Source organism: Perognathus longimembris, chromosome 28 (assembly GCF_023159225.1).
Source record: "Perognathus longimembris pacificus isolate PPM17 chromosome 28, ASM2315922v1, whole genome shotgun sequence".
In the NCBI taxonomy this organism is placed as follows: domain Eukaryota; kingdom Metazoa; phylum Chordata; class Mammalia; order Rodentia; family Heteromyidae; genus Perognathus; species Perognathus longimembris.
The window spans coordinates 189,549-243,285 of record NC_063188.1 but is presented as its reverse complement, the minus strand read 5'-3'; the positions used below and the strand labels follow the sequence as shown (position 1 = coordinate 243,285).

The 53,737-nt window shown below is 38.8% G+C and overlaps 4 protein-coding genes across 6 annotated transcripts in view; 1 reads left to right on the top strand and 3 right to left on the bottom strand.

Moving 5' to 3' along the window:
- Positions 1–2,657: 2,657 nt before the first annotated feature.
- Positions 2,658–8,305, bottom strand: Rab39b (RAB39B, member RAS oncogene family). Its single transcript, XM_048336090.1, has 2 exons — positions 7,797–8,305; positions 2,658–4,312 (listed from the first exon to the last, which is right to left on the bottom strand). Exons 1-2 carry the CDS (start codon positions 8,009–8,011, stop codon positions 3,886–3,888), a joined length of 642 nt encoding a protein of 213 aa, XP_048192047.1. The 5' UTR covers positions 8,012–8,305; the 3' UTR covers positions 2,658–3,885.
- Positions 8,306–14,901: 6,596 nt separating this feature from the next.
- Positions 14,902–29,570, bottom strand: Clic2 (chloride intracellular channel 2). 2 transcript variants are annotated; one of them, XM_048336087.1, is made up of 6 exons: positions 29,255–29,569; positions 20,764–20,873; positions 20,513–20,638; positions 16,997–17,103; positions 16,182–16,363; positions 14,902–15,247 (listed from the first exon to the last, which is right to left on the bottom strand). In XM_048336087.1, the coding sequence occupies exons 1-6, from the start codon at positions 29,309–29,311 to the stop codon at positions 15,086–15,088; spliced, it is 744 nt and encodes a 247-aa protein (XP_048192044.1). In that variant the 5' UTR covers positions 29,312–29,569; the 3' UTR covers positions 14,902–15,085. The 2 variants fall into 2 exon arrangements, with proteins under 2 accessions (XP_048192044.1, XP_048192045.1); XM_048336088.1 differs by lacking the exon at positions 20,513–20,638 and having other exon boundaries at positions 29,255–29,570.
- Positions 29,571–38,008: 8,438 nt separating this feature from the next.
- On the top strand, positions 38,009–39,475 carry LOC125343439 (40-kDa huntingtin-associated protein-like). The gene has a single exon (XM_048335865.1). It carries the CDS (start codon positions 38,148–38,150, stop codon positions 39,363–39,365), a length of 1,218 nt encoding a protein of 405 aa, XP_048191822.1. The 5' UTR covers positions 38,009–38,147; the 3' UTR covers positions 39,366–39,475.
- Positions 39,476–41,843: 2,368 nt separating this feature from the next.
- Tmlhe (trimethyllysine hydroxylase, epsilon) overlaps positions 41,844–53,737 on the bottom strand; it is a 52,390-nt gene continuing 40,496 nt past the window's right edge. For both annotated transcript variants that reach the window (XM_048335862.1, XM_048335863.1), the window contains 5 exons: positions 52,212–52,491; positions 49,655–49,774; positions 46,643–46,879; positions 43,537–43,675; positions 41,844–42,647 (listed from right to left, as the gene is read on the bottom strand). In XM_048335862.1, the coding sequence (XP_048191819.1) occupies positions 42,516–42,647; positions 43,537–43,675; positions 46,643–46,879; positions 49,655–49,774; positions 52,212–52,491 (908 nt within the window). In that variant the 3' untranslated portion in view covers positions 41,844–42,515. The remainder of the gene's footprint in view (positions 42,648–43,536; positions 43,676–46,642; positions 46,880–49,654; positions 49,775–52,211; positions 52,492–53,737) is intronic.

Genomic DNA, 53,737 nt, shown 5'->3' with positions numbered 1-53,737 from the left:
CACAGCCACATTGTGGCACTGCTGCTCACTTCTTTCTGTGAAACTACTTTCCAGGATTCATATTACCTCCTAAGATTTCTTTCCCCCTTTTTTCAGTCCTGGGGTCTGAACTCAGGGCCTGGGCACTGTTCCTCAGCTTCTTTTGCTCAAGGCTAGCGTTCTACCACTTGAGTCACAGCGCCACTTCTGTCTTTTTCTGTGTATGTGGTACTGATGAATCGAACTCAGGGCTTCATGCATGCTAGGCAAGCACTCTACCACTAAGCCATATTCTCAGCCCTCTTTCCCTTTTTTGTTTGCTGCAAACTTTGTTGTTTCTCAGTAAAGACTAAAGAATAATCCTCTATGTTAATCTGTCAGTAATGACTTCTGGGGCCATTTCTTTCCTAGAATCTAGAAGCTGCTCACAAATTTTGAGGGTGTTGGCCCCAGAACTTAATGGATGTGAGGAAGCCATCTATGCAGCTATTCCAGAAAAGAATTATAGGCAGTGGGAAGAGCAAGTATCAAGGCTCATAGGTGGGAACATACTTGATGTATTTGAAAAACAGGAAAGGAAACTATAGCTGGAGTAAAATAAACAAGTGGTCAGCAGTAAGAAATGAAGTTACAGAGGTGATGAAATGAAGCAGGGTTCTTTTATGGTCCAGTAGAAGGACTTTGTGTTTTAGCCTGGGAAAAATGGATAACTACTGGAGAACTATGAGTAGGTAATTGCTTACAATGGTTTATTGAACGCCTTCAGGCTGCTGGATGGAGAACAGACTGGTAGGGAAGTGCATCAAGTGTGGCTGCAGGGACATTAGCTATCAAAATAGCCTGGTAACAAGTGATAGGTAGCCAACACTGGTGTGTTAGTAGTGAGAATGTGGAACATTCGGATTTGGGTTATACTTTTACGGTTACTTCAGCATAAATTCAGATTATATGTGGACTACAAAAGGACAGTCCAGGATGAAGAGTACAAGTTTTTTTTTTTTTAGCAGAAATATATAGAATGATAACATTGCAATTTACTGGGAAAGGTGGGCTATAGGAGGAACATACTGGAGAGGAAGATTGGGAGTTTGATCTGGGACATGTTAAATTGTGACACTTAAATGGATATCTGGCATCTGTGTGTCACATGTGTCATCTTAGCTACTTGGTAGCCTGAGATTGGCAGGACTACAATTCCAGGCCAACTTTGGCAGCAAAGTCTTCAAGAGTCCATGATCAATAGAAGCTTAATGTGGCAGCGAACACCTGTCCTCTTACCTGTGGCAGGAAACCTAAAGTAGGTGGATTAATGTCCAGGCACAAGCCTGGGCAGAATGCAGCACTTCATCTCAACAATAACCAGTGCAAGAAAGGGCAGGTTTTGAAAAATAGCTATAACACACACTGAGTATCACAGTCCACATGATCAACCATTTTACTAAATACAAGCATATTTTCATTCACATACAGCTAAATAAAGAATTTTCACATTTCATTACAGTGCATGACAGTGAGGAAAAGTATATAGTACAGTTTGTTCTGGAAGATAAGACAATCTAATCCAACATGCAGTTGTACTCTTTGTTACAAGTTGATCTTTTCTTTACCTATGTAGTAAAATAACTTCTAAGTTTTATCCTTAGTATTATATTAACACCTGATTTTTCACACTTATTTTCTAAAACCCACTTAATGCAGTGATATCACTGAATTCTACTAAACTGACTTTTAAAATTTGTAGAATTTATTCAACAATTAAGTTCAGCCACTTTTGCTGTATCTATGCAGAAGTTTCAAACCTGCTTTAAAAATGCCAGAAATAGGAAAGTGTATAATGTTTTTAATCAAGAAAACTGTAGAGATTTTGTATCTGTCCTTTTTTTAATGGATAAGAATCTAGTCAACTTTCATTTATGTACTAATCCTGCGAGAATCTTCTACACATAATTAAGTATACTAGTTGAAACTTTGTGTTGACTCAATTAACCATTTTATATTTACTTTCTATAAACAAAGAAGCTGGCAATTTAATTATTTCACACAAGCCAGGTTGTAGGAAGTGAATATAGAGGAAGTGATCAGCTCATTTGTAGTTGATGCTGTAAATTGGCCCAAGGTAGTTTGCTCATCCAATCTGAGACACAAGTGGCAGAATGGTCTTTCATATTTTTGTTATTTCACTTTCTTATTCTGGTTGAAGCAGATTCAGCCACATTGATGCTAAAGTCTGGCACATTATTACAAAACAATGTGTCAGTTTTTAGGTTTTCCTACCACAGTGGATATGAGAAACCTGACTAAATCAGAGTATTTTCTTACTGTGAAAAGTATGGCTTTTGCCTAGCTGAACTGGCTGCAGTCTGAAAAACTAGTTTTATAAGCATCACTTCTCTTCAAGAAGATAATAGCCAGTCATTCCAATTTTCTTTTACTTGGTTAGCTGCCTGTTCACCTGAGAATTAAGAGTTGACTCTCTGGGGTAGACAGGAGCCCAGTGTTTGGTACATGGCAGACAAGTGGACAAGGTCATTGTGGTGTAAATATTCTATCCTCATTGCTATATTTAGTTCCTTTCAATAAAATGCCCATTGTGTTTCAGTGATAAGAACTCTGAGCTTGCACAATTTTAATGTGTTTTTAGTTGTATGATGAATCACCTGCGTGAAGCCCTCTTGTCAGTCATACCTGAATAAGTTTTACCTTTGATTCATCCCCAAGTTCCTTCAGGATCCTAGTGGACTTATAATCAATGAGGAAAACATTCTAGCATGTAAAGAACATTTATTTGTGGGCATGTGTCTTCTAATGTTAACAAATTAATAATTTACTGATCTGACAGCATGATGACACAGTGACAAGAACTCAGAATCAGGCAGGAATCCTTGACCTTGGCCAAGTGAGTGTCCTGGCTTTTAGCTTACTATTCTGTAAAGTGGAGACAAAAACTTCACAGGCCTATTAAATCTGATCAAATAAGTAGAGCAAGCAAGTGGGATGTTTTTAAGGGTGACAGTGCCTCCTGTTGGGCAACCAACCAATACAGGACAGATGAGCAAGGGTTTTTCACAGGGCTGTTTTCAGAAGCAAGCCCCATGTTGTTATTGTCAAGGAGCAGGCATGATGCTTACTTTCAGATTGTGGAGAAACCCCAGGAATCTTCAGATGGGGAAAGGGTGTGGCATTCGGGTTACACTGTTGCTTTCTTCTATTTATATGGTAATTTGCATGAGATAATTTCTTTCTTGCAGCTGGTAGCTCTGTCATAACAATGTATACTTTTTCAAATGTGATAACAGTGTGTGAATGGCCTCCCCCTTTCACATTCAGATCATTTTGACTAGAATGCCAGACCTCAAAGGGCTTTAGCAAATATCTGATCATGCCCCTTGTTTACAGGTGAACTGTCGGAAGCCAAACTTTTAACTTAGGATATTATCATTAAATATGTTCAACTCATATTCTTTTTAGTTATGGTAGTTTTCCCAATATGGTACTTATCCCCCTTTATACATTTCTCTATGTTCATGACCTGTGAGTGATCTGAAATACCAGGGACCAATTGTTCTGTCTGTAGGTATGTTTTCCTGGAACCTAGCCTCTCAAACTCCAGACCCTTGACATGTAGTCCACAAATGGCACATGTAGCAGCCACTGCCAAGCCTGGGCCACAAAACAGTGTCTGGCCCAGCTCATGCCAGCAATTCAGTCCCCCAGTTACAGTACCCACCAGTCTCCCCCATCCACCTGCACTTGAGCCTGTCAGAGCCAGCCCCCCACCCCCACCCCAGGAAGGAGACTCACTTGGTATCCAAAGGTTGAGTTATCTTCAGTCACATAAGGATTCTATTTATTTTGATAACTTTTAAGTTTAAATGGGAGAGCATGTTTTTAAAATAAAAGGGCTGACTAGCACAAACATCTCCTCTCTGATTTGACAACCTCTTCTGAAGAGTGAACCACATTTGGTACAAATCCACTCTTCACACCTTCCCAACCCTCCTGGATTGTAATCTCCCCCCTTTTAACCAGCTCATATATGTCTCTTGTCAGATCTGTGAAGGCTTTCTCCACATTAATGGCATCTCGGGCTGACGTCTCAATGTACTTCATGCCATATGCAGCTGCCAGTTTCTCGGCTTCGTGGCGAGTCACTTGCCTCTGTGTATCCAGGTCACACTTGTGACCCACCAGAACAAATACAATTTGGTAGGGCTGAACATGTACTTTGGTCTCTTCTAACCACTCATGGACATTCTGGAAGGACCTGCGGTTGGTAATGTCAAATAAGAGAAGACCACCTACTGAGTTCCTGTAGTAGGCGCGAGTGATGGATCTAAAACACAAGAAAAAAGTAAAGAATAATGGTCATGCCCAAACTTCAGTGCAGCAATGAATCTAGTGTATTCTAGTGTTTTGGGTTATTGATATACTCCTTGAGCAAAACTGCTTTTCTTTTTAAACAAGAGAATACTCATGCCATGCAGTAATAATGAGGACATATGAGTTTTGCCTTGGGTAAAATTTTGAGACAGCATTTTCTAGAAATGAATGTTTATAAACGTTCAGGCATTTCCCTTTGATTCAGCATTGGACAGTGATCATGGAAGATGACTGTGTTCTACTTCCTGCTTTAAGGCAGAATTAGAACTTACTCTTCCACTCCCAAATCTAAATAACTGACAGGATTCCTACTCTGCAAAATAACATACCTAGTCACAAGGGTGATTATGACATGGAAAAATCATTACAAATGCTAGTAATTAAAACAGTATATTTCAGAAATAACAAATTTGACAGTTAACAGAAATTATTTATACCTATATAAGTATCATGTAATACACCTTGTATTTCTTTGTTTTTTTCTCATTACCTCCATTCTTTGTTTCTATTTATTATCTAATAGTTCCTGATCTTTTCATGAAGAGAAATATACTTTTTTGTCTTTATATACACACACACACGTATATATGTTGTACTTCTCACCTATCAACTTCCTGACTTGACAAGCCTCAGTATGTGTACTATGGTACTTTGCTTAGAGTATATGAACTTATTACAGATATACAACTATTTACCTCTGTAATCATTTGCTTTTAGACTATTCTATTTCTTAGCTATGTCTGTTTTTAGAATTTCTGTCTTCTTAGTCAATAAGATAATGAATGACTTAGGAAAAATGGTCAAATGTTAATAGACAAACCATTCTGCAGAGAATTGTAGTCCAGGCTAGATGATAGGAAGAGCAGACTTTACAAATGAGTCCAAATTTCAAGAATTAGGCAAATAAGCCCCAGGGAGTGGAGAATTGTATATGTGTACCAGAAAATTAAATATGAACAAAGAAAAGATTCTGATGTGTCGTTTTTTTGCCAGTCCTGGGACTTGAACTCAGGGCCTGGGCACGGTCCTGAGCTTCCTTTTTGCTCAAGGCTAGCACTCTATCACTTCAGCCATGGCACCACTTCTGGCTTTTTCTATATATGTGGTGCTGAGGAATCGAACCCAGGGCTTCATGCATGCTAGGCAAGCACTCTACCACTAAGCCACATTCCCAGCCCATGAAAATCTTTTGGTGTGTGGTACTGTTTGGTACTGTACCACTATTTGACCTTTTGTGTTTTAGTTTTTTTTTTTTGGCCAGTCCTGGGCCTTGGACTCAGGGCCTGAGCACTGTCCCTGGCTTCTTCCCACTCAAGGCTAGCACTCCGCCACTTGAGCCACAGCGCTGCTTCTGGCCGTTTTCTGTATATGTGGTGCTGGGGAATCGAACCTAGGGCCTCGTGTATCCGAGGCAGGCACTCTTGCCACTAGGCTATATCCCCAGCCCTGTTTTAGTTATTTTTTGAATAAGGTCTTGAGGTTTTGCCTAGGCCAACCTGGACTTTGATTCTTCCATGTAGCTGGATGACAGACATGAAACACCATGCCCAGCTGGTTAGTTATGATTGGCTCTCACTAAGTTTTTCACTGGGCTCACTTCAAACTGCAATCCTTTCTGCCTTTGCCTCTTAAGTTGCTGGGATTACAGGCTTTAGCCCCTTCACCCAGGTATTTCTTTTGATTCAAGAAATCAATTAAGCAATCTATAGGTGCTGAATAAATTATTACACTGGTGGTTTGTACTTGTCAAAGCCCCCAGAAAATTAATGTGTATAAAATACAGAGTTAACAATAAAAAGAGCTAAGAGACAGCACACAGGCCCTGTATTCAAGCCCCTAGTATTGGCATAAATAAATAAATAAAATTTTGTGAAAATTAAAATAAATTTGAAAAACAAAGCTATGAAAAATAATTTTCCTCAAATAAAAAGATTATTTTAAAGTGAAAAGATACATAATAAACTGGGAACATATCTTAGAACATACACACAAAAAAGATTTACATTCTAATTTTGCTTTTGCCTTTTTTGTTGTTTTGGTTTTTCAGACAGAGTATCACTAGGTAGCCTATGTTAGCCTCAGTCTCAAGACCTTCCTGCTTCAGTCTACTGAGTGCTGTGAGGCATGTATTACTCTGCCTAGTGATGGGGTTAATATTCTTAATGTGTAAATAGCTCTTACAAACCAACATTGCCCAATAAATAATGATTAATGAATATGAACATGATATTCATACAGATTCTAACAAACATACACAGATACCTTTCTTCACTTAAGAGAAATGCAACTACAAGTTCATAGTGAACCTTGGCACAAAGATAAGTGATGAAACTTGATCTGTAGAAAACTTATTATTTCTTCTCCCTACTGTTTGTTCTTCAATTACCTAGCCAATATTTTCTATGCTTAACTAGTGTTCAATAATTAACTGAATAAATTATCACAAACTTGAGACATTGAGTCCTTTTGGTATGGTTCTTGCTGATCTGACTTTAGTTCAGATTGTTGTCTGCAAAGTTGTCTGTGTACACTGTGTTCTGTCTGCCTTCTGGCTTGCTGTTTATCTCCAGATAGAGACATTTCCTGTCTTTGCTTGGGTCTTAGTTTCTCCAGTTAAACCTCTGTCCTCCATATTCATACATATAATTCCAAGTAAAACAATGCTACAAAGGAAAAAGCAAAGGGTTATCAGAGAAAAACAAACATATTGATTACCCATTATGTGTCAAGTGTCACCGTAGGGAGTGGCATACAAATACAAACAAGACAGTCTGGTGTAGTTACATATCAATTCCCCAACCCCTACACACTATACTAGCATCAAAGTTTCAAGAGAAGAGGGAGTCTGCTTTGATTATAAGGCATTCTCTTGTATGTATTTTCTACTGTCCCTAGAAACAAGTTCAGTGTTTGGTACATAGCATATGATCACTGAAGATACTGCTTATTACAAGAAGGAACTCATTTATTCTTCACTATCTGACTAGCTCCTTTATGTTAAGACATATGTTAGCATACATACACACAGAGATACAGAAATGACAATATACTAACTACCAACCTCCCTACCTACCAATGTATGTATCTGTAGCTGTCAGTTATGATGGAACAGCTTGGAAGCCTTTTGGGAAGTATGTAACATAGGATTTGAGATTGATGGATTGTACAGCAATCAGTTCTACTTGGTTTATTTGTCTTGAATGATCAGGTTGATGGAGCTGTAGTGCAGGCAATATGTGTTAATTAATGGCCTTCCGTGACAGGGCGCTTCTTCCCTTACACTAAACTCAACCTGAGCTTGGGCAGAAGCCCAGACCCTTGGTGGTTACCCCCTAAGGCGATTCGAATCACAAAGTACTCTTTCCCCAGGGATTTGCAGGGGTTGTGCACACCCCCAAGACCCTCCCACTGCTCTTGGGCCCAGGCTGCGCTCCCACCTGAACCTCTCTTGACCCGCAGTATCCCAGATCTGGAGCTTGATGCGTTTTCCTGGCTCGATCTCCACCAAGCGGGAGAAAAAATCTACCCCTACGGTGGGGTCTGAAACCGGAGCAAAGCGGCCCTCCGTGAAGCGGCGGATCAGGCAGGACTTGCCCACCGTGGAATCCCCGATGACAATGAGCCGGAACTGGTACAGCCAGATGGCTTCCATGGCTGCAGCTAGGCAAGTCTCCTTGGCCCACGCCTGGGGCGGCGGGAGGGGGCGCCCCACCAAGGCCTTGGAGAGCGTGGCTTAGCCCTGACCTAGCTCGGCCGACGGTGCATCACTGGCCTGGGAGCAGGAAGCAAGGTAGGCCCAGGCGCTGGAATCCGTAAGGGAGGGATGCTGTGCTCGCAAAGGTGATGAAATGGCAGCAGCTTCAGCACCACGCACTCTGACTCATCACTGAAAACCGGGTTACTGTAATTCTCTGCTTAGACGCGACACTGGGGGCACCGTACTGTCTGTAAGAGTAGCGCACACAAAAAGGATGGGAGAATGGTACTTCCTAATCTCCTCACCTCACCCACTATACTAAAATTCGTTCTGTTGTTCAAATTGCAAGTGTAATCCCTTCTCATTGAAACCAAAGAATATACACAAAAGGTCCATAAGTGCATATTTTTCTACACATCATGTGTTTCTATACTCGCATAAACATGCAAGTGTCACTTATGCATACCTGTATGCATTCATTCCTGTTTGTTTCTATAAAAATTGGTTCAAAGCACACCTTAATCTGAAAATTGTTTTTTTTTTACAATTAAAGCATCGTAGACATCTCTCCATTTCAAAATCATTTGCCTTTTCCATAACAATATTGCAACAAAGACTCCTTAAGTGCAGCCACTCATACTTTCTATGAGCCACATAATCATAAAATAGAGGCCAGAAAATGAAAGTATGAATTAATCTTAATGGACATGGACATTATGCTTTTCAAATATATTTAATTCAAATTCACAAAAAGACCATTTCCCTGAGTTATTTCAAGCATGTTTTACCTTCTTTCTTTTCTTCATTGTCTTTTCTTCTTTTCTTGTTTGCTCCCCTCCCCCCCTTTTTTTTCCCAGTCCTGGAGCATGCATGGACTCAGGACCTGAGCACTGTCCCTGGCTTCTTTTTACTCAGGCTAGCACTCTACCACTTGAGCCACAGCGCCACTTCTGGCTTTTTCTATATATGTGGTGCTGAGGAATCGAACCCAGGGTTTCATGTATACAAGCAAGGCAAGCACTCTTACCACTAGGCCATATTCCCAGCCCCTTCCTCCCTCCCTTCCTTCCTTTCATTCATTCTTTCTTTTCCTTTTTTCTTTCTTTCTCTTTCTCTTCTTTCTCTTTGTTTTTTTCTTTCTCCTCTCTCTCTCTCTCTGTCTCTGTCTCTGTCTCTCTCTCTGTCTCTTGCATCTTTCCGGTTTCTGCAATCATTAATATATTTTGTTTCTATAGATTTCCTTAGTCTGGATATTTCATATAGGTGAGATTATAAAATATGTAGATTTTTTCTGATTGACTGCTTTCAATTAGCCAGCCACAAATTAGTATATTTCCAAGGTCCATCCATCTTGTAGCAGGTATCAATACATTGCTCTCTTTTTATTTGCAGCATGCAAAAATAAATACTTGAAAAATATTGTATAATTTTTGGACAGACTTTTTCTTATTATTCCCTAGACAATATAGTATAACAAACTATATATCATTTACATTGCATTAGGTATGATACATAATGTAGGGATGACTTTACCCATACAAGTGAATGTACAAAATACTGTCACTGATGGTAACATTTGAAGGGGACTCTGGAACCAATCCCTCCAGCATAATGAAAGACAACTGTACTTAATTATTTTTATGGCTGAAAAATCCAGATAAACCACATTTTTCATTCACCCACCAATAAGCATTTGGGTTTTTCCACCTTGTGATCTTTGTAAATAGGTTTGCTATGAGCATTCATGCACACGTTTTGATTTGAACACATGTTCTAATTTCTTTTGGATGCAGAGGAAATTCTGGACTGTTTTCCACAGTGGTTTTCTATTTTGAATTCACACTTGCTATTGTATGAGGGCTCTAATTTCTTCTGTAACATTATCTGACTTTTGAGTCTTTGCCATTATCTGACTGAATCTAGCCATCCTAGTGGGTGTGAAGTGAATTCTAATTCTAGTTTGATTTGCATTTCCATAATGATTGATGATGTCAAACATGTTTTCAATTCTTATTGGCTATTTATACTTTTTCCTTAGAGATATGTTGACCTAGATTATTTGCTCATTTGTAGATTAGTAGTCAGCGTATTATTGAGTTGTAAGCACTTCCTATATTCTAGATAGAAGTCCCATATTAGATATATGATTTACAAACATTTTCTTCCATTCTATGTATTTTTTCACTTTCTAGAAGTTGTCTTTTGAAATCCAAAGTTTTCAATTTTGATGAAGTACAATTTATCCGCAGATGGTTTTCAACTTTACAATGGCACATTTTACAGTTTTGGCATTGATGATGCAAAAACAATACCCATTTAATAGAAACCATACTTCAAACTGAATTCTGGTCTTTTCCTAAACTAGCAAACTGCAAGCATATAAAAATTCAATTAACATTGTACACTGTGTCTATATCCTCTGACACTGTGTGACTTGTTCATTTATCCTAATAATTTTTTATTGTATTGTTTATGGTTTTATAAAACATTTTCCTGGGTATATTGAGATTATCATGTATTTTGGTTTCTTTTTCATTATATCCATGTGACATTGATATTGATTTTTGGGTATTGAAATAACCTCAAGTCCCTAGGATAAATCCCACTTGGTCATGATATATAAATTTTTAAAAAACGTTTCTGATTTAGATTTGCTTGTATTTGTTGAGGATTTCTACTTCCACATAAAACGAATCATTGATCTTTAGTTTTCTTATATTGTGATGTTATTAGTTTTAGTGCCAAAGTAATTCTGACCTCATAACATAAATTAGAAGCTGGGCACTGGTGGCTCACACCTGTAATCTTAGCTTCTCAGGAGGCTGCGATCTGAGGATTGCTGTTTGAAGCCAGCCCAGGTGAGAAAGTCTTGAGACTCTTATCTCCAATAAAACTACTAAAAGAAAAGCCAGATGTGTAGCTATGGCTCAAGAGGTAGAGTGCTAGCTTTGAGCAAAAGAAGCTCAGGAACAGCGCTCAGGCCCGGATTTGAAGATCTGGGGCCAGTATTAAAAACAAACAGAAAAATTAGTAAGGATTTATTTTTATTATAAGTTTAAAGTAGGGAAAACTGGAGATTAGAGAATCATTTTCTGCTCCTCATAGAGAAAATGAGAGTTAAATACTACCGTGTGTGTGTGTGTGTGTGTGTGTGTGTGTGTGTGTGTGTGTTCATGCATCAGTCCTGGAGCTTGAACTCAGCGCCTGGGCACTGTCCCTAAGCACAAGGCTAGCACTCTACCACTTGAGCCACAGTGCCATTTCCAGTTTTCTGGTGGTTAGTTGGAGGTAAGAGTCTCATGGACTTTCCTGTGTGGGCTGGCTTTGAACTGCGATCCTCAGATCTCATCCTCCCGAGTAGCTAGTATTACAGATGTGAGACATCAGTACCCAGCACTAAATGGTTCTCTCTCTCTCTCCATCTATCTATCTATCTATCTATCTATCTATCTATCTATCTATCTATCTATCTATCTATCTATCTAACTATCTATCATCTATCATCTATCTGTCTATCTATAATCCATCCATCTATCCATCCATTTATTTATTGCCAGTGCTGGGGCTTGAACTCAGGCCTGGCACTGTCCCTGAGCTTCTTTTTGCTCAAGGCTAGCACTCTATCACTTGAGCCACAGCACTACTTCAGGCTATTTCTGTATATGTGGTACTGAGGAATCGAAGCCAGGGCTTCATGCATGCTAGGCAAATACTCTACCACTAAGCTACATTCCCAGCCCTAAATGTTTTGTTTTTTTTTAAAGTAATTTTCACCAGTTTCAAGAGCAATAGGTCAACAAAGTGATTCTGCTATTCTGCTAGGAGTCTACCTTGCTCTAATCATTTGCATATAAGGGAAGATTAGCCATTTGTGTGTTCCATGGGCCCCAAATGTATTTCTCCATGTCTGTAATTCAGCTTTTCAACTTTAAATAATGGTTTTGTTTAAACACACACACCTTTAAAGTTTTCTTAGCTAAAGGTGAGCTTTATGTTTCTCCTTTTTAAAAATCTTCCTGAGGAAGAGTTTACTAACTCCTTTCTTTTCTTTCCTTTCCTCTCCTTTCTTTTCCTTTCCTTCTTTCATTCCTCCCTTTTTAATTTCCTTCCTTTGCTTCCTTTCTTTATTTTTTCCTTTCCTTCTCTTCTCTTTTTTAGTGGTCTGGGGATGAAACCTAAGGCTTCATGAATGCTAGGCAAACACTACCACTGAGGTATGCCCCCCCAGGCCTAATTCCAGTTTATTTGAATAAAAGTATTTTTATCAAATCTTCTTTTGTTATCTTTACGTGTGAATATGTGTTTTATAGTTAACTCAGTTTATTTTTGCATTTTTTGTGAGGTGTGTAACTTTTTTTCCAGATAGATAGCCAGCTGTACTACATTTATTAAATAAGTCCATCTTCCACTTATTACTGTATTATTCTATGCTATCCATTTTTTCATTCACTCACTCATTCAACAAATAGTCCTGGAATCCTATGCTGTGCTTTGTATATTCTTTGCCTTCATAGACATGGACCTTGCATTTTTCTGGTACTTGGGTGTTGCACTGCTCAGCTTGCTTACTTGGCTGGCACTCTACTACTTGAGCCACACCCTAAGCCTGTTTTTTTTTCTTTCTTTTCTTGCACATTATTTTGCAGATGGAGTCTCAAGAGTTTTTCCTGCCAGGGCTGGCTTCAAATTATAATCATCTGGAACTCAATCCCCTGAGTAATCAAGATTACATGCATGAGTCACTACCAGGCTGTATGAGTATCGTTTTAATGAGTTTATTAGCCACACAGTAATAAACAGTTACTGAGGAAGTTAGCCCTTCTGTGATCAGTAGATCTTCATGTAAAATAGTCTAATGGTTAAAAATCTGAATTAATAAGTCATTAGTGTTTTTTTCCTTTGGAAAATGTAGTGTGACTTGTTTGTATATATGTTTCTTTTGGCAAGTACTGTGGCCATTCCAAATTTGCTCATCAGTACAAGGTGCCTTCTCTTCACAATTAAAAATAAGTATAAACTAGTTTCAAATTTGTGATTACAATGTCTTAAAAAAAACTAAGCCTACTGGTGGCTCATGCCTATAATCTTAGCTATTTAGGCTGAAATCAGAGGAATGAGGTTTGAAGGTAGCTCAGGGAGAATAGTCTTTGAGACTCCATCTCCAATTAACCAGTAAGAGCTACATTTCAAAAAGCACGAAAGTGGGAAAGGTACCATTTGCAAAGAAAGAGGAGCAACAGGAAGGTGAGGCAGGACAAGAGCGGTAATGGGGAGATGTATGTGATCAACATACATTATATGTATATATATGTGAAAATATCATAAGGAAACTATTATTTTGTACAATTACTATATACTAAATAATAATAGAAGGCATATATAGTAAATATATAAATTAGTAAAAAAACTGTTAGTACTTCATAGAGCTGTGAAGACAATAACCAAATGATAATTAGAAATATAGTATTTCAGTAGCTACAGAATTGAACTGTATTAATGTTAGCTAAGAAGATAATATGAAGTGAGACTGGGATAGTCCTATGGTTCCTTTCCTCTGTTGCTGGCAGCCACATACAGTCTCAAAAAAAAAGGATAATTATTTCTCTAAGATAATAATTCCCAGCTATGTTAACACATGTGAAATTGGTTAACCACCTACTTTTCATAAATGGCCATCTTGTCATATGCTGGAGTAGTAGTGACATCTTTTATTTTAAAATTGGTATAAACAGTTTTGGTTTAGGTCATAGTACGAAGAAATTTTTTTAGTACTAAGAAATTTTATTCTTTAAGATCATATATCGTAAACAATTTTACTTTTGCAAATCATATTAATGAATATGCCAAGAGTTGAACTTTTCAGAGACTCTACCACACAACAATCTAGACCAGATGCAATCTCAGATCAGAATCTTAGATCAGAACATTATAGTATACAGGAACATGAACTTAGACATCCTCATTTCATATTCATAATTCAAGGGCCATTTGTGTGCCTAGGCCTGATGTTAATTCTTTACTCATTGTCTTTTCTATGAATCCATTAAAACACTATTTTATTTAAATTTGATCTAAATTTAAATTCCATCGTGATCAAAACTATAGATTTTGTTTTCCTGTTTAGAAGCTGCCTGTTTGCTTTTCTTTTGAAGAAGCAAGAGCAATTTCAGCCTTTGTTTCTAGTTTTGAATGATTTGAGGGTACATAGAATACATTTACGAATCCAAATACATATGGTATAATTTTTAAATCTATAGAGTTGTGTGAGCACTCTGTAAGTCCTAGGGTTAAATACCTTCTCATTTCATGGACAGCAATAAGACCTTTTGAGTAGCTAACTCTCTTAGTTTTCTTCTTATTTCTATGAATAAATATCCAGTTGATTTTACAGCTATGCTGTGCATGTGCCTTTGTCTCTTATACAATTAATACTTACTAATAATATAATCTGGTCACAAAATCAGTACTATCATCTCTGACTATGATGTGACCATATTTCCAGGCATTGAATGCTGTTCTATCACCAACTATTTTTAATCTCTAATGATTTTAGAATTTGCCTCTCTGATACTCTGATTTCATTATTTCAGAAAGACTCACGTATATATTCAGGTAACAAAATGTAAAACTATTATGATTTAGATGGAATCATTTCTAAATGGTAGCTTGAGATTGTGGCTCTACTTACATCATTTGTAACTTCAGGTGTGTTTAACCCAAACATTATGCATTCTTGGAAGCCAAGTAAAGGGCAAAAGATCTTGATGCTTTCCATGCCATTCAATATTGCAGTGGTTTACCACAGGAAAAAAGAAGATAAAGTACAAAAGTGAAAATCTATAAAATACCAGTGGATAGATTGTTTATGGCTAACTATATATTGAAAATGCAGATATACAAATTATTTTTCATAAATGAGTTGAATAGAGGAAATAGTACTTTACATATTAGTGTTTCCAAAAACGTTTGTAATGTGGTAGAAAGTGAAAATTGATTAAAAAGAGAGCTTTTTCTTCTGAAAGAACTGTCTTAACTCTTCTGTTTAGCCACAAATGCATAGGTGTTTTCTATTTCTTTATCTTCAGGGCATGTATGGGCAAATTCTTCACGGGCATAGGCATTGTGGAGATAGCGCCAGACACCTGAGAATTCTGCTGGAATGTCAAAATCACGGTATTTCTTGGCAGCAACCTAGGATTTTTGAGAAAAAAATAAGGAAAAAGTTGTAGAAAGAATCAGTAATGTAGAAAAAAACTCAAAGCAAAACACTAAACTAATAATATTCTAAAAATAAGCTAAAAGAGTCTTGAATTTAATATCAAAATTTTACAGACAAAGCTATATGCTTATAATCATGGTCATATTGATGCTGTATTTAGTTATCATGGATGTGTTCAGTGGAGGAAAACAAAGAATTGGAGCACGTCATACCAATTAGACTAAGAGTTTATTTAGACCCCTCAAGATGTCTTATGTACTCTTTGTATCTGTTAGGGGACACAGAATAAGCTCTGTTCAATAAATGCTTGTTAATGGTTAGTCATCATCAATTGATATTCCATATTATGTGCTATCGACTAGCACACTGCTAAGTATTTTACATGTAACTTATTGAATTCGCACTTCTGTGACAGAGACATTCTTATTTCATAGACAAGAGAGCATACACACATTCTGATTTTAAAAGACAGAAAGAAGTTTATATCAGCTTCCATTGCTTATACAGGAGGGATATTATTGTGACTATTCTACACATTCATACAATGTATTCCAATCAATGTTCTATCAATCACTATTTTATCTTGCTCCTCCTTACTAATACAATTTGAAGATATTTCATTGTTCTCTTTTCAAACTTGCTGTTAGTCTATTTTGACAATATCCATTCTCTTTCATCCTCGTTGGTCCAACTCTCTCTAATTAGTATCCATTCCACCAAAGAGCCTGAGAAACAAGAAGCTTTAATGGTTCCCGGTGATCATTACAGATTTTTTTCTCTGAGGAAGAGATACAGCCTATGTATAACAATGATAACAAAGCAGCCATCGTACTGGAAGGCCACTGTGCTTCATGCTGCGAACTGCCAAATCCTCCCATGTCATGCAGCCTGCTGGTAACAACTTACTTTAATAATATTCAGTTTGGGTAATAAGCTGCAGTCCGCCAATGTCAGCTGATCCCCATCCAAAAAGAATCTTCTAGACACTGTAAGCTCCTCAGCACTATCTGCATCAATTTCTTCTGGAAGTGGGGTGTTTAAGTAGTTGTCTAGATGTTTAAATTCTCTGAGCAGAGATTTTTCAAAATCTGAGGCAATGAAATGATAGGATTAGCTATAAATGTGTGGTCTGAATTTATATGAGTTTTAAATCTAATAATAGTTAATGTAATGTTAGTTATGTCTTTATTACAATCTTCTTAACATTTTTTCAGAGTTTAGACATTTCTATCTATAGGCATTGCTTAAACTGGTTCATCAACATCTATTTAAATATTACAAATATTCAACTATGTGCCCATGAGATGGAGTCAGATCAAATGATTAGTGGGTATCTTGGACTTTTCTTGCAGAGGAAATTAGTAGGAGAGTTAAAGAAATGAAGAAAAATAAACAAATTATCCAAAAAGTAAAAGTAAAAAAGGCGAATAGAAAGATGTTTCTCATAATTCCGAGACATTTTGTGGGAGATAACAGGTACTACAGTTTAAGGAACCTGTGGCCAAATTGTGCTGATCATTGCTATTTTGAGTCTTGGGGTCTAAAACTAATAATACTTAATGCAAGGGAATTTCAAAGAACAGAACAGAAAATGAGAGGAAAACTAGGCTGTCCCCCCACCCCCACACTGTAATTTCAAGAACATTCTGGGTTAGTTGCGTGAGAAGGTGAGTATGAGAAAGCAAGAGAGAAAAGCAGAAATTTATAAAGAGAAATCTTACTCTTGTTTGCTTCCATTTTTGTATTTTTAATGTATGCAGAAAATTTGGCAAAGAGGTTACAGCCCACATCAAAAGACTCCTTGTATTTGGGACTCAAGTGAGGATATCTTTAAAAAAAAAACAAGAGACAACTATCATTTACATATAATAATACTAAGACCAGGTGTATAGTTCATACCATACAGAGAATGTATTGGAAGCTGAAGGTATTCAAGAAATGTCTCAATAAATGTATGTCTTGAGCCACACTCCCAGTCTGACTTTTTGGTGGTTATTTTGAAACAAAATCTCACAGACTTTTCTGCCAAGGCTGGCTTTGAACTGTGTTCCTTTGGATCCCAGCATCCGTAGCTAGGATCACAGGCCTGAGCCACTGGTGCCCAGCTTCAGGCAGTGTTACAGAAAAAAATAGATATATGATATGATGGATACATTAATTCATTTAACTCAGTATATACATATCAAAATATGATGTAGTAGCTGGGTATACACTTGCAATTCCACCTACTCATGTGGTGGAGTTGAGAGGATCATAGTTCATGGCCAACCCTAGGATAAAAGGTATTGACACCTCCCTCTCAATTAAAAAAAAACCATAGACATGCTGGAACAGGTCTATAAAAATCCCCAATTATGTAGGCTATAAACATAGGAAGATTGTTTTCTGACTTATGAAGTGAGCAGTTTTTTCTAACCATTCCTCCTGTGATGATGTGCACCCTCACTACAGCTCCAAAGCAAAGAGCACTCAATAATGGACTATAACCTTGATGTGTTGAAATCAGCATCACAGAGAGCACTGGATGTATTGGAATTATCCTATACAGCCTGTGTTATTTATGTCTATTCTGTTTGTGTCAAGTCTTACAAATATCATATGTCCAGTTGTCTTTTGCCAAAATAACTAGACAAAATACTTTCTCTGACTGTCAGATGATGGAGTTACACAAAAATATTTTCCTTCTTCTTTGGTGTTCTTTTCTGTTAGTATCAATATAAACAATAAAGAGATGAAATGAGTTATAAAAACAATTGACTGGAACTCTTATAACTGTGAGCTGAAATAAACCCTTTGTTTTTAATCAGCTAGTTGTCTCAGATATGTCCTTTATTAGCAATGGAAAGATAATACACTTGATAAAATGTGATTTTTTTGGCCAGTCCTGGGGCTTGAACTCAGGGCCTGAGCACTGTCCCTGGCTTCTTTTTGCTCAAGGTTAGCACTCTGCCACTTGAGCCACAGTGCCACTTCATGAGCACTCTTGCCACTAAGCCATATTCCCAGCCATACACTTGATAAAATGTATCAATCAAAAAGTTCCATCAGGGGCTGGGAATGTGGCTTAGTGATAGAGTGCTGGCTTAGCATGCATGAAGCCCTTGGTTCCATTCCTCAGTACTACATAAACAGAAAAAGCTAGAAGTAGCTCAAGTGGTAGAGTGCTAGCCTTGAGCAAAAGAAGCTCAGGGATAGCACCCAGGCCCTGAGTTCAAGCCCCAGGACTGGCAAAAAAAACCTTCCAGAAATATGAATCTGGACACCATGATATTAAGTGAAGTAAGACAGGTTCAGAAGGACAAATGTTACCTATTTCTCTCATATGTGTTTGTTAGATCGAAAATATGAGCATATGCATATATCTATATATGTGTATGTGTGTATATGATCAACCTGATTAAAGTATGATATATGCATGAGTGAGATATTATGGGGAAGCCCCTTTGAACAACATGCTCTTTAACCAAAATGACTATTAGGAAGTTGAAATGTCCTCTCTGGAGTGTTGGCACTAGTGTAAGAGAATGAGTGAATGGAATGGATGAAGGAGAGTGAAAATGGTTCAAATACTTTGAGTAAATGCATGCAAAGGAACAATGAAGCTTTTGAGATTGGTTTGGGAAGGGGGAAGGGGATGACTGATAGTGTTGGAGGAGGTGACTCTAAAGCATTGTAGCATAAACAGACATGTTAAAACTCCTATGTAAAACTAATTGATGCTAATAAAAATTAAATTAAAAATAATTGTAAAAAACTTTCAGTAAGAGTGATGCTAACATGATGGCAGAATATGGCTTTCCTGTGCCTAACCCTTCATGGAAACATCAAGTTGAACAACTTTCCTCACACATGAAAACTGATAGGAAACATGATAAGAGGTTATAGCATCTGGGAACAGCACAGCAATTAGACAGGGAGACACTGAAGGACACTTTCACATTACTCACATTGCCCTCACCCATCACAGGGCAAAATGTAGAGCAGTATATCCCTGTATTCTTATTCAATTCATGGTATGGATTCAGCACAGTTAATTTATTCATCAGGTGAAAGGTATTTGGAACGTTTCTAGTTTGGTGAAGTTATAAATTAAGCTGCTATAAGAAATTGTGTACAGCTGGGGATATGGCCTAGTGGCAAGAGCACTTGCCTTGTGTACTTGAAGCCCTGGGTTCGATTCCCCAGCACCACATATACAGAAGTGGCACTGTGACTCAAGTGGCAGAGTGCTAGCCTTGAGCAAAAACAAGCCAGGGACAGTGCTCAGGCCCTGAGTCCAAGACCCAGGACTGGCCAAAAAAAAAAAAAAAAAAAGAAATTGTGTACAAGGTTTTGGGTGACTATATCCTTTCATTTTTAAAGGATCAGATTTCTCCACAGTATCATTGACATTTGGGTTAGATAATTTATTTTTGTCGAGGTTGTTTTACTTATTAATGTTTTGTAGCATCTTTGGCAATCTAACCACGAGATGGCAGCAGCAGTCCTTTTTCTAGCAAACCAAAAGTACAGTCAGGCATCTCCAAATGTCTCCAATTGAGAATCTCCAATTGAAAACCATTGTCAAAAGGTTGAAAATGGATGAGGACTCTGGGCCCCAGATGAAAACTGTTTCCAATAACTTGATTGCAGCTCTGTGGGACTCCGAGGAAGTGACCTAATAGACTCCAAATTAATAAAAACTGTGAGATGATAAATGACTGTTCTTTTGAAATACCATGTTTGTGGTAATATGTAGCATAGCAATACAAGAGGAATACAATTAAATACTATCTTTGATATACACACTCACTATATATATACACACACATACATATATACATATATATGTATATGTCAAGTATTAATAATACAGATCTGGCCTCTGGCCAAATCTATTTCCTGGTTTCTAATTTCATTCTATCAGTGAGGTTAAGGCCCAGTCTTGACCAGTCTTCATAAATTATATGATATATCCTACCTCTCACTTCCATCCTAAGGTGAATTGCATTACAAGACTACAGATAATTTACTTTATTTCACAGTATACTTTACACTTAAAAATCATTTGAAGTATTTATATCTATCTTCTTTGAGAATTTGAATTTAGAGGTGGAAGTTTATGTACATATCTTATTTGACATGTAGATCCAGAATTCCCAAAGCACTTTAAAATTACTAAGAATCCTTAATGTGTAAGAAATATATCAATTAAATAGATTATATTAAGCATAATAATATCTTGTAAAATCTTTTACCTTGGAGGAGCCAGCATCTGCTCTAGAAACTCTTCAATTTTAATGAAATCTGTTTTCAGCTCCTTATTGTATACCAGGAAGGGAGGGTTGGTACCTGGAGCTAAGTCTTTCAGCTCTTCAGGCTTTCTACGATTATTGAAAATAAGTAGAGTTAGGCCTCTAGATAAAGTACATATTATACAAACACTAACATTGTATTTGTGTTTGCCAATTTCAGTCCCCAGAATTTAATGTGTCTCAGTTTCTCTTACCTGGTCATGTCAACAGTAGTCACATTAAATTTAACTCCTTTAAGCCAGAGGATCATAAAAAGGCGTTGACAAAATGGACAGTTTCCAATACTCTCACCATCACTCCCAGCCTATGAAGATAAAGAATTACCTTGCTTCACTCATTTATTTGTTCAAGAAGCATGCATTGAGTGTCTATGAGTAAATAGACTAGGTGCGGGGAATAAAGATTGAAAGTACTTAATCTCAAGGATTCTGCCATGGGCAGAGGTAATAAATCAAAGAACCTCAAAAGTCATAAGTGTAGGGGCTGGGGATATGGCCTAGTGGCTAGAGTGCTTGCCTCGTATACATGAGGCCCTAGGTTCGATTTCCCAGCACCACATATACAGAAAATGGCCAGAAGTGGCGCTGTGGCTCAAGTGGCAGAGCGCTAGCCTTGAGCAAGAAGAAGCCAGGGACAGTGCTCAGGCCCTGAGTCCAAGCCCCAGGACTGGCCCCCCCCCAAAAAAAAAGTCATAAGTGTAACTAATATGTAGCAATAACTTTTATATAATAATTTTCCTATTGACGGAAACTTAGTATATTATGAATATTTTACTACTCTATTTCAGCAACAAACACTTCTGGGCCTATAAATTGTTCCATTTCTTAGATTATACTTTATGGTTAAGCTTTAAAACCAGACTCTGAAGTAAAAAAATCTGCACATTTTCTGTGTAATAGATCCTGCCATATTGCTTTCTGAAAAGTATTTCTCCATATGTCTAATGACATGATTTTCCATTTTTCTGTTAAGGTGATGACTTTTTTCATTGTTGATTTGGAAGATTATCTGTATAATAAAGACAGGTGTTGTTTGTGATATGTGTGCCATGTAATTTTATATGTGTGTGTCAGTTCTGAGGTTTGAACTCAGGGCCTTGGCATTGCCCCTGAGGTTTTTGCTCAAGGCTAGTGCTCTACCACTTGAGCTGCAGCTCTACTTTTGGCTTTTTGGTGCTTAACTGGAGATTGGTGTCTCACAGGGCTTCCTGCCTGGGCTGGCTTTGCATTGCAATCCTGGGCTGCTGGGATTCCAGGTGTGAGCCGTAGATGCCTGGGTACATGCAATTTCTTTTGTTTTAGTCTGAAGCCGGGACTTGAACTCAGCATCTGATACTTTTACTCATTGGCTGACACTCTACCATGTGAGCCATGCCTCCAACCCCTAAATGTAATTTAAAAAATCATGACACCTAAAATTTCAATTTGAATAAAATCTATCATATTTATCCTCTATGAAGTCTGCTTTTCGTAATCTGCAATTTTTTAAACCTTGCATTCATATTTGATTTTACTATAAAGGGTTTCTATTATATTTTTCTCTAGTAACTATATGGTTTCATTTTTCATCTATTTGGAATCTGTATTGGTGTGTAAGATATATTGAAACTTGTGCTTTGACAGTTTTAGGTTTTAGTTTTTTAGAATAAAATAGTTAATAGTTGTTAAACATCATCTAAAACAATCTCTCTCCCCTGGGTTAAAAACAGTAACACACTTTTCTCTTTTGAAAATTTAAATAAGATTTAGTCTGTAGAAGTGTCTAATTAACATTTTGAAAATGACTATAGCACCAAAAGCATTTTATAGATTCAATGCAATCTCTATGAAAATTCCAATGTCATTCTTCACAGAACTAGAAACATCAGTTCTAAAATTTCAATGGAAGCACAAAAGATCTCAACTAACAAAAGTAATCCAAAATAAAAGGAACAATGTTACAGATATCACAGCACCTGACTATACCAGAACCATAGGTAACAATATGAGTATGGTACTGACACAAAACAAACACGTAGACCAATGGAATAGAAGACCCAGTTACAATTCCACACAGTCACAATCTCTGAGTTTTGACAAAGGTGCCTAAAACATGCATTGGAGAAAAGACAACCTCTTTTTTATTTTTATTTTTTTTTTAACAAATGGCAGTGGTTAATCTGGATATTCACATGTAGAAGACTGAAGACCTTATCTCTCACTTTGTACAAAAAAGTCAATTAAAAATGGATCAAGATCTTAATGTAAGACCTGACACTTTGAAACTATTACAGGAAATCATAGAAGAAACACTTGAAGATAAAGGCATAGGCAACAACTTTCCGAATAGGACTGTAACTGCTTAGTAAATAAAAGCAAATGTTGACAAATGAATTTGTATTAGATAAAAATGCTTCTGTACGTCAAAGAAAACAGTTACCAGAACGAAAAGACAGTTTGCAGAATTAAAAAAAAATCTTTGCCAGCTATTCATCAGGCAAAGGATTAATATCCACTATTTATAAAGAGCCCAAATAATTAAACACTCAAAGAACAAATAAATTAATAAATGGCCAGATGAGTCAAATAGACAGTTCTCAAAAGATATACAAATGACCAATAAATACATGAAAAAATGCAGACATCATCAAGCCACAAAAGTAATGCAACTTAAAACCATATCAAATTATTTTCTGATAGTGACAAAGGGAAAAAGGAAAGTGAAAGGAGGGGTTGAGATTGATTAGAGTGCACACACATATATTTATACACACACATACATATATATACATACATAAACACACTTACATATAACATCCATACATTATGGAATATCACATAGTCATAGAAAATGAAATCATGTTATTTGCAGGAAAATGGGATGTAACTAGAGGGCAACATCTACTGAGCCAAGCTCAAAAACCAAAATACCATGTTTTCACTCATATGTGGAAGCTAGAACTAAAAGATATTTGTGGACATGTACATAAATATAAATGTCTATACATGTAATTACTTAGACGATTAAACATAGAACACGAATAAAAATAATAGCCTAGTCAGGGGAGGGGAGAATGGAAAAAGGGTGCACAAGTGTAACATATTATAAATATATATATGAGGACAGTACAAACTCAACAAAAGCTCATGATCATTAGAAAGAACTAGGGGAGAGAAATGGACTGGGTAAGTCAGTGGAAAGTTGTGGTAGAGGGTTGTAATGGTCAGGAGAATAAAGGAGGTTGAATACACCCAAATAGATAGTTTGCAACTATGATGAAAACAGAACAAGGAAACCCGTTCAGGATACTATTTTTGTGGAAAGGGGTAGGGAGTGTGACAGAGAGTGTGAAATTGGTTGGGTTATAGTGTAAACATTTGTGGAAATGTAGCAGTGAAATGCCTCCCTGGTATAATATAAGCCAATAAAAATTCCTTTCCCTGACAGTGGGTGTTACCCTTTCCTGCTGTGAGAGATTTGTGGCTGCGTTACTTTTGTAATACAATTCAGACTAAGAATCCAACTAGTAGTGAGTATAAATATGATTAAGGGTAGGAGGTAGGAAGAAGAATGGAATCTGATAATAGGTTCAGCAGGAAGGGTGGATCTCCTTTGGCAAAAGGAGAGTCAAAACACTGACGTGTGAAGGAAATGCAGCTATGTTTTACAGGAAAACTCATGTTTTTTTCCCCTTGTTTATATTATGCTGATTTAAAGCGCCATCACATAGAATTTCAGAATATAAATTTCTAAGTCTAATTGAAAAATTATCTTTTAAGTATCGAACTGACAAAGATTGAATGTGGCAATTTTTTTTTTTTTGGAATGCATTCCATTTTATTAAGGTTATTGCCAAGAGCTGTAACTATAAGTTTCTAGATAGAACCCAGAAATAAGCAAGACCATTTAAATTCTAGCTGCAGTTCATACTAGCTGGAATGAATTATTTCATGCTGGAATGAGTTATTTCATATTTTTGCTTATTTGCGTCAATTTCATATTTTTGCTTATTTGCTTCAATTTCTTCAGTTACACAAAAAGACTAAAAAGAAACCAATAGGGGTGTGTGTGTGTGTGTGTGTGTTTGCATGCGCACCAGTCTTAAAGCTTGAACTCAGGCCTACGTACTATCCCTGAGCTTTTAGGCTTAAGGCTTAATGCTTGAGCCATTTTTCACTTCTGAGTTTTTGGTGGTTAATTAGAGGTGAGAGTCTCTCAAACTTTCCTGCCCAGGCTGGCTTTGAACTGTAATCCTCAGATTTCAGCCTCCTCAGTAGCTAAGATTACAGACATGAGCCACCAGTGCCTAGCAAGGCTAATGTTTTTGTTTTTGTTTTAATATTTATTTTGTATTTTCTATTTTTATGATAAAAGTGAAATACATGAGGGGTTACAGTTAAATACGTCAGGTAATGAGTACATTTCCTTTTGTCAGTGTCACCTCTTCTGTTGCTCTCTCCCAGGTTTTCCCTCCCATCTCCACCCACAAATTGTATTGTCATTTTCAACACAGTAAAGCTAATGTTTTTGAGTCAGTTAAGTAAAGGAAGTCTGTAGAGCTCTTGCAATACCAGGCACATTTTGGACCCTGTCAACCAGAGGCCACTCAGATTGCTGCTAGTTTCTTTAAAATGGAATGTGGCAATTCTTAAAACAACTCACTCTCTGTCATTGTGATATAAGATTCTAAAGTTGAAAAATCATTTATTGAGTGTTTATGCTACTAACTACTTTAATCTACCTGCTTATCTCATTTAATTCTCACAATGGAGATGATTCTGAGGCGTGGACTCTATTATTACTTTTGTTTTACAGGTGAGGAATTTGAAGGTCAGAGACTGGCTAACTTAAGTACACTTGGCTAGTGAAAAGTTGTTGTCAGACATATTTTTCTTAGCAAATCCAGGACTGTCTCTTTCAGGTTGTATACTCTTAAGTATTTTTTTTTTTTTTTTGCCAGTCCTGGGCTTGGACTCAGGGCCTGAGCACTGTCCCTGGCTTCTTTTTGCTCAAGGTTAGCACTCTGCCACTTGAGCCACAGCGCCACTTCTGGCTTTTTCTGTATATGTGGTGCTGGGGAATTGAACCCAGGGCCTCATGTATACGAGGCAAGCACTCTTGCCACTAGGCCATATCCCCAGCCCTCAGGTTGTATACTCTTGAACACTGATATCTCCCATCTAGCAGTTTTCTTGGATTTTAAAATGAATTGTTTATATGATAGTCTTGAGTTTGAAAATGACCTGGAGATTTAGGGAAGAGTATAATCCTTCTTTCTTAGACACTACTGCATTCAGAATTTTGACCCCAATAATTTCATAATTTCATAGAGCATATGACATAAAATTTAAATATTCCATTTTTACAACAAATCAATAAGGGTACATTAAAAATAAATAAATTTCATGCCCTTATGAACACATAAGATGATGTTAAGTGAAATGAACTCCATGTTATGGAAATGACTGTTATATCACTGTTGTAATTACTTTCAACATGCCACGTGAAACCGTAGCTTTTTTTTGTTGTTGATGATCCTCTTGTATCCCCTGCTGTGGTCGTCTCCGTGCTATCACTGTAGCTCATCTGAGTACCCTGGATACTGTATTAATACTGGTATTAGAATTAGGGAAGGGAAAGGGAATATCAAAATTGAGAGACAAGGGATAAAAAGACAAACGATTCCAAAAGCAATTCTTACAAAAACCATTTGGTGTAAACCAACTGATCAACTCATGGGGAGAGAAGAAAAGGGGGATGGGGAGGGAGGAAATGAGGGAAGAGGTAACAAATTGTACAAGAAATGTACTCACTGCCTTATGTATGAAATTGTAACCCCTCTGTACCTCACTTTGACAATAAATAAGTAATTATTCAGAAATAAATAAATACATTTCTACATACTTTTTCCCATGCTGTTACTATAGCTGGAAAGCTTAGCTTCACAAAAAGTTCAATTTCAGGGTCTGCTTGAGTCCTGGCCTAATCATTCAGAGATGGAAGATAATGTTTTCACTGACTAAATAGGTAGTATGATATAGGTGTTTAAGATGATTTTTTCTGATAAAATGGTAATTAATCTCTCCATCTCTTTAAGGAATTCCCATTAGCATTATGGAGAAGTTGTGGTAGAGTTTTAAAACCATAGCTAGAGGACTGGGAATGTGGCTTAGCGGTAGAGTGCTAGCCTAGCATGCACAAAGCCATGGGTTCGATTCCTTAGAACCACATAAACAGAAAATGTTGCAAGTGGTGCTGTGGCTCAAGTGGAAGAGCACTAGTCTTGAGCAAAAAGGAAGCTCAGAAACAGTGCTCAGGCCCTGAGTTCAAGCCCCATGACTGGCAAAAAAGAAAAGCCAACCAAGAAATCTGTGTTGGAAATCAAAGATTCAATTGATAAAGAGCAATACTTTAAAAACTTACTCTCTCAAATTTTATGTTATCTCCCAATATTTTCCATGTAATTTTCAAATATCTGCAGAACAGACCGTAAAGCAATGAAGAAAAACCTGGATCATATTTAACTCAAGGTTTTTCAATAAATTCTGTAATTAATCAATTTCATTAAGTAAGCTTGTACCTGAAGAGTTTCGAGTGATAAAATCCTGGAAATTTATACTAAAAAGTTCACTCAGTTGAAAACAATTGAGTAAGTTAGACATAGTTGCTGTACAGGATTGGCATTCTAACTCTTCCGATGATTAGTTATGTGATCTTCCCCAAAGTTACTTGGCTGCTCTTTGCTTTAGTTTCTGTATTTTTAAATGAGGTTATTAGTGAACTGCCTACCACATTTCCTGCCATATAAGTACTCAGTAGGTAAATTTAAATAGGAAGTTATTATTTAAGTAAACATTTGAATAGTATATGGTTTTCTAACCTCTCCTTGGCAGATTACCCCACAAATATGAGAAGTCTATGAAGATAAACAGACAGGTGAGTGCCAATAACTGACTTGAAAAGTCTTATAGAATTGAATGAACAGTTTCAACAAAAAGGGTATTTTTGTTACCCCTTGAAGAAGCATTACCAATTATTTGGAATTTGAAAATATAGAAAGCTGATTAGAAAATGAAAGGCTCATTTATCTCCTAGTTGAGCAGTCATCTGTTTTGGTATAATCCAGAGACAGGAGAAATAGCTCTGATGCCCCATGGTTGAACAAACACTTATTCTGATTACTGTGCTATAAAGGAATTCAAGGGCCTCTCTCTCTCTCTCTCTCTCTCTCTCTCTCTCTCTCTCTCTCTCTGTGTGTGTGTGTGTGTGTGCGCACGCGCAATTGTTAAATAATCTAAAATAGTTGTATTACTTTTTCTAGTAGCTATTTAACTTAATACTTAATAGCATAATTTACATTGCTGTAAACCATCAAGAGGTTATATAGTTTTAGATACCTATTACTTAACACCTGAATGTTAGTATACTTACCTAGAAATGATGAAGAGCATATTACTATAATATTGTAATTACTTAGAATTTTTAATAAACTAGAAATAACTTTTGATGATGACATAGCATACTACTACTACTAATAGCCATCTGTCTTCTACGTTGATGCCAGAATAAACCAGATAATATATGTCAAATGTTTATAAAAAGGGCCCTATAATAGTTTGGTTTTGTTGTTGTTGCTATTACTTTCAATAATCAAAAAAATTACATGGAGAAAAACTAACAAGTTAATGTAAGCAAGCATTTGGGGATTCTGTTTAAGTTTTAGTTGGAATAACCCATACCATTTCTTCTCACGATGAGCTAATTTGCAAACACATGTTCCTTTCTCTTACTTTAGGGGTTTTCCAAAGTGCTTTTCTGAATAAGACATATTGAATTAAAAAACAACAACAACAAAAACTTCCAAGACAAACCCAAAAGAGGAAGTGAAGCATTCTAAAATGCCTCCTTACATAACAAACACAGACTCCTGGCCATTTCTTTCCACAATGTTCATGTGATCCTGCTATTCATTATAGAAAAAATTTTGAAAGTTGTGGGTTGCATGGAAATAGGATTCTCCAGTGATTTTTGGCATTTCTTCTCCACTCAGTCAGGCTGTAAAAAACCTGTCTCAGGGGGCTGGGGATATAGCCTAGTGGCAAGAGTGCCTGCCTTGGATACACGAGGCCCTGGGTTCGATTCCCCAGCACCACATATACAGAAAACGGCCAGAAGCGGCACTGTGGCTCAAGTGGCAGAGTGCTAGCCTTGAGCGGGAAGAAGCCAGGGACAGTGCTCAGGCCCTGAGTCCAAGCCCCAGGACTGGCCAAAAAAACAAAAACAAAAACAAAAAACAAACCTGTCTCAGACTGTGACAGCTGGAAAGCCTTCCAGGATCAATTTTTTTCTAGGCTCATCCTTTATATATATATATATATATATATATATGGAGAAACAAAGGCCAGGATAGAGGGAGGATTTTTCAAGGGTACATAGATAGCCATTGAAAATATAATTTAATTGTTTTGAATACCAACCAGTATAGTGTTCTTTCCATAGCATCCTGTAGTTTTCAGATGAGATCTTTTTTCTCATTGTCACATAAGAGCCAAATATCTAGGCATGGGGGGGGCGGGGCTCAGAGTAGGAAAATGACTTCAAAATTCTTTCTTATCTCTACATTAAATATTGAAGATTTTTAGAAGCTGAGGCCACTGTCAACAAATAATATATGTAGCATGCTGTTACTATAGCTGGAAAGCTTACCTTCACAAAAAGTTCAATTTCAGGGTCTGCTTGAGTCCTGGGCCTCAGGCTTGCCATCTTTCTGTTTTTACTGCCAGTTGTCAGCCCCGTCTCCCTCAGAGACCACAATACTTGTGGACTTTTCTTCCAGTTTAATCCAAAGGCTCAAGAAATGCTGCTTTCAGAGGAGAGTTTAGCTTGGAGTGGACTGACTCAGATGTGGGGCCAATCTCTTCTCTTAAGAGATGGGATGCAGAAAATTCTAGACGCCTAAGAGCTTCTCTTGAATTTGTTTTCGTTTTTCCTCTTGACCTAACATTTGAATCAAGGAGGAGCTGAAGGGGTGTGTGTAAACTGGCTAGCTAAAAGGGTGGGGGTGTTTTCCAGAGACGCTTCAATGTCATGAGTCAGCATAGGAGAAACACATCCACACAAAGAGACACATGCAGTGCTGGCTTCTATATATCAAGCTGACCAGATGTTCTCTAGAGCCTCCCTTTGAGTCCTGGGCTCCACGCCCAGAAAAGGGACTCTTATTTGCTATTCCTGTAACCTGACAACTCTTCCAGGAAAAGCAGCAGAAATGACTTGGATTTTACCATAAAAAAGGATGTTTATCCAATGACACTGTCTAAAACAGAGTTTAAACTTGTATTTCATCAAATGTCTCCACCCCTGATTCTGCTGCCCACACAGCCAAATTTCTTGCCTGGATTGCAAATTTCACTTCTCTTCTGTAACCTGGAAATGTTTGCTGAAATGATAGAGTCCTAGGGCTTCTTTAGTGTGTAACTGCTAGTTGTTTATTTCTTGGAAGTATAGACTGGATCACATTTGTCTTGGTGTCTGTATCAGGAACCAAGACTACTTCCGTAGTTTTGCTTGTCAACTCTGGGAATGGCAGTAAAATGTCCAGACTGATCACTCGATGTCTACAATATTTCTAGCAGTTATATCTTCTGCCTGCCAGAGCTGGCACTGAGAAGCTCTGGATCAATAAACCTTCCTGGTTTCTCTTCCTGCTTTGAAGCCAAACTGAACACAGAGCCACCAGTTGGTCACCATTGTGGCCCTCTTTCTACAACCCTGTGCTCATATACGTTGTACACGAGCCTGCCATTGTCCCTGTTGTAGGAAAAGAGGTGTGGGAAAACCCAGCCTGTGATACTCCTGCAGGTTCCAGGAAAAGAGTGGCTGGAAATGAAGGAGGTGTTCTGAATGAGAGAAGTACCTGACGATTTTTCAAATGATCTCAAGGGAAATTGTGCTGGACATCTGTTGAACTAACCTTGAGGGTGACTTTAGGACTGATTGTTTGGCAGGACTTGGTGACTGCTTTGTTGGCCATATTTTTAGATTATTCATCTATTCTCTATCCATCATATTTACTTCAAAGACTTTCAGTGAATGCCTACTCTGTACTGTGATGTACCATGATGGAAAACAACTACTCCTACCTACCTCATTGCTGCCATTACCATTGCCATGACAGCATCAAATAATAGCCCTAACGAGCTCTGGATGGTGGTCCCTAATAAATTATCAAAGGGATGTGCTTTTTTTCCCTTTTTCCTTTGCTTCCTAGGACTTAATATTTCTTTCTTGAGACATAATTTGCATGCTATAAAGTTGGCTTGTTTTCAGTGTACATCTCAAGGGCTTTTAGTAAATTCATCAAGTGGTGTTTAATTTATGGGGTTATCTTGAAAGTGATTTTCCAACAGCAGAGTGTGAGGATTACAATTTCTCCAGCTTCTCACAAAGCTTGTTTCTTTTTTTTCTCTTTGATTTACATTAGTTATCTCATGGTTGTGAAATATTATCTCATAATAATTTGGTTTTGTATTTCCCTAATGGCTAATCAAACAGTCTTTCATGTATTGTTGATTATTTGTATATCTAATTTGGAGAAATATATATGCAAGTACTTTACTGATATTTAATTGCATATTTTTTTTTTGTTTTTTTTTTGGCCAGTCCTGGGCCTTGGACTCAGGGCCTGAGCACTGTCCCTGGCTTCTTCCCGCTCAAGGCCAGCACTCTGCCACCTGAGCCACAGCGCCCCTTCTGGCCCTTTTCCATATATGTGGTGCTGGGGAATTGAACTGAGAGCTTCATGTGTAGGAGGCAAACACTCTTGACACTAGGCCATATTCCCTTATGTTTTGTTGTTGAATTGCAAGAATTCTTCTGAATGCTAGACTATCTTCAAATATATGATTTGAATGTGCTTTGGACAAGTTTGTAGTTTGTCTTTTAATATTTAAAACCAAGTTCCTATTTCTTCCTTTTATGTGCATATTTTAGTGGAATTTAAAACAATTTCTTACTAGTTTAACTTTATGGAAAACTTTCCTTTGTTTTCTTTAAAAGGTTTAATAACTTTTGTTACATTTCAATATTTGATACTAAGTTAATTTTTGTTTATGCTATAAAATAATGGTCTAAATTCATTTTTCCATGTGCAAATATAATTAATTATACCATTGTAAATAGAATTGTTTTAAATTTTTTTTTCACATGAGTTTGTAATTGATGCATAGAAAATATACATTGTGTATGTTGATTTTGCATCATCCTGGACACTCTGGTGGAATCTCTAGGGTCTTTTATCTGTGGTGTCATATCATGTGAAAATTGGGATAATTTGAGTTCTTTCTATTTCAATCCCTTTTATTTTTCTCTTGCCCTATTGCTCTAAGAATTGAAACACTACTTTGAATAAGATTGGCAAGAGTGGATATACTTGTTCATGATTTTAGAGGAAGACTTTTTCTTTTCAGCATAGTCTTGTCTATAAGTTTGTCTTATATGGTTTTTCTTATGCTGAGACATGACTCTTCTATTTCTAGTTCATAAATAAGCAAAATGTAGGAGTATTATTCTCCCTAAAACATTTTATTAGCATATATTAATTGTACAAACAATTGGTTATTTTTATCACAAAGGGATGTTTTGTTGGAGACCTTTTCTGTAGCTATTGTGTGATTTCTGTCCTTGATTCTATATATACACACCCTATTACTCTAACAGATTTACATGTATTGAACCATCCTTGCATTCCTTGAATGAAGCCAAATTAATCATGACATATTGCTATGTTGTTGAATTTGGTGTCCAAGTATTCTATTGAGGAATTTTTCATCTATATTCACCAAGAAAATTGGTGTGTATACTTTTATTTTTTGTTGTATTCAGATCAAGTTTTGGCATAAGACTAATGCTGCCATCATAGAATGAGTTTAGAAGCATTTCTTGGAATATTTTGTGAAGTATTGGTATTAGCTCTTCTTTAAAGATCTGGTAAGATTCATCAATGAATCTAGTCCTGGAATTTTTTTGGGGGGAAATGATTACTGTTTCAATCTCATTGCTTATTATAGATGTTTAGGATTCTTTTCATAACTTTTTAGTTTAATTGTGGCAGGTCATATGTATGTAGGACAGTGTCCATTTCCCCTACTTTTTCCAATTTATTGGTGCATAATTAAAAAATATTTTCTAGTGATCTTCTGAATTTCATTGGTATCTGTCGTAACATCCCCCTTTCAATCTCTAATCTAAATTATTTCTTTTGCTGTTTGGCTAAGAGTTTACCAGTCTTTCTTATCTTTTAAAAGAACTATTTTTTGGCTTTCCACTCATTTTCTTTTCCATTTTTTTGTAGTACTGGGTTTGTACTCAGGGCCGTGTGTTAGACATTGTATTGCTGAACTGCATCTCAAGCCTTTTGTTGTGCTAACTTTATTTCAGATGGAGTCTTGCTTCTTGCTCAGACATGTGCCTGCACCAAAACCTGCATATTTTAGGCTTCCTGTCACAGCTGTAATTTCATACACATATCACCATATCAAGTTCCTTGTGTTGAGATGGAGTCTCTTATACATTTCTGCCTGAGCTGGCCTGGCACTACTACCCTCTGAAACTTAGCTTCCCACACATCTAAGATGACAGGCATGCATGTACTACCAGCACTCATCATATGGAGCTTACTGCTGATTAGTTTTATTTTGTTGTTTTCTTTTGCTGTGTTGGGGATCAAACCAAGGGCCTTGCACATGCTAGATAAGTACTCTACCATCAATATACACCCTCACACCCTAAGCCCTGGTTTCCACTTCTTTAATTTCAGTTATGATCTTTATTATTTTTCTTTCTATTCATTTTAGATGTGGCTTCATAATTTATACTTTTTTGTTATCGGAAGGTGCATGATTAGCTATTTGATATGTCACTGATTTGTCAATGTAGGTTCGGATATCAAATTCCCTCACCGAAGTGCCTTGTCTTACATTAAGGTCTTTAATTTTGAGCTGGTTTTTGTATAAGGTGAAAGATACAGTTCTGATTTAAATTTTATACATGTGGACAGCCAATTTTCCTAGAACCACTTGTTAAAGAGGTTGTGTTTTTTCAAATGTATGTTTTTGTTAGTATTAACAAGAATCACATAGCTATAGCTGTTTAGGCTCATTTCTGGATCCCCTAATCTATTCTGTTCCTCTACCTTTGTGTTTTTGTGCCAGTTCCATGTTGGTTTTGTTGCTATATGTCTGTGGTATAAAGTGTGGTGTAGTAATACCTCTAGCATTTCTATTTTTGCTTAAGATTACTTTGGCCATTTAGCATCTTTTATGCTTCAATGTGAATTTTGGGATTGACTTTTCTATTTCTGCTACCACTGTTACTGAAATTTCTGTAGTCAGGTTCACAAAAACCCCTCTAATCTCAAGGATTAAAAGTCAGATTACTGCGGAGATACCTACCTATGTTTATTGCTGCACTATTTACAAAGCCAAGTTATGGAATCGGCCTAGGTTAACCATCAATGAACGAATACAGAATGTTACATATATTTACAATAGAATTTTATTCCACCATAAAGAAGAATTAAATTATGTTGTTTTCAGGAAAATAGATGGAATTGAAGATCATCATGTTAAGCAAAATAAGCCAGTCTCACAAAGGTTGCATATTTTCTTTCATATGCTGAATTTTGGTGGAACAAGGCAATGAAAGTAAAAGGAAGACTATTATACATGTGGAAGAGGGAAGCTGAGAGGGGAGGTAAGAGACCTGGAGGAGTGAATAGGATAAAGATCATTATATTCATGTGCTACTACTGCTTGAATGTAAAAGGTTTCCCACCATCTCATGTGTTGAATTCTCTGTCCTCACTTGTAGCACTGTTTTGGGAGGCTCTGAAAACTGTAGAAGATGGAAAATAGCTGTAGGAAGCCATGGCAAGTATTCCTTTGAAAGTTTTCCTGGTCCTCTGTCCCTTCCTCAAACTCTATACTTAGTTCCAGCCATGAAGTAAAAACATTACTATACCACAAATTCCCATCAAGATGATGTTTTGCTTGAGTATATGGGGACAAGTAACAATAGACTGAAACAATATCTTTGTTTTTCTTAGGTATTTTGGTACCAACTATGCCAAAGTATATAGCAGAGCATGTTTGGAAATGCCATATGAAACCAATTATTTGTATAATTAATATATGCTCATAAAATGTTTTAGGGAAAATAATACTCATACATTTTGCTTATTTATAAAAAGTGTTTGGTCTAAGTTTTTTCTTTTCCTGATATACTTTAGGGTTAGCTTATAAATTTTGCAAAACACCATCTGGAATTTTGATAGATTTGTTGAATCATATATCAATATGAAGAATATTGCCTCTATCCAATTGAGTTATAGAATCCATGAAGATGTAACTCCCATTTATTTACTTAGATCTTCTTTAACTCTCCTGAGCAACATTATACACTTTACATTGTGTAAGTATTACACTCTTCTTGATAATTTTTTTTTTTTTTTGGCCAGTCCTGGGCCTTGGACTCAGGGCCTGAGCACTGTCCCTGGCTTCTTCCCGCTCAAGGCTAGCACTCCGCCACTTGAGCCACAGCGCCGCTTCTGGCCGTTTTCTGTATATTGTGGTGCTGGGGAATCGAACCTAGGGCCTCGTGTATCCCAGGCAGGCACTCTTGCCACTAGGCTATATCCCCAGCCCTCTTCTGGATAATTTTGTTCCTAGGTGTACTGGGTGTTTATGTTACAATTGAAAATATTACATTCACACAAAAGACTTCCTGGCACACTGTCACATATCCAAAAGGTGGCTTTCACCAACTGCCCATCAGTTTCTGAGTAGATATATAAAATGTGGTCTATACATGGAGTAGGGTGGCTGATGCTGCAACCTGGGTGAACCATAAGGAATTCATGAAGCTACCTGAAAGCAGGCAGACAAAAGGAGACATATGCTTACAATATGATTTATGTGTAAGTAATGTCCAGCACAAGCAATCCTGTGCAGTCAAAAACAGATTAGTGGCTGCCAGAGGTGAAGAAGGTGTAGTTGGGGTGGGGAAGGAAGGGTGGGTACAAAGAGTGACGACTCTAAGGTCTCAGGCAAGCACTCTGCCACTAGGCCATATTCCCAGCCTGACCCTAAGGTCTTAGGTTCAGCTTGTTGATTAAGTCCCCACTCTGTGCCTCTACCTGTTTACAAAAGTCCGTTAAGTTTCTTTTTCCCTGATGCTGTATTGTTTCCCGTACAAGTTCCTGCTCCAGTTGCAAGCCTTATTACATTCCTCCTCAGAATGTGAATCTCCCCTCAATTCCCATAGCCTGCATAACACCTCCTTCTTGGAACTGACTCTTCCCACACCCTGAACTCCCATGGTGCACTTAATGTGATCCATGTGACTACCCCCCCTAAAATTTTGTTTAAATTATGCCCACACCTGTCCAATGCTGCTGCCTCCATTCTTACTTGGAGAAGCCCAATGGGTATGTCCCCCAATAAAGCCTTGAGCCTATATCAGTCGTTTGCCTCTCATTTTAGTGATTATTGTGTATAGCACAGTGAGTGATGTGATACATACCATACAGACATCCAGCAGGCTAAAGGTTTCCCATCCCTGGGCAGGGTGTGTGTGGGGGTGGTGGTGGTGCCCTTTTTGGGTGGGGAAAATGCCTTAGAAGCAGATGGTGGTGAAAATTTCAGGGTACTGTCAACATGCTCAATGCCACTGAGTCTGGTTGACCCTCCTCCAGTCCACTTATTCCACTTAGAGTAACAAAAAGGGGAGAATGGAGAAGGCATGTAGAATTCATAGAAAAATACCAAGCAAAACAGTCTATTCTTCAGAGAAGCCTTAAAAGGCGAGAAAAAGGACAAAGGAAACTCAAAGAAATAATGGCTTACAACTCCCCAAACAGAGGGAGGAAAATGGATATCCTAACTTAAAAAAACCAAAGGTCCCAGAACAGGTTAAAATCAAAGGGGTTTGTGCTGAGAAACATACTTAAATTATGAAAAGTCTTAGGCAAGCTGAGCGCCAGTGGCTCAGGCTTGTAACCCTAGCTACTCAGGAGTCTGACATGTGAAGGTCCGGTTCAAAGCCAGCCCAGCAGGGCAGTCCATGAGGCTCTTATCTCCAATTAACCACCCAAAAGCCCAAGTGGAGCTCTGGCTCAAGTGGTAGAGTGCTAGCCTTGAGTTCAAAAGCTAAAGTGTAGGGAGCCGCCAGCAAAGTTCATCCTGACATCTGGCTATGTTATCTCAAGGAACGTGCAAGGATATGGCTTACTTGAAAGACAGCACTAATCGGAGATGTTTTACTATGTCCACAAGAGTCTGTTTTATGTTAACCATTCAACCTTATCTTGTCTTTACTGCCACCTGGTATTGCCGACTTCAAGGCTTTCTTGTTTTTTTGAACTTTAGTAACCCTATGCTATTCCCCGGTTCCTAAACTGCATATAAGCTGGAAGTTAAGAATAAACGGGGCTGCAGTTTCGAGCTGCAGACCTCCCTACCCCATCTTTCGTCTTTTGTCTCTAGTCTTCTGTCTTTCTTTTTCTTTATCCTCGCCCCCTCGATCAGGATTCCCTTTCGTTGCCGGCTGGCTCCGGCACTATCGGACAGCGTCCAGGCCCTAGGTCCAAGCCCCAGGTCTGGCACACACAATTTAAAAAAGTTCATGATCTCAACCGATGGCGGGCTACAGTGGCATATACCTGAAAGCACAAGTAAGGGGATGACAGGCCTGCCTGTCTGGACATGCAACAAGAGCCTAGGCCTAAAATCACCAGTGCAAAAAGGGGCTGGAGGCAAGAGTGAAGTGGCAGAGCACCTGTCTAGCAAGCTGGAGGCCCTTCCTCTTTCCCAGCATGTTCCGGGCCAGGTAGGAGAGCGAGAATTGCCTTCTCAGGGGAAACAGGCTCCCGGAGGGACCGTCGGGTAGGCACGACGTCATCTGCGCGCCACGTCATCTGCGTGCAGGCACTTCCTGACAGGCTCTGGGGTGACCGCGCGTTTGACCCAGAGAGGACTGGTGAGGTCATCATTCCCCGCCGGCCGGCATGGAGGCAGGTGGAACCTAATCACCGTTGTGTCCGGCGTCCAGTCCAGGAGGCGGCGGAGACAGGAGCCATCCAGGGTCCACTTGGCTCCCAGAGAGCCAGGGCAGCCCGCGTCCGGCCAGGTGAGGTTCCCGGGATGATGGCATCCCGGAAGCCACAACGGGGACCCCACAGACCCCACGTGTAACGGCGACCGGGGTGGGGCTGGAGGGGTGGCCTGGGCGCTCACGGGGCTGGGTGTCCAGATCACCACGGCCCAGGACCCCAGCCGGGTTTTCAGCCTCATTCTTGCCCCCGGGGCGAGCCGGTGGCCAAGCCTAGGTCCCGGATTTGCAGCGCGTCAGGGGCGGACGCCAGAGCAGCCCCCGGCCCCGCCCACTAGCAGCGCGCGCTCCCCATCCTCCCGAGCGGCCTGCTGGTCGCCAGGCAACGGCAGCCCCCCCGCGGTGACGCGGGGCACGTCGCGGTCCGGCGGCGGTGTGGCCCAGCCAGCCTGCTGCGTCAGCGCGCCCTCCCGGAAGCGGCGGGGTGGTCGACATGGCGGCCTCCTCGTCGGGCTTAGGCCTGGGCCTGGGCCTAGGCCTTGGCGGCGGCGGCGTGGGCCCAGGCTCCGAGGCCGGGGACTTCCTGGCGCGGTACCGTCTGGTGTCCAACAAGCTGAAGAAGCGGTTCCTGCGGAAACCGAACGTGGCCGAGGCCGGCGAGCAGTTCGGGCAGCTGGGCCGGGAGCTGCGCGCCCAGGAGTGCCTGCCCTACGCAGCCTGGTGCCAGCTGGCCGTAGCGCGCTGCCAGCAGGCGCTGTTCCATGGGCCGGGGGAGGCGCTGGCCCTGACCGAGGCCGCGCGCCTCTTCCTGAGACAGGAGTGCGACGCTCGACAGCGTCTGGTCTGCCCCGCCGCCTATGGCGAACCGCTGCAGGCGGCCGCCAGCGCCCTGAGCGCCGCCGTGCGCCTGCACCTGGAGCTGGGCCAGCCGGCCGCCGCCGCTGCCCTGTGCCTGGAACTGGCCGCTGCCCTGCGCGACCTCGGCCAGCCGGCCGCCGCCGCCGGCCACTTCCAGCGTGCCGCCCAGCTGCACCTGCCCCAGCTGCCCCTGGCCGCGCTGCAGGCGCTCGGCGATGCCGCCTCGTGCCAGCTGCTGGCGCGCGACTACACAGGTGCCCTGGCGGTCTTCACGCACATGCAGCGCCTGGCACGCGACCACGGCAGCCACCCCCTGCCGCCGCCGCCCCTGCCGCTGCAGCCTCCGCCCCCGCAGCCGCCGCCGCCGCCGCAGCAGCAGCAGCAGCAGCAGCAGCCCCCGCCTCCGCCCCCGCCCCTACCCCTGCGACCCCAGCAGCCGGCACCCGGGGCGGCCTCCACTGCGTCCCTCCCCGCGAACGCTGGCTCGGCGGCTCCGTCCCCCGCCACGCTGGGCGCCTTCTCGGACGTACTGGCCCGGTGCGAGGTGTCCCGCGTACTGCTGCTGCTGCTCCTGCAGCCACCACCAGCCAAGCTGCTGCCCGAGCACGCCCAGACGCTGGAGAGGTACTCCTGGGAGGCCTTCGACAGCCACGGGCAGGACTGCAGCAGCGGCCAGCTTCCCGAGGAACTGTTCTTGCTGCTTCAGTCCTTAGTCATGGCTACCCATGAGAAAGACACGGAAGCCATCAAGTCGCTGCAGGTGGAGATGTGGCCACTGCTGAGTGCCGAGCAGAACCACCTCCTTCACCTCGTTCTGCAAGAAACCATCTCCCCCTCGGGACAGGGCGTCTGATGAGTCACATCAACCAGACCCCCTTTTGCCAGACCCCCCCACACCCAGAGCGGCGACCCCCCCCGCCCCCCAGTTTGGCACTGGGGAGAAATAAAAGGTGGTCTTCCTGCTCCTGTGTTGTCTGTCATTCCCTTTGCCACCATAAGGGCCGTTTGTGGACTGAAAGCTAGCTTCTAAGTGCCCATTGTTAAGGCAGCAGTGTGTGGAAAAGGCACAATAGGTAGGTCTTGTTCGTGTATGCGTGTGCTGGTACTCCGGGACTAGAACTCCGGCCTCTAACTCCGTTGGCTTTCTCCCTCAAGGCTGGCATTCAACCACTTGAACCAGGGATCCCCTTCTGACTTTTTGCGGGTTAATTGGAAATGGCCTCTCAGGCGTTTCTCCCGGGGCTGGCCTAATTAGAATCAGATCTCTGCCTCCTGAGTAGCTAGAATTTTACAGGCCACAGTAGATCATTTTGATTAATCAGCACAGCGGAGAAAGTGGCTCGGGTCCAAAAGAACTGCAACATGAGGGATGGGAATTCTTCACACCCCTTCCTCTTCCACTCCTATTTTGTTTCCTAGTGAGCAGTTGCATTCGCAGTCTTTTAAGTGCACCAACGGTATGTCCTCATCATGACGCCCACAAGCCCATTTCTTTGCCTTTCTGGCCACCAAGTTTCACATTGCAGCTGCCATACATGTTCACAGGACTCAATCTAAATCTTGCAGTCTTGTTGGTCTTAGAGCCCTAAATCCAGGATCAAGCTTTGTTAATTTACATAGAGGTGTCCAGCTCAGCAGTTCCAGCCGGAATGTTACCTAGTTGGCACTGCAAATCACACGGTCCCTTCTGAAAGGCATCCTGTGATTTCCATGTAACTTTTAGCTGCTCGAAGAAGCAGCAAGGCTTTCTTTGTATGGTAGGATCCCTTATATGCAAGCCGGCCTCTTCCACCTCCGCCATCAGGAAGATTTCATTCCTCTGTCAAGTGTCATGCATATGTTGAAATATCACCCTTGATGTCATTATGTACAATGAATAGATGTTTATTAAAAAGTAAATGTCAATCTTTTTTTTTTATCCAAGTTAATTTAGCCGTTTTCTGTCTAATTACTCTTTACACTTTTCAGAGCAATGAAGTAGGAACTCTTTAGAATGTAACTTCTTTCTCAACCATCTAGCTTTGGGAACATGCTGTAGTCATACCTGGTACTCATCTTTTGAGGATGATATTTAAGGGCTGAGTTTTGTGCTTTCTAGGGGAGAGGCTATGTTAAGTGTCTCAAAATGGATGGACTGTTTCTCTGATTCTTATTTCTACTTTAACTGAAAGTAATGGCAAGTCAAGGAGAGGCCCCTGAGAGATTGACCCTAGCCAGAATGTTCACTGTGTACTGTCACTTGGATACCGGGAGGGTTCCTACAGGGTTCTCAGACCTTCACCCAACTGATTGCAAAGGTAGAGAGGGTGCATGCTCCTGGTTTTTCTGGAATGCTCTTTTCATCTCTGGCTACAGACCTGGGTACCCACCTTAGTCTGTTATATTTCTTCTAAAAAAAAAAAAGGTTTAGGGTGATGATTCATGCCTGGTGATGATGTTTGGACTTAGGTTTTTCATCTAACGTGCTTGCACAGGGGAGGGAGAGTGAGGAATGAACAAGGACTTTTTCACAGGCTATCTTGTGAAAATGCCATCCCTTGATAGCTGAGGGATAGATGTTTCCATGTTCTAGTTTTCTAGCATTTCTCACACTCAATATCTAGTTACTATCAATGCTTATTGGACAGTTTTTAGGAGTCTTAAGGCTCACAGCTCACAATTGAGTGAATGTTAATCTCCAGTATGGCAGAAAATCATCAAGCATACATCTGAAACAGTGGTGGTGCTTACAATATGTAAGCAAAGTGAAATTTTCAATAGGAACAGTATTGGTGATGTCATTAAAAAAATAATAGCTACTGTGATGGTGCAGGTCTGTAATCCCATTCTGTGGTAGGTTAAGGCATAAGATATGAGTTTGATGCCAGGTTGGTGCTACATAACCAGGTTCAGTTTGATCCACATAGTGGGACCTTGTCTCAAATAAACAAGAAATTGAGATATAAAAAACCACCCCAATATCCCTAAAACAAAAATATCAACAGACAACAAAGGCTATTGTCCTAGATTGCTATTTCTTAAAATAAGATATACAAGTTTTCAATAAGTACATGAAAAAATCAACATGAGTAGTTATCAGGAAAATACAAATCTAAACCACAACGAGAAATACTCTTACCCCGCTCAGAATGGCTGTTATCAAAAATACAAAAATAACAAGTATTAGTGAATTATATAAATAAAGGAAGTATTATATACTCTTGGTAGAAATGTAAATCAGTATAGCAACTATTGAACACAGTATGGGAATTCCTCAAAAAATTAGTATTCTACTATACAGTCCAGCTACTCCTTTCTAGGTATACATCCAAAAGACCAGCACATCGTAGAATATCTGCACACTCCTGTTTATTGGTGCATTATTCACAATAGATAAGATATGGAATCAACCTAAATGCCTGTGAATGGATGAAGTAAACATATGTATATATATGAATTTATATGTATACATATGAATATACAAATGAATATATGTATTCATTTATAAAGAAAGAAAAGTGGTACCTGTCTTTTGTTGAAATGGATAGGACTAGAAGACAGTTTAAGTGAAATAAACACACATAGAAATACAATTAACCATATATTGTCTCTCATAAATGGATGCTAAGGCCAAAAATTAGGCAAGGTTTGCTTTATCAATAGTTTTCATTTCTCATTTCTAGAATGCATTATATTCCAACTGTTTTAATTGAAAGAAGTTTTTACTCAGTAAATATTATTGGTTTCCTTTTAATATGGATGTTATATTGCAAAAAAAGTTTATAAAACAAGGAGGCTTATGTTATAACTTGAGAAAACAGCTATCCCACTAGATGGCTGATGTTAGATGAGTCAGAAACTTCATTTGTCTAGCAGGTTTCCTCTGTTACAGAACTAGGTAGCTTCTGTTTTGTTGGACAGATTAAGGAAACCATGTGATGTAAATTCTGATACATTACTCTGTTGATAGGAAATTCTGGTGGCTAAGATGGTAAGTGTATTCATAAACCTAATATTGTCAATTTTAAGCCTGAAGTCCCAAGAGGCGAGCAGTGTTTAATACATCATCTCGTGTTAAATAGCAGCCACAGAGTTGCCGGTAGCCAGTGAAGGATTCCCTACCATGTAGGACTCGCCAGTTGTCTATGAATAGTACCTGTACATGGGTAAAAGAGAGAAAAACACTATCAAAAATCCTAAACCAGGAGAGAGAAAATTTGTCCTGTGGCTATACTCAATGAGATATTTTTCTTCTGAGATTATGTAGAGTTTTGGAAACTAAGATGTGTATAACCCTATATAATAGTAGCCCCAGAAGAAGTTAAAAAATCAAGAGTCATTAATAGGCTCTGAATTTAGGGAGTTTATTTCTTGAATAATTATTCTGTTTTCCAAAGTAAATTATGCAACTGGATTCAATCTTTTTAATTTTTACTCTATGCTTTCTCAAAGGGTAAACTACTGTTTTATTATAAGGTGAATATATTTTTCATCCAGAGAAAATATCAAGATTTGAAAAGCGAACTGGGTGTGGTGGCTTATGCCTGTAATCCTAGCTACTTGAAAGGATGAGATATGGATTGGTTTGAGGCCAATGGGGGCAAAAAGTTATGAAACTAATAGATGGGTGCAGTGCCATGTGCTTCTCATCACAGCAATTGTGGGAAGTAGGATTGAAGTCTGGTTAGGGACTGGAAAAAAAGCTAAGCTTAGCCTATTGCAAAGTAATCAGTATGAAAAAGGGCTAGGAACATGGCTCTGTGGTAGAGTGCCTGCCTTGCAAGCACGAGGCACTAAGTGTAAACCAAGCACCCAAGTTATCCCCCACTCCAAAGACCAAATGAAATCATAAAGCGGGAAGGACTCTTAGGGATCATTTAGCTAAATCTCTCACCATTCGGTAAGTTAGTGGCAGGACTAGGAATAACACTTAGAGTTTGCTTCTCTTTTTCCTTTGTAGCACTGTGACACATATTAAACAAATACCCTTCTTCACTGCTTTGGTGTAACAAACTTACTAGACATCTTTAGAGTTTAGGACCCACCTTTCCAGGTTTTAGTTTGACCCAAAGCTCATTCTCAGCTCTTCTCAACTCAACTGTCAGAGTCCGGTGTGCCATATACCAACGATGGACAACATCATAAGGTATAGTATTGATGACAGCCCGGTCATAGTTGTTGTACCTAACAGAATCATGAGGAAAGATCTCAAACAAATCATAAAGACATTGTAGGCTATTAAAGTATTTTTAGGCATTTCTCTGTGTTAAGTGTTATGCCCAAGTCGTGAGACGACCACCAAGAAGACCACTGAGAGCCAGAATAAAGCCTTGCTTTTGCATTTCGGAAGGTCTGGCTCTCGGTGGTCTTCTTGGTGGTCGTCTCATGACTTGGGCAAAACATTAAGTACTTCTTTCATAGATGATGTGACAGAAAGTGAACACTCTCTTAGTGTAATATGGAGGTCAGATCTTGCCAGCACCATCATTGACTGCTGAGGAGTGTCAAATTGACTCCATCTCAGATTAGTTAAAGAGAGCAGAAGCCGACTCCATCTTCACTAAGATCTCCCCACCCTATCCAGGGAAGTTCCCCTTCCCTGTGATAAGATTGTGTAAACTGCTAGATCACCTGAGTAGTAGAACATTCAAAGTTAAACCTGTGCCCTCCTGTGGGTAGGTGCATCTGCCTGCATCAGGTGAGCCCGGCCAACCCTGTGCCAAATCTAACTAAAATGATAGGTTGGTTTAAACAGTTTCTATGAGACAGATTGTAACTCCACTGGCCACGTGCCAGTGACCTGGCATGCTCTGTAAGTGTTGTAACCTCATTGGCCACCTGCGTGTGGCAAACTTGACCATGTGGTGTTTGCCTTTATAACCCAACCCTGAGTGGCTCGGGCTCCTGAGTCTGGGCTGTGGCCCTGGCTGGTCAGTATACTTTTTACTTCCTCAATAAATCCATCTTTTTATTTGAGACTGTCTCTGAGTGGTGGACTCTTGGAGAGATGGAGGATCACCTCCCCCCTAATAATCTCAAAACATACTCAACAGCCCTACTATTTTCTTGAACAATCTGATGTGTGTCTTAATTACTCATCCCCCCTGCTACTTCCTAGAACAATCTGAGGTATGTCTAGATTCCTCAGCCATTTTGGGACAACCATTTGGGACAAAAAAAAAAAAGTACTTTTCAAAAACCCTTCCTTAGCCTAAAGCATTTCCTCTTTGCCTTTCTTTACTTGCTGATACTCTCTTAGAAAACTCAACAACAGTTAAACTACCAGGCCAAAGCAGAAACTTTTTTTGTTGGTTGAGGCTTGAACTCAGAGCCTACGTGCTGTCCCCGAGCCTCTTTTTGCTCAAGGATAATGCTGTACTTAAGCCACAGTGCCACTTTCAGTTTTTGAGTAGTTAATTGGAGATAAGAGTCTCAGGGACTTTCCTGCCCAGGCTGGCTTCCAACGGAGATCTTCAGATCTCAACCTCCGGAGTAGCTAGATTACAGTTGTGAGCCACCAGCGCCCAGCTGGCAGAAACTTTTAAGCAACCCACTTGGATAGAAAAGTCAGCTTTTCTAAAAAACTCAGGGCCTGGGTGCTGTCCATTTTTTTCTTCTCAAGGCTGGTGCTATACTACTTGAATCACAGCTCCAGTTCCAGGTTTTTCATGGTTAATTGGAGATAAGGGGTTCATGGTTTTTTCCTGTCCCAGTTGGCTTAAAACTGCCATCCTAAAATCTCAGCCTCCAGATTGCTAAGATTACAGGCATGAGCCACCAGTGCCTGGGTGAAAAATCTTGACTGAGTTAATGTATTTCTGTTTTGGCTAAGGCAAATTAGAAACTAACTTTTCTACTTACACATATTATAGATAGAGAAAAACAAAAAAATGGCTTTTCATGATGGGATTGCATCACTGAAACACAATTATTGCCAGAACTTCATTAGTTTCCTACGTGCCTTTTTCTAGTCATACCCCTTCCCCTACCCAAGAGAAACTACCATCCTGATATCTATAACCAAAGATTAATTTTTTCCCATTTCTAAAAATCTTTATATGAATAAAAGTGTACAGTATTTACTCTTTTGTTGGGTAACAAAATGCAGAGTAGAAATTACCTTAGATTAAGTGGAAAGGAGAGTTAATTCAAACGCAAAACAGGATAAGAAAAAGTCCTGGATGCAAGATGGAAAGTAGCTGTCTCTAGAAACCTAAAGCACTGTAGAATATTTATGGCAGAATTTGTACAGAAAACATAAATTGTATGGGTTGATGCAAAAAATGTTAAAATGATCAGATCATATACAGCCTTGTAAGCTGTAACTTGTAAGGAATAAAACTAATCTTTCCCTGAAAAATACTGAAGAGACAAAGGATCTTAACAGGGTAATTACAAGGTAAGATTTGTATTTCCAAATTACTCTAGCAACAACACAAAAAGTGGGTAGAATGTTGCTCATAGTGGAAGCAAGATCAGTTAAGTCTCTAGCAATCATATAGTAGATAACTAACAGTGGTCTCACTAATGTGGCATTGTAGATAGAAAGTAGTTGGTGGTGAGAAAAACATAGGTGATGACATTGGCTGTACTGTATAAGAGATGAAGAAGCTAAAGATGACTTTTAAATTTTGGTTTGTGTAAACCGGTAGAAACAATTAGAGGGACAGACTTAAAATGAATGGGGACCTTGAGTTCATTTTTTAATATGACATATTTCAAGATCTCTAAGTGGTCATATCTAGGAGACAATTGATAAGCTGGTCAGAAACTTTACATAAATCTTTTCTAGAGACATAAATTTTCATCAGGCTTCTGCGTATACTATGTGGCCACTGAGGACAACTGAATAGCTATTCTTTTTTTATTTTATTACATGGTTTTATTTTAAGAGTATCACCTCCAGTATGTATCAGTACCCTAAAATGTATTATTCTCTGACTTTGGGCCTATTGATTAGTTTACTTTTTACTGTTTATTAATATTTACTTATTTTGACTTATTTATGAGAATTTTAACAAGAATATAACATAATGAGCTATAGGTAGCAAGATTAAAATGTGGCAGCTGGAAGGATTTTAGGAATTATTACACTAGGAAGTTAATATATGGTAAATACATTACACTGTAGCATAATTCTTTGGTACTGACCTGATCAAATAGAGCTCTTTGTTCCATGGATAGATATTTAGGATTGGCCCAATCCCAATCATGTGGTTGTGGCATTCTCCAACATTTTCAATATATTCATGCTTCAATGGCACTTTGCTAAGAAGTTCAAATTCCTCAGGTGCCTTTTGAAGTAACTTTTCTGCTGCATAGAACCCATCTACTAACAGTGTTCTGCCACCTGTTCCTTCATGCTTAAGACAGTGAAACACTTGAATACTAAAGGAAAAGAAAATTCTTCTGTTCAGTGGATAAAAGAGAACATACCAAAATTCTTGAATGTCCCATTAGAAATGATTACTGAAACCTCATTGTTTCATTTTCTTTTAATGAAGAATGAAATTCATTTTCCCAATTATTCTTCCTTCATAGTGTTGCACTTTGAAACATTAATGTTATTATGCACAAAATGCATTAAAGCCTAGATATGTTAAGACCCAGTAATACAAATAAGATAGAGCCTCTACTTTTAAAAGTTCATGCTATTGTTAGAAGAGATAAAACCAGTACCAGTAAAATGATAGGTAATATAATAAAGTTGTATACAAGATAAAGGCCCCCAAAAAGGAATGGTCTATTCATTTTATTCATTGTATACAGAAATATTTGAGGGAAGGAGAGTAGGTTTTGCTTAGTTTTAAACAATGAGCAAGAATTAGGAGTGGAAAGCTACTGACATGAGCAGAGATCATTCTAGGAAGAGGTAAAAGCATGACTAAAGTTGCTTGTAAAAAACAAGGTATATTAAAGGAAGAGAGTAAGAAATTCTTCCTGAGAGTTCTTATTGACATATCATAGAGAATAAGAAATGGCTTTAAATTGAAATTATATGGTCACATTAGCATTTTAAAGACTTGATTATAATGATAGTGTTAAGGATGGGCTGATGGAACTCAAGCTAAGAAAAAAAACCTTGGGGGCTGGGAATATGGCCTAGTGGTAGAGTGCTTGCCTCACATACATGAAGCCCTGGGTTTGATTCCTCAGCACCACATATATAGAAAGCCAGAAGTAGTGCTGGGCTCAAGTGGTAGAGTGCTAGCCCTGAGCAAAAAGAAGACAGGGACAGTGCTCAGGCCCTGAGTTCAAGCTGGCAAAAGTTCAAGACTGGCAAAAAAGAAAAGAAAAGAAAAAAGAAAAAAGAAAAAAACCCTTGGAAAACCATTTGAAGGATGAAGGACTGGTAAAAATCAAGAATAACTCTAGGTTCCTCTTTTTTTTTTTTTTTTTTGGCCAGTCCTGGGCCTTGAACTCAGGGCCTGAGCACTGTCCCTGGCCTCCTTTTTGCTCAAGGCTAGCACTCTGCCACTTGAGCCACAGCGCCACTTCTGGCCGTTTTCTGTATATGTGGTGCTGGGGAATCGAACCCAGGGCCTCATGTATACAAGGCAAGCACTCTTGCCACTAGGCCATATCCCCAGCCCTCTAGGTTCCTCTTGTGGGAAACTTTAACACTGAAAATCATATTTACTATTATATAGATGCAGGCAGATGTGTAATTAGATGATGAAGTATGAGAGATTGAAGTTCTATTTGGGATATGTTGAAATAGTCAAATAATTTATATCTGAATATATATATATATTCATATATATTCATTCATATATATATATATATATACTGGAAAGGAAGACAATGGATTAAAGAACAAAAGTAGAATTTTCAAATCAATGATGGAAAATAAAATTAATAGTAATAAATCAAGTGTAAAAATGAGAAAAAGTAAGCCACAAAGTAAAATAAAAAAACACAAGGAGAGCCTGAATGAATAAAACCAAGAAGAATCAAGCCAGGCACTGGTGGCTCATGCCTGTAATCCTAGCTACTCAGGAGGCCAAGATCTGAAGATCATAGTTCAAAGCCAGCCCAGGCAGAAAAATCTGTGGGACTTAGCTCCAATAAACTACTCAGAAAACGCCAGAAGTGTCTCTGTGGCTCAAGTGGTACAGCACTAGCCTTGAATAAAAGAGGCTCAGGGATAGTGCCCAGGCCTTGAGTTCAGTCCCCAGGACTGGCACAAAAACAAACAAACAAACAAACAAATCGAAAAGAATCTAATAGAAAAACAGGCGAGAAAGGCTCAATTATGAGCATGTTGAACATTTTGTGAAACTTCTAGGTCATGATTATTTAATAGTCAGAAGAGGTTGCCTTTGTAGTCTATAGGTAAAAAGGAAATTAATCATTGTTTTGTACTATCTTATAATCCACACTACTAATATGTGTGTTTCAGGCTTATCATGTATATGAAGAAGCAAATGGTAGGAAAGTCTGACACATGTCATCTTTGGCTCAATAGTTACTGACTTGATGTGGTAAAAGGTTACTTTTCAGCCATTACTTATCTCTAAGTTCTTATTCATCAAACTCAAATTCCTCTTTTTTTTTTTGGGGGGGGGGGAGGCCAGTCCTGGGCCTTGGACTCAGGGCCTGAGCACTGTCCCTGGCTTCTTCCCGCTCAAGGCTAGCACTCTGCCACTTGAGCCACAGCGCCCCTTCTGGCCGTTTTCTGTATATGTGGTGCTGGGGAATCGAACCTAGGGCCTCGTGTATCCGAGGCAGGCACTCTTGCCACTAGGCTATATCCCCAGCCCTCAAATTCCTCTTAATATCATTCTCATAACAATAGTGTTTGCAGGACTAACCAATTTGCAATAAAATAACTAAATATAAGAAAAATGTACAAATTATAAAACTTATAATTAGTCAATACTTTTAAAGGAAATTGTAATATTAAAATGTAAATTTAACAAGATTAAGACTTCATTTTTGTAATAAGGTAATTAGTTTCAATCACTTAAAATTTTATTACATAAGTCTAAAGAAGACTGAGTTATGCTATCTAAAACTGGTCATGTTTCTAGAAAGAAGAAGAAAGTCATATATGAATTCACAGCAATTGATGTGATAGAATTGATATGATTGAATTGAAATTGGTTACAAAACTACTCAAGACCATTTTATATAGGGACTGGAGAAGCCTAACCCACTTACCCACAGGGCTCTTGAAAATAGGTAGTGTCAGTATGTCTGTCCAGAGCTAGTTTGGTATATGCGGTGTCATCTCTGGAAAAGTCTGAAGTAAAATACCACATCCTTCCATAGATAGTTTCTCTGTTAAATGAAATAAAGGAAGACCTATAATAGCAGTATTTGTGGTTCCATCTAAAAGGTGAATCTGACAGTTAAGCACAACCTCAGTCTTGACAATTCTGTCACTGATTAATATTCTAGGAAGTTGAGGGTAGAACCATGGAAGCATAATGTATTTCAAAAGCTTAGAGAATAATTACACTTTCATTATATACCTACTTCTGACTTTATTTTAGGGTGCTATTGAAGTTTGAATTCAGAGCCTCACACTTTTTTGGCAGTCACTTTACCACTTGATCCACACCTCTGTTCCTTTTTGCTCTGGTTATTTATTACTGTTTTTTCTTTTTCTTTTTCTTTTTTTTTTTTGGTGTCAGTCCTTCAGCTTTTGCTCAAGGCTCGTGCTCTGCCACTTGAGACACAACTCCACTTCCAGTTCTTTGTTGGTTAATTGGAAATACAAGTTTCACAGATTTGTCTGTCTGGGCTGATTTTAACTGGGATCCTTGGATCTCAGCCTCCTGAGTAGCTAAGATTACAGGTATGAGCCATTGGAACCTGGCTTGCTTTGGTTATTTTTGAGATAGGTTCTTGGTTTTTGTTGGGGCTACCCTGGTCTGTGATCCACCTATTTTATTCTTCTCACTATATTTGGGATGACAGGTGTGTACCACTGTACCCAGCTACTGCTTGTGATGGGGGCTTGTGAACTTTTTGCCTGGACTGGCTTCAAACTATCATGTTCCCAATTTCCACCTCCAAAGTAGCTTGGGTTACAGGTGTGAACTACTGGCACCCTACTTTCAATAGTCTTCTTATTCAAGGTCATTTTCTGTGTTTAACTTCCTTTCATAGGAAAAAGTAAAAAAGCTACTTCTAGAAGCAATGTTACTTAATTTTAATAGTTGTAATATTTAGTATTATTTTGCAATAGTAGTGCTAATTTTTCTAGTATCTTGGACAATCAAGTCTTTAAAGGCAACAAACCAGTTCCATATTATTCATATGACATAGAAGTGACTAATGGTAGGTCTTCATTTATCTTTTGAACATGGATGAATAAGGAAAATAAAAAAGGGTACTTGGTGTTACAACTATTTAGTGAGATTTGCTGTATTGTTATTGCATTGCTCCTTGCTGTATGTATGACATTTTAATTTTGCACATATTTTCCCAGCTTAGAAAGGTCAGTTTAATTATTTAGTTTTTGAGTTTACATTATTCTCTGAACTGAAGTGCAAATAGGAAATGCTCTTTTTGAAGAGTTTTTAAATCCTTTCAATTTATTGCTTATCATCAGTATATTTTACTTGAAAATTATCAATTTGTGTTTCAAACAGAATACTTGGCAAATTATGCTATAGTAGCACAAGGAATATGTATATATGTACAAATATACACATACATACATATGTATATACATACACATACGTATATAGTGTATAATATATACTATAAAATGTACTACATCTGGGTCATAAGAGATAAAAGAAAACTAATTATAATAAAGTAGATTTATAGCACATTTAATAATATGGAAGATAAATGTATATGCCAACTAGAAATACAGAATGGTAATAAAACCAATGCCAGGTGTCCCACGAGTAAAACGGGAGACAGATCTCACAACTATCAGAGTTACTATAGTGACCAAAATATAATAAGTGCTAATATCCTGATTAAATTCCACATGATTTTTTAAAGGAGCATTGGTAGCAATCAATCTCTGAATAAAGACATAGGTATCACAGATCAAAAGTAGATGATAGCGGGCTGGGGATATAGCCTAGTGGCAAGAGTGCCTGCCTCGGATACCCGAGGCCCTAGGTTCGATTCCCCAGCACCACATATACAGAAAACGGCCAAAAGTGGCGCTATGGCTCAAGTGGCAGAGTGCTAGCCTTGAGCGGGAAGAAGCCAGGGACAGTGCTTAGGCCCTGAGTCCAAGGCCCAGGACTGGCCAAAAAAAAAAAAAAAAAAAAAAAGTAGATGATAGCATATTACTCAATCCTTTTTTGAACAGATGGGAAAATAAGAGTTTGGTAGGGGATTGAGTGTGCATGCATGCATGTGTGTGTGTATGTGTGTGTGTGAGTGAGTGATATGGACTTACCTATGGTAACACAACTGCTTGATGGCAGAATTCAAATTACTTTCCAATTATCTTTACTTGCAGTGTTCATTCTAATCTATAATGATATCTCAACTTTGAGAACAGTGATAGTAAGAGCTACAAAAACATACCAATGGTTTTAAAGTCTTGATTACATGTAGTTTATAAATGTCTTTAGAGATCAGAAATCCAATCCTCAAATAAAGCTCTATGGGTGGAGGTCTCCTTATTCAGGCCACATAATATGTTTGATTGTAAATGAAGGGCCATTCACTTTACTTTTTTTTATTGGTGTTGATGCTCTAGCTATTAATTACTGTAGATTTTGTAAATCTAATACATTACCTGATTAAGCTGATCCTTTCCGCCAACTTCTCTGTGTGTTCTTGAGTGGGAGGAACATTTTCTACAAATGCAATTCCATACAGCAGAAAGTTTTGTAGAAACGTCTTCAGTCCCTCATTGGTTTCTAAGAAACTCTGGAAATCTACAGATGGAATTTGGGCTTGCTGGTAGATTTCAGCATTCCATAATATTCTAGGTTGGATAACCTTTTGTTTCTGCCCTTCATAGCTATTTTTCACCAGCCAATCCAAATCATATCTAGTCACATGACCATCTGGCCCTTTTTAGGGAAAAAAAGGCATTAAAAATTTACTGGTTAAGAATGTTAATTCTTAGTGGTGCTGTGGCTCAAGTGGTAGAATGCTAGCCTTGAGCTGAAGAGCTCAGGGATACTGCCCAGGCCCAAGTTCAAGCCCCACCACTGGAGAAAAAAAAAGAAAAAAAAGAATGTTAGAATGTTAATTCTTATGCTTGCAATCCAAGCACTCAAGAGGCCAAGGCAGGATTGTGTGTATGTAGCCAGCCTAAAATGCATAATAAGTACTTGTGAAGTATGGGCTTCATAGTGAGACTGTTTTGAAAAAAAGTTAATTCTTAGCAGTTAGTTATCCTGTATGGTATTGTTTATGAAATCAAATACAATAAGTGCCTGAAGTGTTTTGGTGATAGAAATGTTTGTGAGTTGAGTGGCATGCAGGAATAAATGATTTCATAAACAAAGAATCTTCCAAGAAGGTAAATAACGTGATATTTTTATAGCTGCATAGTAAAGGATCTTCTGAAACATGTATTAAGTCACCAAAGAATGACAAACTCAGTTTTTAGTCTTCTCAGTGGAGACCCCTGTCGTTGATCTTTATCTGCCATTTATACAGCAATGGCTCAAGATTACATGACTACTAAGTATAGATTGATTATTGTATGGGATCAGAAGTGCTTGAAATTTTGGATTTTGCCACATTTTGGAATATTTGCATAGACAATGAAATCTGGGATCATTTCAGATGTTCAGAGTAAGGATGCTCAACCTGTCCCACAATCATGTGAACTAGAATTTCACCTTCTTGTTTCTGACACTTCAGTACTATTCTACATTGTCTTCTGCATTTCAGTGATTTAAGATATTTTCTCACTGTGCAATAATACTTAAAATCAACAGAAAAATGCTCTAGAAAAAATTCTGGATAAGCAAAAGAATCAAGAGGAATGAAAGTTATCCTTTCTTTTTCATTCTCTCTCCCTCTCTCTCTTCCTCCCTCCCTCTCCTTGACAAAACGTATATGGGTACTGTAAATGATTTGGAAAACATAAAAATAGGAAATTAAAAATCATTGGTCTTAACTCATGATAGTACCCAGATGAAACTATAGCTGACAGTATGGCATTATTGCTGTTTTCTATGCATTCTCGTACTTTATATACTATTTAATAAAATACATATATATACACATATAACATTGTGCCATATCAATATAACAATATTTAAAAATAATTTCATCACTTTACGTGTAAATACTTTTAGTGTA

What these genes read in the sequence shown, in the direction of transcription:
- Rab39b (XM_048336090.1), bottom strand. Translation starts at nt 8,011, where the DNA reads ATGGAAGCCATCTGGCTGTACCAGTTCCGGCTCATTGTCATCGGGGAT. An exon ending in GCGGGTCAAGAGAGGTTCAG is followed by an intron (nt 4,313 to 7,796) that starts GTGGGAGCGCAG and finishes CTTGTGTTTTAG; the next exon opens with ATCCATCACTCGCGCCTACT.
- Clic2 (XM_048336087.1), bottom strand. Translation starts at nt 29,311, where the DNA reads ATGGCAAGCCTGAGGCCCAGGACTCAAGCAGACCCTGAAATTGAACTT. An exon ending in AAATTGAACTTTTTGTGAAG is followed by an intron (nt 20,874 to 29,254) that starts GTAAGCTTTCCA and finishes TTATCTTCATAG; the next exon opens with GCTGGGAGTGATGGTGAGAG. An exon ending in AAAAATGGAAGCAAACAAGA is followed by an intron (nt 16,364 to 16,996) that starts GTAAGATTTCTC and finishes TCATTGCCTCAG; the next exon opens with ATTTTGAAAAATCTCTGCTC.
- LOC125343439 (XM_048335865.1), top strand. Translation starts at nt 38,148, where the DNA reads ATGGCGGCCTCCTCGTCGGGCTTAGGCCTGGGCCTGGGCCTAGGCCTT.